The 72089-nt window shown below is 44.6% G+C and overlaps 1 protein-coding gene across 1 annotated transcript; it reads left to right on the top strand.

Annotated features, from left to right (window-relative positions):
• The first annotated feature begins 24110 nt into the window (after nucleotides 1–24110).
• Nucleotides 24111–50355, top strand: LOC138260983 (myosin-4-like). Its single transcript, XM_069209551.1, has 40 exons — nucleotides 24111–24219; nucleotides 30151–30369; nucleotides 30455–30598; nucleotides 32857–33013; nucleotides 33104–33131; nucleotides 33236–33353; nucleotides 33461–33553; nucleotides 33637–33700; nucleotides 33870–33968; nucleotides 34701–34804; nucleotides 34915–35053; nucleotides 36294–36412; nucleotides 36529–36678; nucleotides 36775–36945; nucleotides 37030–37336; nucleotides 37433–37512; nucleotides 37664–37751; nucleotides 37844–37961; nucleotides 38186–38309; nucleotides 38978–39114; nucleotides 39198–39453; nucleotides 39531–39773; nucleotides 39879–40055; nucleotides 40679–40824; nucleotides 41111–41201; nucleotides 41300–41689; nucleotides 41776–41902; nucleotides 43483–43601; nucleotides 44663–44859; nucleotides 44951–45134; nucleotides 45220–45385; nucleotides 45531–45655; nucleotides 45748–46056; nucleotides 46147–46350; nucleotides 46443–46568; nucleotides 46743–46913; nucleotides 47002–47106; nucleotides 47318–47413; nucleotides 49381–49515; nucleotides 50228–50355. Exons 2-40 carry the CDS (start codon nucleotides 30166–30168, stop codon nucleotides 50246–50248), a joined length of 5832 nt encoding a protein of 1943 aa, XP_069065652.1. The 5' UTR covers nucleotides 24111–24219; nucleotides 30151–30165; the 3' UTR covers nucleotides 50249–50355.
• Nucleotides 50356–72089: the final 21734 nt, after the last annotated feature.

The following is a 72089-nucleotide window of genomic DNA, read 5'->3' as shown; positions in this document are numbered from 1 at the left end:
TGAGTGTCCCCTCGTAGTGATAGCGCCTGTTCCAGAAGAACCAGTGGTGAGAGAGAGAGACAACAAGAATGGGGCACACAGGCTACCGGGGACCAGCCGGAACCAGCACTTGAGCAAGCTGAGGAGGGTCTTGAACAAGTCACATTTGAGACCAAAAAAGAGGCAAACAAATCTTGCCCTGCGGTGAACGAGTCGGACTCAGAATCAGACCCAAAGAAGAACTAGTGCTGGGAGAAAACAAGTGGAAGCTGGAGACCGTTGGAAGGAAGGAAAAAGAGAGAAGGTGTTCCACCAACGATTGCCTTAGAAACAGAAAGTTAAGATCTAAGTGAAAGTGGCAACAGAGGTGTGGCACTAAGGAGATCAAAGACAACAAGAGTGCCTAGTCGTAGGTATTGTTCGCCAGAGCTGACTTACTTTGCAAAAGACAGTCACAGATAAAGAGTTCTGGGAATGTTGGAGTGAAACATACTGGTTCAGCTGAACCTCCATGAACTGAATCTCGTGGTTGATCTGTATTTTGAATTTTAACTGCCCTCAATGAACTTGATTTGTGTAGATGTTAGAGACATTTTTGTTCATTGAGATAGAAAATTTGGAAGATTTCCTGGCCCCAAGAGGGTTGTCATTTAGAAGTACACAGAGTAGGGCTAGGGAAGTCTCACAAAGATTTACTCGTTGTTGCTCAATGAACTGTGAACTCTGTTGCTGTTTGCATTGGTGAAATCAACGAAAATATATTTGGCTGCTGCAGTATTTACTTTGATAATAGATCTGATATCAAAGTGGTAATGGAGCCAAACAAGAAGAATAAGAGTATATACATAATAGGTGCTTTATTGCTTATTTCTCTTGTAGTACAAGTAATGTTAATAGGTGCGTTTTCCTCTTTACATTCTGTGGAGAAGATGCTATTTCCTAGTGTTTCCCCACAAACTCTTAGTCCTATGGATAATAGTGTCTTTCTGTTAGATGATACAGCATTACACGTAGATGAGTCCAGAGGAGATTATTAAGATAACGTATACTTTAAGGTGTTATATGAATACGTAAAAACAATGAATGCTAAGGAATGTATGCCTATACTCAGTTACCTGTCTTTGTGTTAGAAGGCATCACATATCTTACCGTCCCATTGACATATGGTATTTCTTGTAGCTTGCTATTAGGTGTATTTCACAATAAGGGACGTTTTCAATATTATTTTTTTAGTTATGTCTTTGTGTTGCTAGAACTTCCTTTGTACACCTGAATAAGAAGCCATATTTTAAAGGTGCAGAGATTACAGGAAAATATTTTGTGTCATTAAAACTTTTGGACATTGCATATGCGCATGGACACAATTTGATCTGTCCACTGACTGAAATAGAAAATAAATGTTTAAATGTAGTGGAGGATCAAAGGAGGGAATTAGAACCCAAATCTAAAACAGATAAGGATCTTGCAACACAACACAGAGAGAAAAAGGAAGAAATAGAACACCAAGTTCAGGGTAATTTACCAGATTTAACTTTAGATTGGTAACATAAAGGGAAATTGTGCATACACATTGATCAGAGCTATATCAATCCCTTGTTCATAGGGAAGAGCGATTGTGAGCATGTTTTGATGCCAGGGGAAAGAGTGAATTATTTTTGCATGGAAAGAATCCTGTGATTCCAGGAGTGTATTTTATTTGTGGACAGCATGCATATTTTAAGTTGCCAAAAGGGTGGCATATTACTTGTTATCTAGCAATTGTATTTCCAAAGATCTATGTGAAAAATGTTGAAGCTCCTGTGTGGAAGGTGAAACCCAGAACTAGGCAAGGAGTTAGTGCTGCAGAAATTGTGGGAGATATTTTTGGTGCATTGATTCCATCAGTGGGAGTGATTCTGAATGATCTGAAGATTATGAGTCTGCCTGCAATAATGGATACGGTGGCTACTAATACAACAAGTTTGTTATTGTTAGTAAATACTGAAATAGTTGTGATAAGGTGAATGTTTTACAAATCAACCTGCACTAGACTTGTTTCTCGCAAAAGAGGGCAGAGTTTGTCGGATGCTGAAGGTTCATCAATGTTGTACCTTTATTTCAGACAAAGCAAGGATTTAGAAAAGTATATTCTGAACATTTCAGGGTTGATGAAAGACTTAAGGAGTTGGATGTGACTGGTGCATTGGAGTCAATTGGGAATGGATTTTCTGCTATAGGCAGGTGGTTTGGGAATTTGGGAAGTGGAATTGTAGGTTTGTGTTGAGACCATTATTGATTATTTCAATAATGATGGGAATAGTCTTGCTGGTTGGATATAGAATATTCCAAAGAAGAAAGATCCAGAGAAGTCAGAAAAGAAAAAAGAGCAGACGTGGAATTGGAAGATGGTCAGTGTAAATATTATGATGACATGAAACGTCTGGAGGAGTCACAATGGAGCTGTTCAAAACAATAAGGTTTTAGAGAGTCTCACTCAAGATTGGAAAGGGATTTATGATGATGCTAAAAGTCATCAGAGGGAGGTTTTGCCATTACGCCTCTAAAATATGAAATGAAAGGGTGTTTTTTTTCAACATAGCAAAGAATTTAGTATTAACGTGGTGCATTGTAAAGTTTACAATCTAAGAGAAAAAGACTAATGCAGTGTTTTATGTATGCCATATTTTATCATAATCTGAAAGAATGTTTATGTTATACTATTTTAGAAATACTATTCTTTATAATCAATATATATTTGACTTATGAGACATTTAGAAATTAGTTTAACCTGAACAATGTATTCATGTTTTATTAGTTGGTCGGAGTGAAGGCCCATATATGTTTCTGTGTTTTAACCTTCAAAATGCAGTTGCTTTTGAATGTTTTTCTAAAACAACAGGAGTGCGTTAATAGGGACCTCATTGTTTGAGATGATAAAAAACAGCCCAGTAGAATGCTTATTGAAGTGTGATGAGTATCCTGGGTTGGCAACTGTAACCCTTGTGAAATTCCAGAGTACTAGGGTGTACCAAGGTTGACGCCAGAGAACCAGAAGGCGAAATGTCAATTAAACAGAGTATAATTTGTGGTCATGGTTTTGAACTGGTAAAAGTAATTGCCAATGAGCTCATTCTTCGAAGAAATGGGATTTTAGTGTGTGGTCTAGTTAGCGGTAAGATTCAGATTCCCTCTGTCCTTAGCTGAGAGCTTACTTAGATACTTCTCTTGAACTCTGAATTTCTTGGCTTCATACCGACATACCTCTCTTGATTGAAACTTCTCCGGAAGTTCTGTTGTGCTGACTGCTTTCCTGAATCCATAGAATATTAGCATAGTTAGAGATTTAGATTATTGATTAGGCAGAAAAACTTGGATTCATACTCTATGCATCAATTGTTTTTCCCTATTTTCTGCATCGTTGCTATTGAATTAGTGGTCTTTTACATGTTAGTTAAGCTTCATATCATACCATGTTTTGATTCACCTTTGGTTATTCTGTACATTTATACTATGATTTTGAGACTCATGTATGGAAGTTTGACTTTAGGTCTAAATAAAGTCCTTTGAACTATTTGGTCTCTGAGATTGAAAGTGTGATTATCAAATTACACTGACATTCATTTGAATAATTTGATGCATTGTCTTCTTACCTTCCAGAACAGAGAAGAAAAATTCATCGGAGTACAGAATTGAAGATTAGGGCCCAGAGCTGGATCAATAAAAATAGCTCTAAGCTGATGCAAAGTCATGAAGGCTACTTTCACCAAATAATTTTTCACCAATAGTGGGAGAAATTGAACTACATGTTTGTGTGGCTTATGGATGTTAGATTTACTGACCTGGAGTTAGTTAACAGCAACAGGTACACATTTGTCCTGCCCCTCCTGCTTCTGTGATCCCCAGTCTGAAGTTTCATTCACATAATTTCCCCGATAAAGTGAACTAGGTGTAAAACGTCGATGGCAAAGGTAAACTGCAAGGCCCGATTAATAACTGCTATAAATGCAATTCTATGTCATGACTGGGGTCAACGATTAGGCTATTCTTTCTTCACTTAATTCGTACTAGCAGCCATTAAAATGGTATGCAAACATAAACCTCAACTTAAAGACTTCATTTCCCATGAACAACAGAGAAAATATCAGCATGAGATCGTCCAATCCGCTACTAGCATTGCCCTTCAAGACCGTCTGGCATGCTTCTCATGCCTCTTTCTTCGTTGCCCCAGAAGCCTTCAGTTAAGTGTCTCTCCTCATTGGTTTTCTAAGAGTGTTAGGTCTTGCTTTCATGTTACAAGATGTTTGCTGTGGCACTAATACTGTAGTTGGTACTGCTTTTTTTGCAATATTATGCTGTACTAACCCATTAGTTTTCCTATCAGCGCGGCCGTGGAAACGTTCTCCTTCTTCCGTGGCTGTTCATCTTGTCAGTATCCCGCCTCAGGCTCAATGGGTGCGCTATGTCAGCTGACTGCTAAAGGGTTGCACACCACAGACTTTCAAACTCTATCCCCCTTCAGCTGACCGGTCACTTTCGCTGTAAGCGTGACAGCGACCGGCCGCTCCTTCTCTACTGGGGCTATATTTTCACTCCCACATAGTCGTTGGAGCCCCCGTCTGGAGTCAAAACACCCACGTGTGGGTAGGAACAGTATTACATACCGGGACATGACCCCGATGGTATGGAACCCCACAGATTTTGAGACAGGGGTGTTGGTGTCCTTGGGCCCCAGTGACAGCTGCCCAATACTTACCTGACGGTAAGGGTTATTTACTGGGCTCGTCCCAAATATTACTCTGCTCTCTAACACTCTAAGGCCTACTTCTAGCCCATAGAGGAACATGCAAGACCCTGCTACCTACTCTGACGAGAAGCCCAACGAATACCTAGAAGAGGAGGAAGTTACTTACCCCTCTATTGACAGTAATTTCTGTCATATTATAGACACCTCTACATGACAGGCAGTGTCACAAGCAATAGCACCTCTGGAGAAGAAAGTCCTACAATTGATATCTAAATGCCCACAACCACTCGCTCCGAGGGAAGAATCTGCTGGGCTGTTGGCCCCTTTATCTCTAGGGCAACACCACGCACTCCCAGACCCTATATGCAAGTGCGCAGATGAACCATGAGTTGATCTAGACACTTTTGATCACCTAAAAAAGGCTTTCATGGAGTCCCCTTTCTTCCCCCTGGTCAGGACTCACCCAGTGCATCAGAGGGCAATAGCGAACTATGACAGAGGCCATAGCATCCGTCTGTTAACTCCTTCTCGTCTACAGTTGGTTCCAAACAGGAAGATTCTTCCCTGGCCCCACATGCTGGACCCAGATGATCTGCTACATCTGCACTCAGTGGAATGGTCTCCAGCCCCAAAGGTAGCCTTTTACGTGGTAGGCCGATTGCGGAAACCATTAGATAAAGAAGTCCGCAGCCGCCTTAAGGCAGAATGACCTCACCTGTCCTTATAGGGAAAAGTCATCCTAACTCCTGAAACTGATCCCAGGGTGGCCACCTTCCTGGTGAAATCTGTAGGGGACCCCAAAAAATTGATATACTGCTCCTGGTGTTCATGCCAGGATAAGCTTCTGGATATAGTGGGACCCCTGTCCAAAATACTTGACATGATGGAGGATGCAAAAGCATCCGGCACCTTGATTTCTCTTGAGACCCTCTGGCTGGGCTGTAGGAAGGATCATCTGTACATGGTGACTTGGTGGATCACTAATGAGGGTGTGGTTTTGGCTTTAATTAATCAAATGGGTTTTTCACAACTAAGGGAATCACTTTCCCTCTCTTACTACTTGGGGGTCGCTTTCCTCTTCTTTCTTTTCTTTTTTCTTTTACCATAAAGGCGACCTTTATATATTATTATTATTTTAGCATTATGCAGTTTGAGCATTTTGGTTTCTAATATAAATCATTTACTTACAATGTAGAGCCCTGAAGAAGTCGTTGGGGACTAAAGGACTTTCCCATGACGAAACACGTGTTGGCTTGGAGTGTTTTTCCATGAAGAATGCTTTAAATTTGAAGATGTGATCCAATAAACTTCTGGATTGGATTGGACTTTATAAAGATTGGCGTAAAATTTCAGATAGCGTTCTTTGGAACTTACTCACTTGAGTTTTGACTTACTTGATTTGTGAATAGAAAACTTTGGGTGAGGGGGGCCTCACACTGTGTTAACTATTTCTACCTATTGCATTCTATTGTGATTCTACATTGTTTGCACTACTTTTCTTACTGTTACTTACCTGTTTTGGGTTTGTGTACATATAACTTGTGTATATTACTTACCTTCTTACTGAGGGTACTCACTGAGATACTTGTGGCATATTGTCATAAAAATAAAGTACCTTTATTTTCAGTAACTCTGAGTATTGTGTTATCCGATGATATTGTGCTGTATGATATAAGTGGTATAGTAGGAGCTTTGAATGTCTCCTAGTTCAGCCTAAGCTTTGCCATAGCTACCTTCTATCAGCCTAAGCTGCTAGAAACACCTCTGTTCTACTAATAAGGGATAACTGGACCTGGCACAGGGTGTAAGTACCACAAGGTACCCACTATAAGCCAGGCCAGCCTCCTACATGGGCCCACTGGGCTATCATTTTCTTGGGGAATGCCAAATGTGTAATTTCAACAGAAATAAGCAGATCTCTACTGATAAAAATAGACTTGAAACTAGGAGAATGGACAACATTGGAGGCAGGCCCCATACCTCTAGAGGGCCTCTTCTGAGATCCCTTCAGCCTCGAGTTGGGCAAATTCATAAATACCTTCAACTCACTAGATAAGGCACATACTTCACTCAAATGAACCTTCACCCGAAGTGTTTTTGCATCAGCCAGTATTGGAAGGGGGCGCTTCACCGGCCACGTCATCCATCAGGGTGCATGGCAAGGTCAGTGGCAGAACTTCGCCTGATTCGGCAATTCTTACCCAACCAGAAGCCATTCCCACCAGAGCAGTTCAAAAGGACATCCCAGGAACAACGGTTCCTTCAATCCCACTCAAGGTGAGTGTATGGCCCCATTCTGGGAATAGACTTGGGGGCAGATTGGCAGAGACTTATTTCAGAAGCTTGGGTGTTGCAAACAGTGAAAGGTTTCCAAATAGAATTCTACGGTTCGCCTTTCCAACCTCAGAGACCGCCCCCTCTAATCTTCTCTCAGACCCAAACCGACCTAGTGAATTCAGAAATTGCAGACCTCTTTCAAAAAGGAGCGATTGTTCAGACTCATTCACACCCCTGCGGATTTCTTAGCAATCTCTTTGTGGTGAAAAAAGCTGGATGGGGGCCAGTGTCCCGTTATAAACTTGTGGGAATTCAACGAGTGGCTGGGCTTCTGTCATTTCATATTGGAGGGAATCCATCTTCTCAGAGACTTACTGCAAACCAAAAACTGGATGGTGTGTCTCGACTTAAAGGATGCCTACCTTATGATTCCCATTTTGCCCCCTCACATACAGTTCCTCCAGTTTCAATGGCAGTCTCAGACCTTCAAATTCACCTCCTTCCCTTTCAGTCTATCATCTGCTCCCTGGGGCTTCACCAAAGTCCTGAAACCGGTGGTGGAACACCTGGGAGCCGTAGGAATAAAATGCCTTATTTACCTGGACAATATCCTCATTATGGATCAGTGTCTAAAGAGATTATCAAACAACCGTCAACTGACCATCAACCTCTTGGAGTCTCTCGGGTCCGTGGTCAATTAGAAAAAAATCTTCTCTACTACCAACTCAGAACCTACAGTTTCTAGGGTTTGTAGTTGACTCAGTCAATGCCACTTTGAGCCTCTCTTGGAAACTTTCGAAAATAAAGCACAAACTCAAAAGGACCCTGGCCAAGCCCACCACCTCCCTGTGGCAGATAGCTCATATTGTGGGCCTTCTGTCTTCATCCATACAGCCTATCTTTCCAGGTCCTCTGCATTAACAGGCTTTACAGCCCAACAAAAAATGTCAGCTTTGACGAGGCTTCATCTATGCTCAATCCGTTTCCCTGACAGAGGAAGCCAAAGAGGAGTTTCAGTGGTGGATCACACATATGGAAGCATGGAATGGGCACGCTATTTTCGGCTCTCAACCAGATCTGAATATAGAAACAGATGCCAGTGGCTCGGGATGGGAGCACGCTGCAAGGAATTCTACACAGGAGGAAATGGTCTTCCATTGAGCTATCCCTCCACATAAATTGCCTGGAAGTGATAGCGGGCTCCTATGCAGTGGAAGGCTGGACAAAGGCTATCGCCCCATGCTGTGTTCTCCTCAAGATGGACAATGTGACAGCAGTTTGCTACATCAATCACCTCTGAGGGACAAAATCGAAGTCTCTTTTCAACCTGGCCTGCAATTTCTGGTTCTATTGCCTGGACAGTCAAGTCTTGGTGACGGCAGAACATCTTCTGGGAACATCCAACCAAGCGGTGGATTGTCACTCCAGACACTGGCAAGATGTCAGTCTCTGGCAACTATAACCTCAGGTATTTAAAGAGATACATTCCAAACGGGGGCTGTTCACAATGGACCTGTTTGCCTTCCATCTGGACCACCAACTGAGCGGGCACTGCAGCTGGAAAACGGATCCCACTGTGATAGTGACAGATGCGTTCCTGCAGGATTGGAGCAAGGAACGGGGATATGCATTTACCCCATTTGCAATGATTATGAGGGTCTCCACCCAGTTCCGGAAACAACAGGTGGATCTGGTGTTAATTACATCAAATTGGAGAGCTCAAGTATGGTTTCTAATTCTGATGCAAATTTCTTGGGATTTTCCAATCTGTCTACCCCAGTTTCCAGATCTTCTTCAGGATCCCCAGGGGAATAGGCATCACCTGATGCTGTAAGGCTCTCTCGATCTCATGGCCTGGAGAATTACGTGGAACATTGGAAAGTTCCGGACATTTCACAGGAAGCTATGTCACTGCTTGCCAAAGCATGAGCGGATAGTACCACTAAGGGGTATTGCATGGTCTGGTCTCAATGGCTGGGTTGGTGTCAGCAATAACAATGGGATCCCGTGGGGATAGACAATGTTCATGTCCTGAATTTTCTTGCCTCCTTGGCCTCGAAAGGTTGGTCATATAGGTCCATTAATACATTTAGATCTGCCATTTCTCCAGGTTATACTCCGATTAACAGTCACCCTGTGGGGGAACATCCCTTAGTATGTAAGCTCCTCAGGGGTGTTAGATGACCCCTTTCTCCTGGGCCTCGGTATTATTCTTTATGGGATGTGATGAAGGTCTTGCGTCTTTTCAAGTCCTGATAGGTAAATACCTTTCTTGGAAACAGATGTTGGTGAAATTGGCTGCCTTGTTATTTCTGACATCTTGTCGTAGAGTCTTGGCTGTACGGGCACGGGATGTAACAGGTAGAGTTTTCACTTTGGATTGGGGTAACTCATATTTCAAGACGGGCAAAGAGTAAATCTAGAATTGTTTTTTATCCCAGGTTCCCAGATGTCCTCAGATTGAGTGTGGTCAGGGCGATCAAAGCGTACAAATGTATGACAGAAGATCTTCGTCCTCACAGGGAAAATCAATTACTCATTGCTCTCACAAAACCTCATAGGGCGGTCCCCTTGCCTATTATTGCCAGGTGGGTGAGATGGGCTATGCAGGAGGCTGGCATGGATGTGGCAGTGTTCGAAGCTCACTCCTTGAGAGGGGCTATGGATTCTAAGACTTTTTCCCTTAGAAACCCGCTAGGAGGATATTCTCAATGCAGCAGACTGGTCTTCAGGCTCAACCTTTAAGAGATTTTACTTTAAACCAGTCCAAACCATAGCATCACCCGTAGTGGAGAAGCTTTAACCCCATACGTGTGTAAAGCGATCAGGCTGCAGAAATGCCCACCAGATACCAGTTTTAATAAACAATGAAGGGTAGTGAAACCTTGGACAAGGGTTGCTCCCCTGGGGGGCATTTTTTTATTAGGCCTTTCTGTCCCCGCTGGGGGCAGTCAGCCCATTTTAATTAGGCCAATCTGCTCCCAGGGGGGCAGAAGTCACTAGGCACCAGGGATCTTTTTTTATTTTACTTTTTTACACATGGGGGGGCGACCCCTTAGGCAAGTGTCGCTCCCATGGTGGGCAAATTGTTTTGAGGCCATTTCTGTCCCCCTTGGGGGCAGATTTGCCTATTTTTACTAGGCCAATCTGCACCCAAGGGGTGGGGGGGGGGGGTATAAACCACTAGACACCAGGGATTTTTTATTTTTACATCAATTTCATGCAAGGGGTGCAAGCCCTTAGGCAAGGGTCGCTCCCCTGGAGGGAAATTTTATTTTAGGCCTTTTTTTTGTCCCCTATTTTCCCTAGGCCAATCTGCACCCAAGAGGAGCAGAAACTACTAGGCACCATAATTTTTTTTCTTTCTTGGCAAGGGTTGCTCCTCATGGGGCACATTACTGTTGCCCATTTCTGCCCCTCTTGAGGGCAGATTGGCCTATATTTGTAAGGCCCATCTGCCCCCAAGGGAGGCAGAAAGCCCACCAGAGACCAGGGAATATTTTTTTCAAAAAGAGGGTGTGGGTATGGCCTTATCCCCACTCGAAATAAATGGGCACAAAGTTGTTCTGCCCACCGGTGGGCAGATGGGGCAATTACCCCCGATCCACACCCTGAGAGGGCAGAAAGCCTACTAGATGCCAGGGAATTAAAAACAAATAGTGGGGTGGTGGCTACAAACCAGTATGGGCATGGTTATGCCCTCACCCCAACTGAAGGGGATAACAGTATTTCCGCTCTCTGCCTGCACACTAAAAGATCTTATCCCAACGACAAGCAAGAGGTCATTTGGTTATTTTGGGTTTTGGTTTTACATTTGGACCATGAGAGCTTGTCTAACTCTCAAAATCGTCCCACTCGGAATGGTGAGGGCTGCACTTTTTGGACTTTGGGACGCTGTCATGTAGAAAAATCTACAAGACATACACACATCTGAAAAATAAACATCTGGGTGAGTCCAGGTTGGTGTGTTTTACATGCACCTGACATCATTTTCTTACCCACAAAGCCCTGCAAACCTCCAACTTTGCTTGAAATCACACATTTTTCCCACATTTTTGTGATGGAACCATTTGGAATCCACAAAATTCCTACCACCTAACATTGACCCATCTATACCGATAAAAATTCTGCCCCACTGCCTAAAAATGTTTTTTTCAAGTTGCCATTTTGGACTCGCTTTAGTTACCCCTCAATTTTGGCATGTTTTGGCTCTTCCCTGTCACAGGCACTTGGCTCACCTACACAAGTGAGGTGTCATTTTTATCAGGAGACTGAGGGGAATGTTGGGTGGTAGGAAATTTGTGCTGGTCCGGTGATCCCACAAAGAAATGTAGGGAAAATGTGATATGATTTTTTAGCTAAATTTGAGGTTTGCTGAGGATTCTGGGTAAGAAAACACTAGGGGATCCACGCAAGTCACACCTCCCTGGTAGTTTTGCATTTGATAATTTTGATGTGTCCATGTTGTGTTTTGGGGCATTTCCTTTCACGGGCACTAGGCCTGCCCACACAAGTGAGGTACCATTTTAATCGGGAGACTTGGGAGACTGCTGGGTGGAAGGAAATTTGTGGCTCCTTTCAGATTCCAGAACTTTCTATCAACAAAATGTGAGGAAAAAGTGTTTTTATGTCAAATTTGGAGGTTTGCAAAAGATTCTTGGTACCAAAACCTACCGAGACCCCCCACAAGTCACCCCATCCTGGGTTCCCCTAGGTGTCTAGTTTAAAAAAATGCACAGGTTTGTTAGGTGTCCCTAGGTGCCGGCTGAGCTAGAGCCAAAAATCCACAGCTAGGCACTTTCCAAAAAAACACATCGAATTTCAATGTAAAAATGTGATGTGTCCATGTTGCGTTTCCTGTTGCGGGCATTAGGCCAACCCTCACATGTGAGGTACCAATATTATTGGAAGACTTGGGGGAACACAGAATAGGTGAACAAGTTTTATTGACCCTTGTCTTTCTCTAAATTTTTTCCTTCCAAATGTATGACCGTGTGTAAAAAAGACGTCTATTTGAGAAATGCCCTGTAATTCATTTGCTAGTGTAGGGGCCCCGAAATTCAGAGATGTGCAAATATCCACTGCTTCTCAACACCTTATTTTGTGCCCATTTTGGAAATACAAAGGTTTCCTTGATACCTATTTTTCACTCTTTTGTATTTCACTAAATAAATTGCTGTATACCCGGTATACAATGAAAACACATTGCAAGGTGCAGCTCCTTTATTGGCTCTGGATACCTAGAGTTCTTAATGAAACCACAAGCTTTGTATATCCCCCCAACCAGAAGATTCCAGCAGACATAACGGTGTACTGCTTTCAAAAATCTGCCATAGCTGGAAAAAGTTATAGAAGAAAACGTTGAGAGAAATGGCTCTTTTTTTCCACCTCAATTTCATTATGGGGGTCAACAGGCTGGCGGTGCCCCGCAGGGCATTCTGACCGCGGCGGTTTGGCCGCGGTCAGAAGAGGAAAACCGGCGGTCTCCCGCCGGTTTTCCGCTGCCCTTCTGAATCCTCCATGGCGGCGCAGCTCGCTGCGCCGCCATGGGGATTCAGACACCCCATACCGCCATCCTGTTCCTGGCGGTTCGCCCGCCAGGAACAGGATGGCGTTATGGGGTGTCGTGGGGCCCCCGTAAGCGGGCCCCACTTTGAATTTCACTGTCTGCATTGCAGACAGTGAAATTCGCGACGGGTGCAACTGCACCCATCGCACCTTCCCACTCCGCCGGCTCCATTCGGAGCCGGCTTCCTCGTGGGAAGGGTGTTTCCCACTGGGCTGGCGGGCGGCCTTTTGGCGGTCGCCCGCCAGCCCAGTGGGAAACCCAGAATAACCGCAGCGGTCTTCTGACCGCGGTGCGGTATTCTGGAGGGGGGAACTCTGGCGGGCGGCCTCCGCCGCCCGCCAGAGTTAGAATCACCCCCTATGTTTTTTAGTTTAGCTGTTACTTTCTGTAGGAAAAACTTGAATGATCCACAAAGTGACCCCTTGCTGAATTCAGAAGTTTGTCTACTTTTCAGAATGTTTAGCTGTACGGGATACAGCATTGGTTTCACAACCATTTCTGTCACTAACTGGAAGGAGGTTGAAAGCACAAAAAATAGTAAAATGGGGTATGTCCCAGTAAAATGCCAAAATTGTGTTGAAAAATGTGGTTTTCTGATTCAAGTCTGCCTGGGAAGATGGTGATTTTAGCACCGCAAACCCTTTGTTGATGCCATTTCCAGGGAAAACACCACAAGCTTTCTTCTGCAGCCTTTTTTCCAGTGCTTAATTTGTAAATAAAAACTTGCCGGTGCTCAAAGCCCTCCTCTTAAACATGCGGCTGCTGCAATTAAATGTGAGAGCACGGAATACTGAAGCAGCATAATCCTGAAGCCATCTAGGGCCTCTTCAATCCATTTACACTCACTCCCTGCCCCTTCAGATCACTCTTGCAGCTGTCTTCTTTCTCCCATTGTGACGCTTTTTCGTTTTTCTCTTCCTTCGTCTTTCCCATGTGTCTTTTGCTCACAGCAAATGCTTTGGGGCAGACGAATAAGCGCCGGCCCTCAAAAATAAGTGCAGGTGCTCAGCACCGGAAACATCAAGCACAAATTAAGCACTGCTTTTTTCCCATTTTATTTTAAAAAACGAGCTTTTAGCTGTATTTTGGCTAATTTCTTGGGCTCCTCCAGGGGAACCCACAAACTCTGGTTACCTCTAGAATCCCTAGGATGTTGGTAAAAAAGGACACAAATTTGGCGTGGGTAGCTTATGTGGACAAAAAGTTGTGAGGGTCTAAGAGCGAACTGCCCCAAATAGCCCAAAAAAAGTTCGACAACTGAGGGGAAAAGGCCTTGCAGCAAAGGGGTTAAGCAAGCCTAATCCTTGCCTCCGGTCCTGACAAAATAATGAAAAACTTCCTAGCTATCTTAATGGAAAGTTTAAATTCTATTAAGGACAGGGAGGGGAGTATTAGGATGTTCTTTCTTCACTTTCTTTATTATTTGTAATAGTAATTTCATCATCAAAGGCCAATATAAATTCACACTGCACATCTGTTAATATCAAATAAAATTATAGCTGATTTAAGACTTACTTGTACTAAATGGATTAAAATAAACAAGTACCTTTATTTCATAGTTATTAAAACAACAAGTTTGATTAGTATTTCATGGCCTCATTTTGCCCCAGCGGATACTTTTTGTCCTTCACGTTTTTAAACCCTTATACTCTCCTCAGTCATCCTCACCTCTTTTTCCAAAGGACTGAGCCTGTCCCTTCCAGAGTTTACCCTCCATGTTTCAAGTTCAATTCATAGTGTGTTGCCTTTTAGGCTATCTGAGTTCAAGCCTGTATTAAAGCACTGTTTCCCCAGTGTTTCAAATGTACTAATGAAACCATATTTATTTAAACTTTGTTGTGATGGAATTATAAAAACGAGGAGAAGTCCTGTACTTAGAGTTTAGCTGTTCTTCGTGTCACAGAACTGTCACCTCACAGAGCCAAGGGGTGTATATGTTAGCTGTCAGTTGACCGTGGAACAGGAGATCCTTCAGGGACGTACCATAATCACATAAATTGCAATTTAGAAAGAATGGCTGTTGAAACCTTGATAAAAAGCATGAAGTTTCCATACCAATGTTGGACTTTCTTTAAAAGCCCCTGTGATCTCTGGTACGTCCAAGATTGTGCACTCTACTTGCTCGGGAGTCAGGGATTCATATGCAAAGATGTTAGATCTGGCCATTCTGCACAATCAATAGTGAATAGTTTTTTGCACCTCAGTTTGAGTGTCTATCACCTTTGATGTAAATTTTGTGTACTTTTAGTAGCAGGGCGATGCAGAGGTTTTGTTAGAGCTGTAGAATCAATCAAAAAATATTATATGCTAGTATTCCTATCTACCTCATTGAAATTGTATCCCCCTGAAACCTTGGTTGTGATGAAAAAACATTTTGCGTTTCTACATGTTGCAATTAATTCCAAGGAGGGGATTTTGCTTCTGGTGAACCCTTGGAGTCATGGAATTCCTGTGCTTGGAATACTGTGTTATTACTGCTGAATATCCATTCCAATTTCTTCCATGGGTTTGGAAATATTCTTTTGTTATTGAAATTTGTTCTTGGATTGCCCAACATTCAACATCTAGGCTACTCAGGACGCAAAATATGAATGTGTCTCTCCTTGTTTCTTCAAATAAAACATTATTATCAATCTTATAATTGTGTGAGTGAAGAATATGATGTAAGGACACTTGCAGTGCCAGAGGAATCATTCCGGGGTTTTGATGATTAACAGTCATTCGCTGGTTGACAAAAGAAGTCTTGATGGTGTGCACCTCTGTTGTCCAGAGTATTTGCAGTCAAAAAAGAAAATTAGTTACTTACCTGTAACTGCAGTTCTCCAGTATTGGTATCTTTCATAGATTCACATGCTTGAATCATCCCCGTCGTCGAGGTGGGAGCCTCACTGTAATTTTAAATACACACAGCAGTAAGTTTGAAACCAGTAGGCCTCAGTAGGCCCCATAGGATATTTTATAGCCTATCCACCTTGTTTTGTGAAAAGACCCAAACTTCAGTGTCAACCAATCAGGATTCAGCCACCTCCCAAACACTCCCAACAGAGGCTGATTTCCCTCAGATTTTCTAGTACAAGTGTGAAGTTCAATATCTGTATATTAGGGGAGCATCTGAGGGGTGGAGGGTGGGTCGCATGTGAATCTATGAAAGATACCAATACTGGAGAACTGCAGTTACAGGTAAGCAACTAATTTTCTTCTCCAGTATTGGATCTTTCATAGATTCACATGCTTGAATCAGAGTAACGAGCAGTAATGTTGGAGAATTAGCGAATTAATCTGCATGTTGTTTTATCGTAATTCTCCAATTGATGTCAATAACGTTAATAAATATAACAGTAATAGAAAAAACTGTATGTCAGAATATTATGATACAAAATGTGACGTTGTTGTTTTGAGGTTTACAACATTTTAACACAATATGAAAAAGCGTTGGTATTACGACTAGTATGAAGCAAAATATTAGAGCAATCAACACTGTAATATAAAATTACATGTTAAAGAAACTGAAGAACAATATCGAACATACCTTGAGTGTGGTGGTGGGATGATGTAAGAGGCTCACCTTAACGAAATAGATGCCTCAGTACTGCCTGCCCCACCGCTGCATCAATGTTACTTGTTTCTTCGAGACAATAGTGTTTTGTAAACGTATGCTGGCTGGACCATGTGGCCGCTCTGCAGATGCTGTGCAGTGGCACCCCAGCAAAGAGTGCAGCCGAAGTGGCTACCAATCTTGTAGAATGGGCTCTCACCTTGTTGTGGAGCGGTTTACCAGCCTTAGCATGACAGAATTGGATTGCGAGGCCAAACCACCTGGCTATAGTCTGTTTGGACACTGCGTGACCCTTTCTTGTTCCACCAAATGCAATAAATAACTGGTCAGACTGACGTATAACTTGTGTTTTCTGTAAGTAAAATTTTAGACACCTTTTTATATCCAGGGAATGTAATGTCTTCTCTGCTACCGTTTGTGGATTTGGAAAAAAGGTTTTTAAGATGACTGGTTCATTCAAGTGAAAAGTTGAAGGAGCTTTTGGGATATACTTTGGATTTGTTCTCAGGATTACACCGGAATTTGTAAATTGTAGGAATGCCTCTTTAATAGTGAAGGCCTGAATGTCGCTGACTCTTTTGGCTGAAGTAGGAGCTAGTAGTAAAGCTGTCTTCCATGAGATGAATTTTAGATCGGCTCTGTGGATCGGCTCAAAAGGAGCTTTCATGAGCTGCATTAATACAATATTCAGGGACCATAACGGCGGAGGTTTCCGGACTGGTGGGAAAACACGAAACAGGCCCTTCATGAATTGTTTCACAATCCTGGTGGAGCATAACAAGACCATGGGCGTAGGAAGTGTGGGGGACGCGGGGGATATGTCCCCCCCAGATTTTGGAGTGGGGGGGACACGGGGGACAAGGGTGGTGGGGACGAGGGGACAGAAGAATTTTCCCTTCTCCTGTAATTCGCAGGGCCATTAGCGCATGAAAGCGCTACCTATACTGGCCCTGCACTTGACCTGTGACCTGGCTCTAGGACACTTGCCCTCTGCCCTTTTGTTGAGCTGCAGCACACAAGGGATTCTTTCTCACCTTGCCGCCACAGCTGCCTGCAGTCTGCACTTCTGAGAACAAAGGAAGACAAGAGAGACCCTTTGTTGAGTGCTGTCTGCATCCCGTCTCTCCTGAGACCTACCCTTCTTGTCCCTTGAAGATCGAACCCTGAAGACAGCAGCAAGATTTGAAGAAGGTAAGGAGGTTTGGGTAATTAAATAAACTATTGCTAAGTAACTCCCTTTCTTTTTAAATACAGTGCTGTGTTGCAGAGTATCTCCCTTTCTAAAAACAGTATTGTTGAGTTACTGTGAGATATGAGCAGGGCAAGCTTTAGTGCGCTAGTGGCACCCTGTGCGACAAAGTTTGTTAGGGCCCCCCATTCTGTCACCTCTCTCTCACTCTCTTCTCTCCTCTGTCTCCAGCTTGCCTGCCCCAGTGCTAATTATTGTCCCCTAAGTTGACATCCTGCCCCCCCCCCCCAAACATTTCGGTCCCCTGTCTCTCCCTCAGCCTTCCTGGTATTTGTGAAAGCCCGCTCTGAAGGGCAAGGGCTGTCTGTAAATCTCATTTCCTGCCAATGCCCTGTGGATGCGAAGCCAGCACTGTGGCAGCTCACAGGCTTTACAGGATTTGACAGGCTGTGGTGGAACAGTGCCTGACACTGCTGGATAGACAGTGGAGAGACCAGCACACAGCATGGGTCCCAGGAAGAACCAGATGGACAGGGCTAGGTAAGGCAACTAGGGCGATGCAACTGGTGCTGCCGCACTGGGTGCTGACTTAGGATGGGGGTGCTATGTTTGCAAGTATATTGTGACTTTAAAAGCACCTGCTGGATGTTCCTTGCCACCAACAGTTTTCAGGCAACAATAAAAATCTTAACATAATTCCGGTGATTAATGGTCATTCTGGAGAGAGATTGAAGTTTTGTCTAGTGGATATTTTGACTCATCATAACGTACAGGGTTACTATGCCTGCTACAAAGACCGTCTACATGCAGATCACAAAGTGTATATAATGTGAATAGGTCAGTGGGTTACTGCTTTTGTCAGATGCAGAAAAGTACCCTCTTTTTGGCATGGTTACCCCACTTTTTGCCTGTTTTCAGTATGTTTTGACTGTGTTCACTGGGATCCTGCTAACCAGGACCCCAGTGCTCTCTCCCATTAAATGTGGTTGCTTGGACTACACACACCCCACACTTGGCATACTGGTGCCCCTTATAAGTCCCTAGTATATGGTACCCAGGGCATTGGGGGATCAGGGGTTCCCCATGGGCTGCAGCATTTATCATGTATTATGCCACCCATAGGAGCCCATGTAAACTGTGTCTGCAGGCCTGCCATTGCAGCCTGCGTGAAAAGGTGCTTGCACCCTTTCACTTCAGGTCACTGCACCAGGTCACCCCTATGGTAGGCCCTCCTAGCCCAGAGGGCAGGGTGCAAGTACCTGTGTGTGAGGGCACCTATGCAGGAGCAGAGGTGTCCCCACGAACTCCAGCTCCATTTTCCTGGACCTCGTGAGTGCGGGGACGCCATTTTACGCTGGTACTGGACATAGGTCACTACCTATCTCCTGCTACATAATGGTAACTCCGAACCTGGGCATGTTTGGTAACATACATGTCAGAATCATACCCCAATACTATTGTCAGTATTGATTGTATGATTTCATGCACTTTGGGGGCTCCTTAGAGGATCCCCAGCATTGCTCCTACCAGCTTTATGGGGTTTTCCGGACAGCCCACGCTGCTGCCACCCCTCAGACAGATTTCTGCCCTCCTTCTGCTGCTTGAGCAGCTCATACCCAGGAAGGCAGAACAAAGGATTTCCTTTGGAAGAGGGAAGGAACACCCTCTCCGTTACAAGGCTTGGGAGGGGTAGCCTTGCCAAGCTACTAGTATGCTCTGAAGGGCACATTTGGTGCCCTCCTTGCATAAACCAGTCTGTACCAGTTCAGGGACCTCAGCCCCTACTCTGGCGTGAAACTGGACAATGGAAATGGCGTAACCACTCCCCTGTCCATCACCACCCCAGGGGTGGTGCCCAGAGCTCCTCCAGGTGGCCACTTGATTCTTCCATCTTGAATTCAAGGTTGGCAGAGGCCTCTGTGAGAATCTGAGTGGCCAGGTCAGGGAGGTGACATCACAGCCCCCTGGTAGGTGGTCACCCGGCTAGGTGACCAATCCCCCTTTCTAGGCTATTTAGGGTTTCCCTCTTGGGTGGGTCCTCAGATTTGACGAGCAAGATTCCAGAAGGACTCCTCTGCAATGTTTACTTTGACTTCTGGCCACTGGAACCGCAACTGGACTTCACAGGAACCTACAATCTGCAGCTCCAGCGACAAATTCGCCACGCAACATTGTTTCTCCGACTCCTTCCAGCAACAGCAACATTTGCCCAGCTGTGCTTCCTCTGAGGGCAGCAAGTCTTCAGTCTGCATGAGAAGAAAGAAGGAAAATTCCTTGGAGTGAACGAGTCACTTACCTGCATCTGCAGGCACCAACTGCAACAACAACCGGCTGCGTGGATCTCCTCTCCTCCTGAGCTGCGTGGATCCTGCATCAGGGGTGGTAGTCTGGAGTGGTCTCCTTGGTCCTCTCTACCAGCTGCCCAACTTTGGGGTAGGTAGGTCCTTGCCTTCCCATGCAGGACAGTACCCCCATGCACCGCGTCTCTTGGAGCTACCAAGGCTTGTTGTTACCTCCTCCAAGGGATTTTCAGACTCCGTGTAGCCTCAGCCCCCGGCACTCTTCTCTGTGAAGCACAGCCCTCAACGTGCTTCGCCTGTAAAGTGGGACCTCTCTTCAGGTGTGCTGTGGGCCTCTCTGCAGCTCCTGGGCTCCTTGCCTGTAGGTCTTCTGTGGGGGCTGCCTCTCCTCCTCCAGACTCTCTGCCTTGCTGATGGTCACCTGGGACTCCCCTCCATGGGTTGAGTCCCTCTGGACCTTGCTGGTCCCCGGCAGCTCCACTTTTCTCCTACTGCGACATTTGCTTTTGCCAAGGCTTGTTGGTGGGTTTTCCACACCACAGACTGACTGCAATTCTTCATCTGGCGTGGGACGTCAACTGCATCACCTAGGAACTCTTCATCTGCTCCAGTGCTGCATTGCTGACCATCTTCGTCTCCCCGTCGACCAACTCCTGCATCCGCAAATGGGTGGGTAGTGGCTCCTGCCACGACCGGACCATCCTACGTAAACTGGACTTGGTGCCCTTCTTTTCCAGGTCTTACTCTTCCAGGATCCACCTCTAGTTTCTTGCAGTCTTGTCTGAGTTTTGCAATATCCTTCTCTGAAGTTCTTTTGGTGGGTCAGGGAAAAAACAGTAACTTACCTCTTTTCTCCTGGTCGCTGGGGGGCACTCTGGTACTTACCTTTGGGGTTTCCTAGTTTCTCCAGCTCCCCTCTACCCATTCCCCTTCCTTGGGTGGGGACCCGGCTTTCACATTTCACTTTCTTAGTATATGGTCTGGTCCCCTCTAGGCCTTCAGTATTGCCTATTGCTTTTCACTGCTTTCTATTGCTTTTTATGCCAATTTGTGATTGCTGCTGTACATATAATAGTGTGTTACTTACGTCCTATTGGAGTGTTGCCTATCTAGTGTTTTAGTGTTTGTGTTACTGTAATAATGAACCTTTATTTTCGTAACACATGTTTCTTTCATGTGTGTAAGTGCTGTGTGACTACAGTGGTATTGCATGATCTTTGCATGTGTCCTAGATAAGTCTTGGCTGCTCATCCACAGCTACCTCTAGAGAGCCTTGCTTCTAGACACTGCCTACACTTCACTAATAAGGGGATACCTGGACCTGGTATAAGGTGATAATACCATAGGTACTCACCACACACCAGGCTAGCTTCCTACATCAGAGAGCTCCTTTTTTGTCCCCTGCAATTTATAAATGAAAACTGAATATAGAACAGTGAGCAATGAACTAATCAAAGAGCTGCATGCAAACATCAAGGTATAGATTAGAGCGTTATGATTTCCCCCCACTTTTTGATTAACTTAATGTTGCAAAACAAGTTGATTTGAGCGCAAATCAGTTCTTATTATTAAAGAGAGCCCCCAACCATGGTGTTATGTTTTAAATTCTGAGTTTGCGCTTTTCCAGATAAAGCACTCTGAAACTATACCTGCTACCAGTATGGATGACCTGTGACACCTACACCTTGTAGTCCTGTCTTATGTAACATTTCATATACAATGATTTACACATATATGATGATTGTCTCTGCGTAATGTCTGTGTGATGTAAAGTGCTTTGACACCCTAGACTGGTATGAGGGATGAATGATGGAACAACACCTGGGTATATCGTGCATGCCTTAACATCGCGGTCTCAACAATGACTGTGTCTTTACTACGCATGCCTTTACAACGAATTTCGTTGTAAAAGCATGTTTGGTAAAGGAACATGCATGGTAAATTCTCCCTACCCTGCCCCCTTACACCTGATACCATACTCCACCCCTCCAAGCACTTAAAACTGCCCCTGCCCTGATCCCTAAACCCCCCTGCCCAGAGCCCTAAAAGTAGCCCTGCCCTGTCCTAAAAACTACCCCGACCCCCGTTCTGAACCCTAAAACCTACCCTGAACTGCTCTAAAAACTACCTTGATGCCCCTGCCCCCACCATGAACCCTAAAACCTACCCCGCTCTGTCCTAAATACTACATGACCCCCACCCTGTACCCTAAAACCTACCCCACACTGTCCTAAAACTACTTGAACTCCATGCACTCCACCTGACCCCTAAAACCTACCCCACCCTGTCCTAAAAACTACCCCGACCCTACCCTGCCCTAAAAATGACCCCAACCTCCCACTCTAAGCCCGGCCACAGCCCTACTTACCTCTCTCTCCTCTGCTTCTTCCTGTTCCACCCGGACAGCTAGACCGCTCTTTATGCTGTAGCCAAGCATATGTGTGGTAAAGATATGTGTGGTAAAGGCATGCGTGCTAGACCCATATTTGTGGTAATGGCAGCGTGGTCAATGCATTGCATTGCATTGATTGCATTGTAAGGGATATTTCCCGGTATGAGTGGTGCTATAAAACTAATGAAATGCATCTGAGAGAGAGTGGTGATGGATAGTAGTGAGGGAATCCGTGGCAGAGGTGGTCACTGGGGGGCACCAACAAACAATGTTGCACAGGGCGCAACCAGCACTAAGGCCGGCCCTATCAGACAGCACAACAGTTCACAGGAACGCGGCAGCACAGAGACTGCCACTTGACAGTCAGACAAGGACCTAACAGCAATCATAGGCCTTACTGGCCTTCATAGGCAGGCGAAGGCCCAGAGACTGACACAGTCTGACTAGTAAGAAAGCTCCCAACAGGCAGCACAGTGCATGGCAGGCAGCACAGGAATCGACAGGAAGCACTGCGCCCAGCAGGCAGTACAGGCCTCTTAGGACTTCACACAGGCGAACGGCATCACAGAGCCTGTCGCTGCCTTCTAGGCAGCAAAGGGCCCAGCAGACAGGGAATTGCAGGCCACACCGGCAGGACTCGACTGGAAGCGACCGCCTTCCCCATCTCCCCCCACCACGGCAACCCTACTGGGTGCAAACTTTGTGCAGGGGGCCCACCTCAAGGTTGTCCCTGTCCCCCCCAGAAATTTAGTGTCTCCTACACCCCTGGTGGGGCTTACACTCTGCCAAACTCTAATTGAGGGCCTAATTAAGGGTTTTGATATTCTGTAAATGTAAATTATGCATGCCAAATTAGCAAATTTCCTGAATCTTTACATTATACGATTCTGTGGGGTTTTTCCACCTCCGGAAAGACTGTTTTGCATAGAAAACAAATGGCTGAGAAACAGTCTCCTACCAGTATCTCCTGTGACTTTTTTACGAAAGGTAAACTCTTATGGGGAAAAATCCATGAATCAAACAGGCAAACCACGTTTTTTGTCAAAAGCGCAGTTTTGCAAACCCGCCATAAAACCCCAATACATTTCACACAAAAACAGGTAATTTCACACATCCCTAACAAAGTTTGATAAACCCAGGTTTGATTGACTGGGTCCAATGAGTTTAAACAGACCAGAGTACAGTAGATAAGGAAGCATTAGCATTCCATGTACCTACTCTTAAACATGTAAAGTATTACAAGGGCCCTACTCGACAATCACTGATAAATTACTCTGCGAGGAGAAAACATCCACAATAGTATTAAATGCTTCGATATTTATTAGTTTCTATTAGTTATAGGATTTGGTTGACTATGAATCAGGTCTGTCGAGATTTCAAAAGTGTCCACAGATTATCTGAATTTCAACTGAGCCTTTATTTAACTACTACTTGTGTTTTAGTTCGTGGGGTGTGTAATTGATGTGTTCAATGTTCACATTCTGTGTGTGTTTATCATTTAAAAAGGTGCACCTATAACGCTGTTAAGTTGTTTGAACAGCGAGCCACGCTCGTCTATGGTAGTTATTTTTAGTGTTATCCGCACACACACAGTAGCATTGGGTTTCAGATCACTACACATGCTCTGTCCGTACGCTGTTCCGCCAACCATAACTGGAGAGGCGAGCATGCTGAATAAGCAAAGGGTTTCCTATATAAGCAGGACTCTTTGTTCCATCGGTGTCAGTTTGTGGTGAGTAAACTCTGTTAGGTACTTAGGGTTGCGTGTTTTACCTTAGCAACATTACGTGCATGTACCACTGATACAAGAAATGTGCTGTTTTTTTTTTATCATGAGCGTACAAATAGCATTCAAAAGTCTGTTACAATGTGAACTTGGCTAAAAAAAATTATTGTATTGTGGGTAAAAAGGTGCTCTTCTTTATCATCAGCGTACAAATAGCACTCAAATGTGTGCTGCAATGTGCACTTGGCTAAAAAAATCACAATTGTATTGTGGCTAAAAATCACAATTGTAATGAGGGTAAAAATGTACGCCCCCCCTAAACGCGAGAAACCCTAAAGTAATTGTATTTTGAGATTCTTACTGTGAGAGCACGGGGTATGGATTTTATGGTTAACAGCATGCAAGGGCAATACTTAATAGCAACATTACAGAGGCAAAGTTATCCAAATCATGTTCTTGTCTTTCCAGTGGCCAGGGAACTGCAGTATTTCCTTGAGAAACATCGAAGGTAAGGCATGTTATTTTTTGCTTTACAAAATGATCAAAACAAGGAGAAAATGTATAGCTGACATGAACATGCATTGGGCGGCAGTACATGTATTGTTTCTTTTACTCAACCTGGAAGCTATCTACGTTTGCGTTTCATAGGATAATTAGCACCGAAATGCTTAAACATTTGTATGGCAAACACTAGCCTAGTCATGCATAAAGCTTGAAAGCCGAGTCACTGTGGTAGTGACGCACTGGACTGATGAGACATACACCTGTCAGGGCGCTAGGACCCTGTGCATGGCGTAATTTCTCCTACTCAGAGGCACAATCACAAGGATGTGATAGCAAGCCACAGTCACAAAGGCATATCTAGTCTCCCCACTGCTCCGCAATCCGATAATATGCACATAGCACCATGGGTGCAGCTTTAATACATTGTTGGGTACAGGATCTTTCAGTCGGGTATGGTGATGTGTCTGTTGGAGCTCTCCTGAGATTTTTACATACACACTCTGACAAAAATACACACATGCACACATTGTTTGTAATATCTTAAAACGTGTTGTTACTTTACAAAATAATTACTTTTAATTACCCCTAACAAGTCCCACTCCTCTCCCTTTCACTGCTCTTAAACTCCCTCATTCCGTGTTTGTCGTGATTTATTTTAACCCTGTGTGCCTGCCTGATTGTGTTAAATCTGAAACTCGTACTCCCCCCCAACCCAATCATAGTGACCAAGCAACGTCCCTGCACAGCATGTGACCTTCCACCCCCTACTGAAGTCATACATATATGTATTACTTCTTAAATGGCCACTGCCCCTCTCGTCTCTACCGTTCTCAAGTCCTGTTCTTCTGGTCCTCACTTCTACCACAAAATCTTGCCTGTCCAAAGTACGTCCCCGAACAACAGCAATGGCTGTAGTAAAAATGTTTACTACATCCTAGTATTCCTACGCGCCAGTGCTAGGCTTCAGTCACGCCCTGTGACATCCCAACACTGACCCCTGTGCCTGGAACCCAACAATGAAAACGCATGGGTAAAGACAGTGAGGGTGGGGTGCAACGCTAGTGGAGCTGTGTGTAAGTCCAAGCGAGTTCTGGAGTTAGAAGGGGAGGGCACCCACTCCTTTGAAATGCACTGGTAGATGTGTTTGTGAATTGATAAAGAGGTATTCCTACCATAACACACACGAAAACTGCCCAATAGCTGATACATCCCGATCTTCCAGACACTTGAGAAAGGGCTGTCTGGGCTAGTGAGACACGAACCGCAGCTCATTACCAGTCTCAAGAGTTTGAAAAAGAGAGAGTGGGATGCTGGAAACATTGAGTCTGAGAGGAACATGAAGTGCAGGAGAGAGGCGGACTGAGATTAATTTAGAGCTGTTTATGCGAGACCCTCGGCTGCAGCAAAACTGAGCCCAAACATGGTTAACTAATTCCCGAAAAATGCCAGCTGAAGGGTCAACACGGAACTGCAAAGAAAAGCGCTGCAAGCACTGGGTGATCGGTAATGAGAAAGCCTGCCTGCCCGCTACAGACTACGATCTGCCCAACAGGTGAAGCACGCACAGAACAGCTGATACAAGGCTCTGCCCTTCTGTGTAGTGGGGACAGGGCCGGCTTTAAGGCGGTGCGAGCGGTGCTGACCTCAGGGAGGCGCTGTCTTTAGCAATAACTTAGAAGCTTGCGATTTACAAGCACCTCTTGAAAGGTTTCTTGTGCGTCCAGCCTCCAGGAAGCAATTAAAATATCAAGCTACCTCTTGTGATTAATGTTCCTGCTAGGGAGCGAGATTGCAGTTTTGTTCAGTGGCAACCTAGACTCACCATCACGCAGCCTACAGAGGTAACGTGCCTGCTGCAAACAACACAGTTATATTTTATGTGGATAGCTGAATGGATTAGTAAAGCCAGTATTTTAAAACAAATGAATATGTGAAAGGGGCTATGGAGAGATGAGGGGCACATTTGCTGTGTGGTAGTGAGAGAATTCGAGAAGGTGGTCATGGGCAGGGGTGCCAAAAAAGATCATGGCACAGGGCGCCACCAGCGATAAAGCCAGACCTGAGTGGGGAGATAAGTGTGCGCTGAGCATCAGGAACCAGGCCATTGAGCCTGAGTGCAAGTAGGAAGAGGTAGAAAAGAAGGAGCTGGCACAGTCGTTGATCTCTATTTAAGCTGATTAAGAAGTGGAGAGCCATCTGATTGGCTGCGGTAATCGTAATATAATTTACCGCTGTTACTTGAAAAAATCAAGTTCATATCATGCTTCCTTTTTTGTTGTAATTGTTAAACTGATGGGGAAACAGCACAATGTAGCTTACAGTACAACCTATAAATAAAAAAGAAGAGCAGATGACTATCAGATTTAGGCGGTAGAAGTTACTGAGGGACAAGTCGAAGTAAGATCACAACGGGAAACGAGGGTTGGATCTGAGAAATTTTGACCAAATGGGTTCCCTTCTCCCCAAACCCCAGACTCCAAGCTTCTCTCAGTTCGAAATTAAGGAATCATATAGCCAGACAGTGTGAGACCCCCAAGACGTAAATACCGACGCAAGGGGGCCTGCTTCACTGGGTTAGAAAGTTTACCGTAGGAAGCACCAAACATAGGGGGCTTTAAAAAACGGCTGCACAATAAGCCCAGTAGAGTTCTGAGGGGAATTGGTTGTGGCTTCCAGAGAGTATCATGGCAGCTTTCCTCTGCTTGCTGTCACTGGTGCATCTATACCGTGTCCATCTGCGTGTCTCCATGAGCAGAGCAGACACAACAGGCCTCGTACTGTAAAGGGATACACTGTAATAAATACGGGTTCGTATAGAAAAAACATTTACAGAATCAAAGGGGGTGCCTCAGATGTCGTCCAGTAGGTCACATGCAAGGCATTTTATGGCCAAGAAGATTCGTGCTGCTAGCTTTGTAAATGTGGCAAACCCACTTAAAACATTAATATTTCGAAAATAAAACGGTCCTCGCTCATAGTGATGTAGCTTCTATCAAGTCTTCCAGATCCTTCAGGCCACCTATTCCCTGAAAAGATGTATCAGACCTTTTCAGATTGCACAGAGCTTCTATTCTCGGGCTCTCCTTATCGGAACTTCATGGGCCCCTGTCAGTTAGGGTATTGTAAATCATAAAGTTATTTATTATGTTCTTGCCCAAACGTAAAATGCACAAATAAAGAAATGTTCTCCTTTATGGGCCCTGCTATACTTTCAGTTAATGTCTGGAAATCTGCAGGTTTTCAGGCACACACACCCCTGGAATCCTGGCTGGACCGTCGAAACCCGTTTCTAAATCAGTAGCTCCGGTACTCGAAGTGTTTGGGTTCTTCACGGGTTATGGGACAGACGAATACACAACCAGGGCCCTTGGTTTACAGAACAAGGAGACGGGGTGTATTAACCACAGAAGGAGTGGCTATTGACAGTCCTGGCGTGTTTTGAGCGGATGATAGCGCTTGGTGACTGCGAGCAGGAGCTGGGGAAAACGCAACGCAAATTATGAATTAGTAAGCACTGTTAAATAGTCGGTCACATTGGTCAAAACTACCCATTTAAGGAATACTTTTAATGGAGAACTGGTGCTCCTGCTCCAATGGTTTGTTCTGAAACTGAGTAGCAGAAGGTGCAATTGTTAGTATGAGGCCACTTTTATTGGCCCAAAAACACTGTAGGAGTGAAAGGCAACTTTACAGAGGGAGATGGGTGCTCTACCGAGAGGATTTATTTAAACATGAACGTGAAATCTGTACATTCGTAAGCACATTAGGCTACGGACGTTTAAAAACCTTAGAATGTTTTCAGGCTTGTAGCAAGTATGAAACGACACACGGGTTGCTATTCTAATACTACAGAGAACTCAACTCCGCAGTTGCTTTCCAGCAGGCAGGCAGTGGACATGGACTCCTGCAGGAACAGCTGGTAACATTTTGTAACTTGTGTTAGCATTAATTGTGCACTCGTTAAGGACAGTGGTCCCTAAGTCCAAAATATTTTTGCTCTCGAAAACCTGCGATTCACAAAATCACAGGATTTGCAAACGCAAAAGTGTTATGTGCAATGTATTAAACTCATTTTGCGAGGTGGAAACGCTCTTCTGACTCACCAATGAGTTTTCTGATTCAAGGCAGACGGTAATTACGAAAAGGCACCAAAGGGGACCACCCTCCTACAGCGCCGGCTCTAGGGCAGTGCCAGGGGTTCTACGGCAGCAGGCGCAGATTTAGGCAAGGGGCACCGTGTTCGCAAGTATATTATGGTTTTAAAAGCACCTGCTGCAGCAATTTTTAGACAACAATAAAAATGTATAACTCAGGTCATTAATGTTCTTCTTGAGAAAGACTGAGTTCTGGCTGTTGGACGTTTTGACTCATGATAAGATGGCACAGAGGGTTAGTATACCTGCTGCAAAGAACGTGTACCATGAAGATCACAAAATGCACATAGAGACCATTATGACTTTTTCCCAGACTCTCCTTATCCTAATGTTGCAAAAAGGGTTTATGTGTGTAGAAATCAATTCCTATTATGGAAGAGAACTCTCAACCATAGTATTATGGTTTAAATTCTGAGTTTGTGCTTCTCCAGACCAAGCACTCTTCAATTATACTGACTACCAGTACGGATGCCATGACTCCTACACCTTGTAGTCGTCTGTCTTAGGTAACATTTCATATACACTGATTTAGGTATGATTGTCTCTGTGTGTGATGTAACGCGTTCTGCCACTCTACACTGGCATGAGTGGCACTAAAAACGAATTAAATGCATCTGAAAGAGAGTGGTTATGGAGACTTGAGGGGCACTGATAATGGGTGGTAGTGAGGGAATCCGTGGCAGAGGTGGTCACTGGTGGGGGAGCCAACAAACACTGCACACCAGGGCCACCAGTGCTAAAGTCAGCCCTGCCCTCGTAAATGCTAGTGTCAGTTACACTGCGGTTGCAAATGCATGATTAGATACCGACATCTTAAAGGCGATGGTAAGTAATTTACAAAGGGGGAAATGTGCCAGACAACCGTGGGGGGAAGCAGATAGTGATACTGTGGACCACTACTGGCTCCTCACCACGTATTCCTAAGCAAAGAAAAACACGTTTTTGAAAGCAGCACCGGTTCTTTTAAGGAACACGAGTGCTTTAAAAAAGAAATCCAATTTGGGAGACCAAATACAGGGGTGGTGGTTAGCCGTTTCCTGCAGGCCACCATCCTTCTATCTGTAGCCAATAGCAGAGAGTCACAAATATTACACTGCCAAATTAATATTCATTAGGTGACTCATTCTGCAACCCCCTGAGACAGGAGATTTTTCTATGTAATATGTTAGTTCAAACAAAAGTTCTTTAGTACATCGAGCCCAGTGTGTGGACCTGCTCTTTGCGAATGGAGGTTTGAAAAGATCCTGGTCCTAGTTCACTGGAAGGCATGCTACATGCTTGGTACCCCTCAAGTCCTGCCACTGGAAGAAGCACACACAACTTCCTTTCAGATGATTGGTACTCACAATGTGAAACCTGCAGATGGTGTCTTGGCTCCGGTAAATGGAGCATGCGCTCATTGTGGGAGTTCCTTCCACCGTTTGGATGTTGTAGCAGCAGGGTACTGGCCACAAGACCAAATATATTTTAAAAAGATTTCTCCTCCATGGTGATCCACACATTAGAGGTAACCAGCAGTTCAATCGCTGGATTTCTTATGATCACAGAGACACTTGAGCACCTGCTTTCCTGCCTATTTGTGTACTATACACCAAAAGATTTTACCTGCTGCAGGTGCACCAAGAATGTTTTTGTTAGGGAAGACAAAGAAAGGCGGGGCGAAGAAGGGGAACTATTCGTTACTCATGCTTTAATAGATGTAATTCACATTAATACATACCTCTGTGCAAATGCAATAGTGATCTGCCACATTTGTAATGTTACAAACATTTTCTTTCTAGTAACTGCCTGCAGCCATGGCTTCGGATGCAGAAATGGCTGTGTTTGGGGAGGCCGCCCAATTCCTGCGGAAGAGTGAAAAGGAAAGACTTGAAGCCCAAAACAAGCCATTTGATGCCAAGAACACCTGCTACGTAGATGACGAAAAAGAGCTTTACGTTAAAGGATTCATCACAGCCAGAGAGAATGGAAAAGTCACTGTCAAGACAGATGATGGAAGAGTAAGAAAAATAAATGTGATCCAGTGTAGCTGTCCAGGCTCAGCCGTACTTTAGTGTTAATGCTTCCTCTTTTCCTCTCCTACAGACTGTGACTGTCAAAGACACTCAAGTCTACCCTCAGAATCCTCCCAAGTACGACAAGATTGAAGACATGGTCATAATGACCCATCTGAATGAAGCCTCCGTGCTGTATAACCTCGCCGAGCGATACGCAGCCTGGATGATCTACGTAAGTACAATCAAACTGAGAAACCCATGATACTCTGCGAGAGCCCAGGATCTACTCTAGGACTGTATGGCAACTGACAAACGCCTGAACTTAGCCACCCGGTCCTACCACGTGTAGAAGGGGACACGATACAAAAGGGCCCCGAGAAACCTTCAAGCACTCTTCTATGTGCAGGGTTTACACTTCACGAGCGTGATTTGGGCATTTCTGTATGATGTTTCGACTCCTACAAACACTATCCTTTCTCTGTTATGCATACGAGTATAAATAACCAACCTCTTACAATCACTGCTTTCCCTTCATTCTTACTGTTCCATTGTGCATTATCGTCCACACTACGATCGCTCTCGCCTATGCCATACACCGACCTACTACCTTCTTCCTTTTCCCCTTCCCTCCAACTTTATTTGACCGTCAAGTAGGCGGCCCACATCCCTGGTGGATAAGCATTCTTTCTTACAAGCCTGTGAATACCCATTCTGCAGTCAAAACCTGGACTGTGGCATGTAAAACCACTAGTGGCTATAGTGGATAACAAGGACAGAGTCGTCCTTCCACTTTCAAGATTTATGCTAGCCACAGCTCTTAAAGAGACAACCATCCCTACAGCTACATCTGCTAATATCACAAATGGCATCCATTTTGTTTCACCTTAGTTTAGTCTATGACACTACTATCACATACACACACACACATGCCATCGGTGATACTTATGATACTATCTACACCCCTTTCTCCTCTGTTCACTTTAGTTATGCAGGTCCACATACTCTTATATTTAAAATATTAGAAGAGGCTAGCAGAAGGCACGTGCGAGCGAGGTGGAGGTGTGACTCCAAGGATTGTGGATATGGCTTAGTGCCATCAATTTAGCAGACACAGAGCATCAGACAACCAGTAGTCCTGAAAATAATCCCCCTAATCTCGGTAAACTTCATATCAAACATGTACTACCCCTTTCAAAGATACGAACCTATTTTAGATGCTACCAGGACTCCTGTGTGACAATCACGTATGGACACAATTTTTTCCACCTGATCTACTGCTCTGAGGCTGACTAGATGCCACACGAATGTCTGAGCAACGAAGGACAGCAGCTCTTAACACCGCTGCAAGCTTTCATGGCTCACGTGAGCAGAAAAATGTTGTGCTTTCTTCACAGAATGTCATTCACCAGTTCAGGGTCTCTCAGTACAATAACCGTGCTGCACTATGAATTCCTAAATCTTCTGAGGACTCCACGATAACTGAAAAGCTTGCTTCAAGTTGGCTTATATCCCTGCACACTGATCATGGTGTCAGCATTTATGTGGATCTCCATAAAAGCTCTTAATACATTATTGCAGGTAGCAGTGGGAAAACCCAGGCTAAAGTTGGGCTCTCTTATGTTATTCCTCAGCAACTCAACCTTTACTCGCAATCGGAATAGTCTCTCTGTTGTGCACTGTCGATATTTTGGGAACTCAGTTTGTTCCCCAGGTACATGCTTAAACTTAGTTCTCCCCACCGTGATTCTGGACTCTACTTTTGCACTAAATTAACTGCATAACTCTGCTGCAAAATGAACTTGTTTACGTTCAAAAGCTATGGACCTGATGCTCAATTGCAGCGTGAGAGCCACTGTATTCTTCCTCTGACGAGGCATAAATAGAATCTGCCACTTCTTATTTTCATTGGAAAAATGGACACATTTTAGTCAATTTGGAATTTACCATTTTGGACACTGACCAAATTGGAGATTCACCACTCAGACTGAGTTCCTCTGATTGGATTTTACTAAAAGGTATTAACGCGAACTACGGACCTGAGATACAAAGGTGAACTTACAGTTTTGTGTCATTTTACGTTTGTTTTGGAATTCACAATCTAATACTAAGTTTACGAGTACGGAGACTGTTTTACTTTTTTGTGCAGAGTTCTTCACCCCGATTGCGGTGTCTCCGCACTCGTAAATGTAAACTTACACAAGTTACTTTTGTGAACAAGGCCCTAAGGATGGTCATTAGTAAAACACATTCCGATGGCATATTACATGTTTAGGCTGCCGTAATAAATGGAGACTAATTCCACCGCACACTGTATTAATAGTCACAGAATTATATGCTTATGTAGAACTACACAAACCAAGGATACAAAGCACAAGGGAAATCAATAAAGAGCAACAGCTTATAGAAATGTTTTTAATACTTACTTAAACAGTACAGCGTATGTAGTTAAAAACACACGGAATTTTGTTTAATCATGCTCTTTCTTTTCAGACCTACTCCGGTCTCTTCTGTGCCACTGTGAACCCCTACAAGTGGCTGCCGGTGTACAACCAAGAGGTGGTCAATGCCTACAGAGGCAAGAAGCGCCAGGAAGCCCCACCTCACATCTTCTCCATCTCTGATAACGCCTATCAGTTCATGTTGACAGGTAAAGCATTCATATCTAATAGGCTCTTTAATATTTTTAATTGTAATCTCTAACCACGTTTAACATTATTTCTTCAAATACTTCTAACAGATCGTGAAAACCAGTCTGTCTTGATTACGTGAGTACAAAACATATTAGTGAAATAGCAAAATGCATGAAGTTCATAACACACTATGTCTCGTTGAGGTATACTGTCACTCACTGTCCTGATTCCATCTACAGTGGAGAATCTGGTGCAGGAAAGACTGTGAACACCAAGCGTGTCATCCAGTACTTTGCAACAATTGCAGTCGCTGGGGACAAGAAAAAAGACGCGCCTGCCATGGCCAATAAAATGCAGGTTTGTAGATTTAATTATTTTTTGCATACGTTGTACACTGTGTAATTAGTGTGTTTATTATTACTTGTTATATGAGCTCATTCCAATTGAAACCTTGCTTTTTACAGGGAACTCTGGAAGATCAAATCATCCAGGCTAACCCTCTGCTGGAAGCCTTTGGTAATGCCAAAACCGTGAGGAATGACAACTCATCCCGTTTTGTAAGCACAGTTTATTTCTTTTCCCAGTTCACTTGTCCATTACTTCCTTGGGAAACTCACTAAACTGTCTATTTATTGTTTAGGGTAAATTCATCAGAATCCATTTCGGAACCACAGGAAAATTGGCTTCTGCAGATATTGAAACATGTAAGACCTCCCTTTAAAGCATTTGAATACACCAGTGTGTTTTGGAGAGCCCGATTCACATTTCCTCTTCCTTAGACTTATGACTTTATTCCTGAATTGGTCTCTAAGCAATCAAAGTAAATCAATAAATTGTACAAACACGTTGCTTTTCGTTTTGTCTCTTTTACAGACCTGTTAGAAAAGTCCAGAGTGACATTCCAGCTCTCAGCTGAGAGGAGCTACCACATCTTCTACCAGATCATGACCAACAAGAAGCCAGAGCTTGTTGGTAGGTTTTGATTAGTTATTTGCAGTTCTCTACTCAGAAGAGGAGCAATGATTTAAAACCAGACCTAAAAGTGAGAGGAGAATGTAGCTTTATGGTAGGAGAGCCACAGGACACTTGCAAGAAGAATGGGTGCAGTGATTAGGATCCTAGGAACTTCAGCTGATCTTATGCATGATCAGGAGTTGCATGTTGGTTGTCCATGTGCACAAATCATAGTATGGTGTAAGGTTTTAAGCACAAAAGGTGCAGAAGGAAGTGAGGTAAAACAGCAATGATTATTGGAACCAGCATCCAATGAGTGGTATTCACAAAAGTACTTAGATCAATAATGCAGGGGATTTTTACAGTTTGTTGAACTCCATAACTCACTGACATTCCCATTGCTATGCAATGTCACATAATCAGCAATCATGTGAGCGTGCCAGATGTGAAGAAGGGCAAGATATTCCGAAGACAGTTTGGCTGTCTAGGAGCCCTTTCTATTATAGGACATGAACTGATCAGGTGGGGAACTGCGGCAATAGTTTCAATTACAGAACTATCGCCTGAGCTTTGTCTCACACGTCCAGAGCTAGTGCAAATAATTTAGCCATCTGATGTTGAAATGGAACAGATCAATAAAAAAAAATAAAAATAACGTTTTATGAATGTGCTACTCTGCCTGCCAATCTCAGCATATTCCTATAAGCATTTTCTGGGACACCGCTAACCTTGAACTGTTATGTTTCCAAGAAATGCTCCTGATTACCACCAACCCATATGACTTCCCATCCATCAGCCAGGGTGAGATTGTGGTGAAGAGCATTGATGATGTAGAGGAGCTGCTGGCTACTGATGTGAGTCATTCTTCAACAACTATCCTTAAAAATTCCGAATACACTTTAGTTTCATAAAAACTTTCATTTTGGCTTCAACATAAATACTTGTTTTCTCTTTTGCTTGTCAGAGTGCCATCGATATCCTGGGGTTCAACCAAGATGAGAAGCTCGCCATCTACAAGCTGACAGGAGCGGTCATGCACCACGGAAACATGAAATTCAAGCAGAAACAGCGTGAGGAGCAGGCCGAGCCCGATGGCACAGAGGGTAAGCAATACCATGCACCCTATTCTCTGAAAAAAACTAACTAAGAAGATAAAAGTGTATAATTTCAAAGGGACAGCATTTGTAGACAGAGATGGATTGCCAGCACTATAAAATTGTGAAAGCAATGAATAATAAACGCAGTATACGTGAATATCCAATTAGTCTTAAAGCCAAAAGCTTGAAAGTGTTGCGATATTTTTGATAGTTTGGTTGTTAAAGATACTCCCTGATGCTGTAAAATCACAAGGCCTCAGCAACCACCACCTAGCAGTAAATCCAACTCCATTATTTATCCAATGCAGTGAAGTACTCTAGGCATATTCCACACCACCAACACTAATGCTAACCATCATTTGCACCATCACTATTCCCTAGCCATAAGTCTAACATATCACAAGCTCTACCCAAAACCCTAACTTTACCTTGTCTCATGCCTTAAATCAAGGCTCTAAACCTCGTTACTGCTTACCATTTTTCTAGCCTTTATGTTATCCTAAAGTTAATATTAACTTAATTCTAAAGGTAACGTTTACCCTAATCCTTATCCTATCCCCGAAATACACACTAATCAAATGCTTATCGTTGTTCCAACTAAAATTAACCATACTGTAAATGTCTAGGGTTTTCCCTTCAAATTCGTGGTTTTCAAACTTTACACACCATATTTTTGATATTTCTAACAGTTAGATCTAATTCTGTGTGTGATAAATACATTTTCAGGGGAAGACTAGGAAATAGACACCATCCTCATGTGATTCAGGGTATAATTCAGCGTGCAGTAGGAGAAATATGCAGGCATGATTCTACAAAATGTATATTTTCAAAATTTGCTGTGGCTTATTTATAGCAAAGGAGCAACAGAAAGGCAGTACAGAACACTCTCAGGAAGGGGATAAAAGAGGCTTTGTTAATACTGCTCAAACTGCTCCGGAGCACTGAAATCAACTATTCAGATATCACCCACACAAACAACAAATGGGCAGTAAGAACAAACTATACCATATTGCTAGACCACCTACAGTCTTCTCTTTGGGTGAATGATGCTTTTGGCTAGGCTTCCAGTATAGAAATAATATATGCATATATAGGTATACACAAAAGAGATATACCATCCTTTAGGGTTCCTATCTATAAAAATATAAAATATGCTGAGTCTACTACACCTTCACTAATAATCAGATTACAAATGTATAGTTGGCCAGGGCGATAACAAATGTGTGAACTGGTTTTCTACTTATAGTTGCTGACAAGATTGCATACTTGATGGGTTTGAACTCGGCTGACTTGCTGAAAGCACTGTGCTACCCAAGAGTGAAGGTCGGCAATGAATTCGTCACTAAGGGACAGACTGTTAACCAGGTAAATCTACATTGTCACTAGTCAAACTTCCACCGAGAAAACTACAGCTGATTAAAAAAAAAAAACGAAAAAAACAAGCTACATTCGGTTAACAAATGCAATTAATTACCCACCAGGTCTATAACTCCATCGGTGCACTCTGCAAGTCTGTTTATGAAAAGCTCTTCTTGTGGATGGTGATCCGTATCAATCAACAGCTGGACACCAAGCAAGCCAGGCAGTACTTCATTGGTGTCCTGGATATTGCAGGATTTGAGATTTTTGATGTAAGTTTAAGATCTTACAGTATGTGATTTACTGATGGATGCTAATGCTACGATGACAATAAATATCTAATCACACAACAACTCTGTGTGTTTTAGTTCAACACCTTAGAACAGCTGTGTATCAACTTCACCAATGAGAAACTGCAACAGTTCTTCAACCACCACATGTTCGTCTTGGAACAAGAGGAATACAAGAAGGAAGGCATTGACTGGGAATTCATTGACTTTGGTATGGATCTGGCTGCCTGCATTGAGCTTATTGAGAAGGTGAGTGACTTTCCAAACTGCATATGGTTGTTTTAATATCACTTACAAATATACCCAAGTCTCACATGGATATGTTTATTTCAGCCCATGGGAATCTTCTCCATCCTTGAGGAGGAGTGCATGTTCCCCAAGTCTACAGACACCTCCTTCAAGAACAAGCTCTACGACCAGCATTTGGGCAAGTGCAAGAACTTTGAGAAACCCAAGCCAGGCAAAGGAAAGGCTGAAGCTCACTTCTCCCTGGTGCATTACGCGGGTACCGTGGATTACAACATCACCGGCTGGCTGGAGAAGAACAAGGATCCATTGAATGAATCTGTTATCCAGCTTTACCAGAAGTCCCCCATGAAAGTGCTGTCCATGCTTTACAGCGCTACTGCAGCAGAGGCTGGTGAGTACCCCACTACAATGCATGCAAATAGTAAATAATGGCACAACATTTAAAGTGTTTTTGATGCATGTATTTTTTGTTACTTTCAAATCTTAGAAGCTGCAGCTGCTTCTGCTGGAAAAGGTGGAAAGAAGAAGAAGGGAGGGTCTTTCCAGACAGTGTCTGCTTTGTTCAGGGTAAGTGAAACTGATGAATTTACAGAAATAGAACCCTACTGTATTTATGTTATATTAATCCATACCATCACCATTGCTATTTGCCAAATATTCATGTATTCAATCCTATATAAAACTATGATTTAAAAGATATTACATTTTACTACAATAGGAGAACTTAGGCAAGCTGATGACCAACTTAAGAAGCACTCACCCACACTTTGTGCGTTGCCTCATTCCTAATGAAACAAAAACTCCAGGTACAGAGCTTCAACATTAATATTGAATTCTGGAACAGCTGTTGCTCTAGTGAGAACATGGTCAACTAATGTGATTTAGTCTTTCCCTCTAGGTGTTATGGACAATCATCTCCTGATCCACCAGCTGAGATGTAATGGTGTATTGGAAGGCATCAGGATTTGCCGAAAGGGATTTCCAAGTAGAATCCTCTATGGTGATTTCAAACAGAGGTACTTCTAATGTTACAAAATGTATAAACACATCCGTTAAATATAAGTACACAAACTGAGGTTTTAACCAATAGGCAAATTAAAGTAATGTAAGCTTGCAAGAATTTTGTATCCCACTTTCAGGAATGGTTACTCAAGGCAATAATATTATCAGTTTTCTCAATGCTACTTTTAAGTATTGCATGCTCTATAAAATAATTGATCTTAACTATTTTCTTCTTAAGGTACAAAGTCCTCAATGCAAGTGCTTGTCCAGATGGTGCGTTTATTGATAGCAAGAAGGCTTGCGAGAAACTGTTGGGCTCCATCGATATTGACCATACACAGTACAGATTTGGACATACTAAGGTACAAAATGATGCAGCTAAATAAAAATATTAACCGAAGAGAATTCCAAAATACTTTAGGGGCTAATATTTCTTGCATGGGTGGTGACTGCTGTCAGAGGGAAGGTGTGGCAAAAACAAAGCAGTAGACGTCAGACATTCCAATTCTTGGAGGACAGCAGTAGAGTTATTAATCTGAAAATCTGTCATATATGAGAATCTTGCTCCATCCGATGAGCTGGAACATTTTGTATTGGGTCAGGGCAATATGTTCCATCTTCAGTAGACAAACACACTTGGTATTGTGAAGCCAGCAGTCTATAAATCCCATAGTATATAAAGGGATTTGTATTTGAGGGGATGGGCTATCCATCCCTGTTGGGATGGAGTAACTTATCCGCCGAAAACTAAATCAGGCCATTAGTCTTCTGTCTGGGATGTATGACAGGTGAGAAAAAATATCATCAAACAGTGTTGTCATTGCTCCTATTATAATAATGTAATTGTTGTTACTTTATTGGTTCCTTTCCAAATTGTAGAATAAGTGATTAGATATATCAATTAAACAAATCAGCTAGAAAAGAAACCTCAACATTTTCACCCCCTGGTTAAAACATTATTAAAATACAGAGATTGTGTGTCTTTTACTAAGAGGAAGTCAGTTATCAATAATATTCTTGTTACTTTAAGGTGTTCTTCAAAGCCGGTCTCCTGGGTACCCTAGAGGAGATGAGAGATGAAAAGCTGGCTGACCTCATCACTCGCACCCAGGCGGCCTGCAGAGGGTACCTTATGAGAGTCGAATTCAAGAAAATGATGGAAAGAAGGTATTAGTAGTCTTTGTAAATAAATAAAGACCGGTTCATGAGATGCACTGTGCCTAACAATATAATTTCTTTGCCTTTAACAGAGAAGCCATATTGGTCATCCAATACAACGTCAGATCATTCATGAATGTCAAAACCTGGCCATGGATGAAGCTTTACTTTAAGATTAAGCCACTTCTGCAGAGCGCTGAGACCGAAAAGGAGATGGCAAACATGAAAGAAGAATTTGAAAAGACAAAAGAAGCTCTGGTAAAATCTGAAGCAAGAAAGAAAGAACTGGAGGAGAAAATGGTTTCCCTTCTGCAGGAGAAGAATGATCTGGCATTACAAGTTCAGTCGGTACGTAAAATGGAATACTTAAAAGTCTTACGTTTCTATGAAATATTTGAAATTAAACATTTTCCATAACTATTCAGGAAAGTGAAAACATAGCAGATGCAGAGGAAAGATGTGAAGGTCTGATTAAAAATAAAATCCAACTGGAAGCTAAAGTGAAAGAGCTGACAGAAAGACTTGAAGATGAAGAAGAAAGTAATGCTGAGCTGACAGCCAAGAAGAGGAAACTGGAGGATGAATGTTCTGAGCTGAAGAAAGATATTGATGACCTTGAGCTCACGCTGGCCAAAGTAGAGAAGGAAAAACATGCCACGGAGAATAAGGTAACTTTGTAACAATTCAATTACATGTATATTCTACAAGTACATAAATGTTTTGGACTATTTAAGGTCCCTCTAGATAACAACTATATATCTATCTGTTTCCAGGTTAAAAACCTCACAGAGGAAATGGCAGCTCTTGATGAAAACATCTCAAAGGTTTCCAAGGAGAAGAAAGCTCTCCAGGAGGCCCATCAGCAAACCCTGGATGACCTCCAGGCAGAAGAAGACAAAGTCAGCTCTCTGACTAAATCTAAAACAAAGCTTGAACAGCAAGTGGATGATGTAAGTGTTAACAAAAGTTATTAAGCTTACCTGTGAGGAAATTGTGACATGTCCTTGGCCACACAACGATAAATTATATGAATGGATCTAGCAAATTTAACAGGAAAGAAAGTGTACAACATAGACCCCAGTCACAAAACCATAGAATAGAAATTACCTTTTAACGCTGGCAAAGTTGGTAGGTGAAAATATTGGCTTTCCACAAATAATTGAATTCTTCATGATGAAACACCTAAATGTACTTACTTTGCAACTAAAATGATGGTCTATTCGAATTTTTGGTTTCCTCCAAAATACTGTATTGTTGGAATCCGATCAAGCTTACGTTTTAGTGTTCTCTGACTGAGCCACATGAAAAAGACACTGATTTATGTTACATTAAAAAATGATACAGCTTCACAAAGCAGTAGGCAAAACGGTCACATTCTATTACAAATGCATATTTCAAGTGGAATCACCTCAGCAAACATGCAGTGTCCAAAATATGCATTTGAATAAGATTTACTGGGAAACAACATCACTTAATGAATTATTTTTGCTGTGGATTGTGCAATCTGGAGAATATTTTACTTGTCAGTATGAGTCAAAATTCTATGATATATCAGTTGTTTTAAAATCCTCAGCTTGAAGGCTCTTTGGAACAAGAGAAGAAACTTCGCATGGACCTTGAGAGGGCCAAAAGAAAGCTTGAAGGTGACCTGAAGCTGTCTCAGGAAACTGTGATGGATCTTGAGAATGATAAACAGCAAAGCGAAGAAAAACTGAAGAAGTACGTATTTAGGAGACCAATTTGATGAAATATGATGTAAAGAAAGAGGAATTGTGTCTGCTCCATGTGGCTATACTATATTTTAGGAGTTATATTTAGGTACATTTGGAAATGTTAATTGGAAAAGAAACTGTTGAAAATAATGTATAAGCTGACTCATTTCTCTGCTCTGTTCTATTAAACAGCATATTCAACTCTGAAGGCTAATCAAATGTGTTATATGTGTTAACATGGCAGGATAATTGCATCACTTGAAATCCTAATAAACATTTTTATAAAACAATAGGAAAGACTTCGATTTGAGCCAATTGCAGGGCAAGATTGAAGATGAACAATCATTGGGTGCCCAGCTACAGAAAAAAATCAAAGAGCTTCAGGTACACATTTTTGTTGAAAGTACCATTTGACTTGCTATTACAGCGACCAGTTGTGGTTAAAACTGTCAAATAAAAAATGAAATACTATTACTTTATAGGCCCGTATTGAAGAACTTGAAGAGGAAATTGAAGCTGAGCGAGCAGCTCGGGCAAAGGTTGAGAAACAGAGGTCTGATCTCTCCAGGGAACTTGAAGAAATCAGTGAAAGACTAGAAGAAGCTGGTGGAGCCACTTCAGCCCAGATTGAAATGAACAAAAAACGTGAAGCAGAATTCCAGAAACTGAGGAGAGACCTGGAAGAGTCTACTCTTCAGCATGAAGCTACTGCTGCTGCCCTTCGCAAGAAGCATGCTGACAGTGTTGCGGAACTTGGGGAACAGATCGACAATCTGCAGCGGGTCAAACAAAAGCTGGAGAAAGAAAAGAGCGAATTCAAGATGGAAATCGATGACCTTGCCAGCAACATGGAGAATGTTTCCAAGTCCAAGGTAAGCAATTTCATTCAGTAAGAAGCAACATGTTGTGCAACAAGTTGATTACAGACTCTACCACTAATAGCATCTTTGATCCACAGGCCAACCTTGAAAAGCTGAGCCGCCTATTGGAAGACCAACTCAGCGAAGTTAAAACAAAAGATGATGAGCATCAACGCATAATTAATGACCTAACTACCCAGAAGGCACGCTTTCAGACAGAAAATGGTATGAATTACAGTTACAAATTTTGAAGGAGGAAACTGCAATTTCTATAAACATTTACAATAATAAAAGACAGGAGTATATGAATGAGAATCCTGCAAAATACAGTGTTACTTTCAGGAACACCTATATTTCGAATCTAAAAGAGTCCCTTAATTTAAAGTAGACTTCACACAAGTATTGATTCAATTTTAATATCCATTCACTTCTGTTAATTAATTAGAAAATAAAAGTGACCCAAATATCTGGGCGACACCCAGTAGATGTTTAACTCCTTTTTTATGGTTAAAATGATTTTCATGGCTTTAAAATGGTAATGAAGGGACGAAGGGCCAGATGTGCAAAGCATTTGTTCAGTCGTAAATGGGTCAGTTCACAGAATTGGGCCATTTGCCACCGAAAAATTTGTTTTTTTAAATGTACACACGCCAAACTGTGATTCTAGTGAATCACAGTTTGGGTTTGCAACCAAAAACAGATTAGCTATATGGAAAGTGCGTGCTCAGGGCATCCCTTTTAAATCGGAAATCTGAATAGTATGTACTAACGTCTTGCGACCGAAATGCTGTTGTAAAACATGCATCCTTTACCACTAACTGAAAGTTGGTGGTAACCCATTCGAAAATGGGGAGGAATCCCCTTTGGATGACTTACCCATTCGATAATGTTTAAAACAGTATTTTTTAAGACCAGGCTGCTGTCCCACGGACCACTTCCTACTCTTAAAAAATAAAAATGTAACATTTCATTTTTTTTAACGCATCTTGTTTTCCTTTAAAGAAAATGGGCTGCATTTCAAAAAAAGACTCCTATATTTAAAAGCAATCACAGACATTGTGGTCTGCTGACCCAATCAGGCCACCATCCCCATGATGGCAGTGATCCCTGGTAGGTAACAAATTGCGACCTACTTGATTAATATTCATGAGTTAAGTCTATTAGCGACCCACTATGAATTTTTACTCAGGAAATAAGGGCCAGCTATAACTTTAGTACATTAATACTAACGATCACATACTAGTGATTCGCAAAATGTTGCTATTGGGTAATCGCTATTACTAATTGTAGTACATCTGGGCCTTAATTAAAAATTATAGATAATAAATGTGTTGATGTAATGCTGAGAAAAACAAATGAAATGGTGATAAGCTATAGTTATGACAAATTTGACAAAATGTACAAAATGTCCACCTTAACATCGTATACATTTCATTCAAACCCAAAGCAAAATTAGCTGTTTAACAATGAAATACAGAACTTCATTGCAGATAATTGCTGCCAGACCCATTCAGCTGACCCTGTACCTGCGTTTCCTAGACAAACTTAATAAAAATCACATGATTTTGTGTTTGCCTTCCTCTTGCTCAGACAATAAATAGCATATAACTGTTAAATATAGACTAATCTTATATTAAAACCATTTTTTTTTAAAGAAACAAAAAAATGGCTTTCTATGGCACTTTTACCTTCTGTCTCAAAATGCACGTCACTTTCTACACAATTTTACTGCCTTGGCTCACGATCATTCTACGTTCATGAACAATAAGGACAGTTCCATAATATGGCACTTTGTTTCCGATCAGGTGAACTCTCTCGCCAGCTGGAAGAAAAAGAGTCCTTGATTTCTCAGCTGACAAGAGGTAAACAGGCCTTCACTCAGCAGACTGAGGAACTGAAGAGACAACTGGAAGAAGAAACCAAGGTATCTTGTTCTTTATTTTCTCTGCACTTTTCTGGGAACAGAAATCACGTTCTAAAGCTGAGAGTAGTATCATAATACTAAAGGTGTTTGTAGCATCTCACATTATGGGAATATACGCAGACAAAGACTGGAAGCAAAGTACCTAATAAGTTCCCCAAAACTACTCGACCAGCTCCGAAATGAGCTGTTAATTCAACAATGTTTGCAAAGAATGAAGATTATGCATGAGCTTGAGCAAAAGTCAAATCAGTGAGACCGAGCACTTTATTAATCAACATAGATCAGTACAATATATTACAATAGAGTTTGATAGGTCTAGGTAGATATTGAGATGTGGTTCAAACTATGACATTACTTCCTATGACGCTTTACATTTGGTGTGTGTGTATAATAGATGCTCTTCATACTAGCTCTGTCTATCTCTTCACACATATACATGAATTTGTCACATTCTTTAACTAATCAGAGAGAAAAAGAATTATTTTCCACTTGGTCACTTACTGTAAACACTCCTCCTTCAACCTATGCTTCTCCCCACAAATTCAGAGCCACAAATGCGAGACTTTGTCGACTGATTTTAAAGTCCTTGTCATTTTGTCACTTCCTCACGGTTATTACTTCACTGCAAGGGCACAATTCAATTTCCAGTTGCTGTGAAACTATACTGGTGAAAGAGACACAAAACAAGAATTATAGTAACAGTGTCTGACTTGTCAACGCTTGTAACTATTACACCACTCGTTGTCCTCGTTTTTTACATTTGTAAAACATTTCTATTCGACTCTCTTGATAGCATTTTGTCCAAAAAAAAACTCAAAGCACTCCCAGTACAGTCCTTGCACTAGCAAGCAAAATTCTCACTGCTTAGACAGATATTAAACATCGAACCGTTTCACACAAGTTCGTTCAACGCTACACACAAGGAGCTCCTGGCCTAGCTGGTGGATGGTGACAAACTGACAGAGTCACAGTTTGACCACTGAGTGCCTATTCAGTGAAGTTATTGATAAAACACAAAATAAATAATGATGAGATGCGCTGACAAAGCTTTCTGTTTATAGGCCAAGAATGCCTTGGCACATGCCTTGCAATCTGCTCGACATGACTGTGATTTGCTCCGTGAGCAATTTGAAGAGGAACAAGAAGCCAAGGCTGAACTCCAGCGTGCATTGTCCAAAGCCAATGGAGAAGTTGCTCAGTGGAGGACCAAATATGAAACAGATGCCATCCAGCGCACAGAAGAACTGGAAGAGGCCAAGTATGTTGCGTTGGGGGAGGCGATACTTGCTGTTGTGAAATGGATGGATTTTTGTCATTAATAATACTTCTGCTTTCTTGCTTAATTAAAGGAAGAAGCTGGCTCAAAGATTGCAGGATGCCGAAGAACAGGTTGAGGCTGTGAATTCCAAGTGTGCATCTCTGGAAAAGACCAAGCAGAGACTACAGTCTGAAGTGGAGGACCTCATGGTTGATGTGGAGAGAGCCAACGGTGCTGCTGCAGCTCTTGATAAGAAGCAAAGGAACTTTGATAAGGTAAATTGACACAAATCTTCTTACCAAATTATCCGTGTTTCATGGAATTATGTTTTGCGTTGAAAATGTAAACTCTCTTCAACAGGTTCTGGCAGATTGGAAACAGAAGTTTGAGGAAGCTCAGGCAGAATTAGAAGCCTCTCAGAAGGATGCCCGCTCCTTGAGTACTGAAATCTTCAAGATGAAGAATGCTTATGAGGAATGTCTGGATCATCTTGAAACCTTAAAACGTGAAAACAAGAACCTGCAACGTAAGTATCTGTTCAACGTGGTTCAAGTAAAAAAAAGTACCCATATTAGTGAAGCACAATAGATACATAGAACGATTGCCACTTAATCTGGTGTCATAAAACATATTTTAGAAACTTGATGCCATCCTTTATATATCTCTGACAGAGGAGATCTCAGATCTTACTGAACAGATTGGGGAAACCGGAAAGGCCATTCATGAGCTGGAAAAGGCAAAGAAACAAGTTGAGCAAGAAAAGAGTGAATTCCAGGCTGCCTTGGAGGAAGCTGAAGTATGTAAAAAGGCAATGTTAAATATGTTCCGCTGTGCACTGTGTTTGGTTAGTTTTAATACAATGTTTTTGTCACCCTTCTTCTATAATAGGGATCACTGGAACATGAAGAGGCCAAGATCCTGCGAATCCAGCTTGAGCTGAACCAGATCAAGGGAGAGGTAGACAGGAAGGTGGCAGAGAAAGATGAGGAAATTGAACAGCTGAAGAGGAACAACCAGAGAGCTGTAGATTCTCTACAGGGTACATTAGACTCTGAGATCAGAAGCAGGAATGATGCTCTGAGGCTGAAGAAAAAAATGGAAGGGGATCTGAATGAAATAGAGATTCAGCTAAGCCATGCCAATCGCCAAGCTGCAGAAGCACAGAAGCAACTCAGGAATGTACAAGCTCAACTTAAGGTACAGTTGATGCAAGCTTAGACTGCACTTTTATGTTTCTTTATACAAAACATTTACATTGTATCCCAAAAAATGCTATGTGCCCCACAGGATGCCCAGCTTCATCTTGATGATGCTACTAGAGGACAAGACGACTTGAAAGAACAGGTGGCTGTCACTGAACGCAGAAACAACCTACAACAGGCTGAAATTGAAGAGATGAGGGCTGCACTGGAACAGACAGAAAGATCTCGCAAAGTTGCTGAGCAGGAACTCCTTGATGCCAGCGAACGTCTACAGCTTCTGCATTCTCAGGTACTACTCTCTATTGGGAAATCATTCATTATATATGTATACAAGATAAGGAACTTGTTACATTGTGGGATCTGTTTCTCTCTCTACTTAAGAACACAAGCCTAATCAACACCAAGAAGAAGCTTGAGAGTGACAACACCCAGCTTCAGAATGAAGTAGAAGAAGTCATCCAGGAAGCCAGGAATGCAGAAGAAAAAGCCAAGAAGGCAATCACCGATGTAAGGCTCTTGTTGAAGTTGCAGAAGTCTAAATATTCAGTGCATTTTCACACCCCTTAATGAAATGTAAAAGACATATCCATAATAATTATGACGTTGTATTCCATGTTAACACTTAACGTAAGTGGTATGACATTCTCGATAAAACTTTTTAATGTGCATGCTTTCATGAAGGCTGCTTTGATGGCTGAGGAGCTCAAGAAGGAGCAGGACACAAGTGCCCATCTTGAGAGGATGAAGAAGAACCTGGAGCAGACTGTGAAGGATCTGCAACATCGCCTGGATGAGGCCGAACAGCTCGCAATGAAGGGAGGAAAGAAGCAACTCCAGAAACTGGAGAGCAGAGTGAGTTACACCCTACTGCTCACGTTATCAGGGTTGTCTGGTAGGAGCCCGTGACAGTATAATATAATTATGTTAACTCTCCACTTAGGTCCATGAACTGGAAAACGAGCTGGAAGCTGAACAGAAACGTGGAGTAGAAGCCATTAAGGGTGTTCGAAAGTATGAGAGAAGAGTTAAGGAACTAACATATCAGGTATGTGTTTAATTTCACTCAATATGCATGGTTTATTGAGCAATTAACGGGAGTATGCAGAGGCAAACAATGAGGTGTGTGTGTGCGTGTATTTTACACAGTAAACTAAAGAAAATATTTCTTCACTTTTCATTTTTGTATACACTCGCTTGAAAATATGGCAATAGCACCTTAAATGTATTTTCTCATATTTATGTGTTTTTACTTTTAGTCCGAAGAAGATAAGAAGAATGTTCTGAGACTTCAGGATCTGGCTGACAAACTGCAGTTGAAAGTTAAAGCCTACAAGAGGCAGGCAGAAGAGTCTGTGAGTTGTGCATAATACTTTCCTCAAACTTATATCATTGTGAGAAAAACATTGTACTCTCTGCCCAGTTTTTAATGAACTGAGTGAGACAGAGTCATCTTGTGAGACACTGTCCAAACTACAGAACCCTTTCTTTTAACTTGAAGGGGCATTCAGTTAGAAACACCTCACTATGGCTTCGATGTAAGTGACTTTAAACAAAACACATCCCAGTGATTTTAATGATGAGTTACAGTATTTATGTTTTCGAGCATCCGGTACGACAAAGCTCATGGCCATCTACTATTCTTTAGTGGGCAGGCAAGTATTAGATGCCTTTAGGAAGGACGGTAGATAATAAAAAGCAAGGGACACAGGTGTGAGTCTTGATGGACTCCAGACAATATATAACTGGAATATGACAGGAAATGGTTCACCTTCAATCTCTTAGATTAGCCAAATAGAACATAGGCTATTTTATTGTCTGAGAGAGAGGGAAATATAATATCATGCTTTACAAAACTGGCAGCCATGTTAAAATGTAGTACCTGCAGGTGGGAACTCATGGGGATTGCCTTTAAGAATCATTCAAATACTAAATAGAGATGTTTCCACTTAATGTTATCATTGAAGGGAGACTCGATGTCATCCTTTGCAAAATGCATCCTAGGCAAAAGATTACTAAGCACATTTCTACACAAGTGTATTGAAAGAGAAACGGGGCATTTGCGAGTTAGTTGTCCTGCATATTCGTTTGTGTAGGTTGAGGAAGTTATTTTCTTTAAAAAATGGCTAATAGAAGAAGACCTGGACAGAGTTAATCCTCTCTTAATGAACCAAAAACTGTTGGTGGGGATGTTTTACATAATGAACAGAATCATGGTGTTTTCTGTGTACTTGCTCAAAAGTGTGATACAGAGAGAGCGCTACAGCATGGAGAGAAACACTGACCTCCATCCACATTTTGGGAAATAGTTAAAACAACAGTTATGTGGCATTGGTCATTCAACAGTTAACTGAAGAGTTGGTGATTGATTCTGCGTTGTAAATGACTGCCGTTAGTAATTCATCAATCGGTTTTGTGCCTGGCGTCAATCTGATCTCTCCTGTGAGGGATGGTTGCATTTGAAACACTCTCTGCCTCCAACCACCTACTTGAGCATATGCTTATGTGTTGCCCACAGCTACTGAAGTCATTTTTCGTACAATCTTCTAGCAGTAGATGCAATGGCCCTGTATGTTTCTATTTTACATCAGCACTTCTGTTGTTATTAGGTCATGTTTTTTTAGAGAACCAAAACACATGGTTAGAAGTACTCTAGACAGACTGTCACTCCCAGTTCTGGGCTATGCAAAGATCAGTCACCAAAGGTTGCTTCTAAGTTTGGAGGGCTTTCCATTCACTAAGAAATCCAATGACAGTCTCCCTGAGTGATAAGAACCACACTATGGTCACGAATAAGGAATCCCATAGCACAATGAGGTAAATGCAGGGGGAAATCTAAGGTAGTTCTCAGAGACTGTCGGCAATTGACAAACCAGGAGAGGAAGAGGTCCGATGACAGTGATGTTCAGATTTGGACTTCCGAGTGATCACAAGTCAACGGCTGACGCCGGCCATGTTTATATTTGTGTACTTTACCTTGGATAGCGTCCAAAGACATATTTAAGGCACAAGTGGATAGTGAAAGTGAAATGTGACTCTTTTGGGCATTTGCGTGTACTCCACTGAAAGACAAACTTGAATAAAAGAAGTAAAAACTAGATTGGAGGGTTTTCTGCGTTTTGTCCTTATCTCTTTATTAGGCAGCAGAAGGGGATGTCCCAGTTTGTTTTAATTCGATCCACTGATAAAACAGGAAAAAAAAACTTAAAAGTGAATAGTACCTAGTTCGCATTTCAAACATTTAAACATAAAAAAGAAAACAAAAAATGAAGCTAATTCAATGCATTAAAACTATCTTAATACGTTTTTCTCCTAACATTAGGAAGAGCAAGTAAACTCGCATCTGACTCGGTTCAGAAAGGTGCAGCACGAGCTTGAAGAAGCCGAGGAAAGGGCCGACATTGCCGAATCCCAGGTCAATAAACTCAGGACCAAGAGCCGTGACGTTGGAGGCAAGGTGAGGTACACCCGACAGAAATGGTCTTGGTTTCTTCCGTGATTTGTCTCTCTTACTAAATAACATTTAATCCAGCCTAAGATTTCCACAATAAAACGAGAGGCAAAAAACAACTGAGTGCCACGGAAACGTTTCACTAGGTGAGGAGGTGGCAACTCCAGCAATTGTTCCCGTTTAATAAGTTGGACCACTTGTGTAAAAAGCCTGGAGATGTTTTCGGACATAGAGGTCAAATCTACAAACACTATTCACAAACTAGGGATGTGCACTTTGCATGCCAACTAGTTTCTCAATGTGAATGCAGAATGGGTGGCGCACTAGGTACTATTAGGTCGCATAGCCAGTTGACTGTTCGCTGTGGTGACAGGGAGAAGGGGAAGGGAATCCATCACAGTCTGTCTAATAAATAATAATTAGGCTGGTCGCAGTTTGCAAACACTGTATTTGGCTGAAAATTCTGCAAGGGACAGCACACCTCTTGTGTTTGTAAAAACACCTTTGCAGTTACAAGCCCTATGATTTCGTGCATCACACTGTTTAAGATCGCAAAATGGCTTTGTAAAACTGCCTCCATATTCGAGATTGTTCATTGTTATGCTTGTTGATTTGTGGCGTGCACGCCGCACTTGGCACAAAATGGATAATGGTAATATAGTTAATGAAATTTTAGCGCTTTTCTCTATATTAAAACAACCTATTATTTTTTCTCTAGAAAACCGAAAGTGAGGAATGAACAAGAGTATGCTCCAGGGAGGACTCCGAAATTTGCAAAATGTGAATAAAAATCTTCCCTGTAATTTTGTGTCTACCTCTGTAACAATAAAGCTATTTTTTACAACATTACTGTCTCACTGACTGTCTCTCGCTTTTCTCTGAATGGTAATTGTCACACCACGTACTGTTGGAGGGGCAAGTCAATTCAAGGAGGCCACAACTGAAATGCTACCTACAATTTAGTTTGGTATCTGAATCAGTTCTGCTTGCTGGAAGAGAAAACTCAAAGTAAAGAATACTAGCAGGAGTCCCTGAGAAATATACATTGCCCTGCTGAGTGTGCTACTATTGCCCACCTCAAGAAAAATACAGGAAATTACAAATAAATATACAATCAGCCCCACATGGTATGAATAGGGGTCTACCCATAATGGATTCCTCTTTTCTCGACATGTACCTAAAGGAAAGTTTTCATAGTCCATGAGTAAAACGCAAAATCAAAAACAGCAAAAGGAAACCCATCACAAACCACATAAACACATCTTGGTTTTTACGCATTCCCTCCAGACTTCAGGAGACAGAGTCCATTTAGTCCTTCTGGGCAGTTCCCACCAGAGCCAGGCCTTCAGATTGGTGGGTGATTGGGCATTCTAGGGACTACTGAAAACAATCAAAAATAGCGTCTCTATTAATCAGGCATTCCCTGGGAGGGAAAACACACATGTGGGATAATACTCGCCTCCTCCTTAATACAATTAGGACTCTCCTTCCCTACTGGATAGGGTAATCTGCAATTTTAACACATACAAAGGAGACTTCCTATTATGATGTTCAACGTACTTTAATAACAAACATAACAGCATGACCAACTGGTTTACACTAGGGAGTTTTTAATGTGGATAGCCTGGAGCAATCTGCAAGCTTCAAGATGTCATCCAGTCTAGCTCCTGCTTAGAAAGCCTACAAAGCCATGCCCCCTCTAACTGGATAAGCACCAAAATAACCCGTATCTACCCCTGCCTGGTCTATAATGCATTGACCAATCTACTCAGAGTAGTAGAAGGCACTGGAGGAAAAGATCTTCTTAAGGCTATTAATACCTGGGGTGCAGCGCTCCCTACTCCTTTGCTCAAATAAATATATCGCTAAAAAGCACCTTACCACACAAAGCTTAGGATGCACCTGAAGCTTAGAAATTTCACAAATGAGGAAGAATTCTTAATTCACTGCTAAAAAGCTAAGGTATTCAACACCCCCACCACAGTTGTTGAAATAGGATCCAGACACCAGATACTTCAAAGTTCCTAGCTGATCTGTAAGCTTTTATGGTGCCGGACAAGAGAGTAGCCTGAAAATGAAAATACCCTCCACTTCGAACCAAAGTACTTAAGGCACCAAGCAAACAAAGGAAGTCATCACAACTTTCCCGATTACAGCTCTCTTTTCTCTTCCTTCCAAGCATTTATCCATTCGCACTTCATACCAACTGCTGATATTTACCATTACACCTTTACATTCTGTCATCAATTCATTCTTTTATCCATCATTCAGTCATTCACCATTCTGTCTGCCCATCCATATCAAAACCTATCCTTCCATCTCCAAACCTATCCATTAAACCTTTCATCCATCCATTTCACCTATCCATCTGTCCAGCCACCCTTCGACTCATCCATCCTTTCAGTCATTCATCCTTCTATCATTGCACTCATCCATCCATCTTTTCACTCCATCCATCCACCTTTTCACTTATCCATCATCCATCCACTCACCCATCCATCCTTTGACTCTCATCCATCCATGCTTTCATGCATCAGTCCATCCCTTCACCCTCCATTTCACGCATCCTTTTACCCTGCCTTCCCTCCATCCATACACCTTCCTTTTCTCTTATCTGTGCATTCTTTCACTATCCCATCATATTTTTACCCATCCGTCCATACACCTCTTTCACTCATCTATTCTTTCTCTCATCCATCATTTCTTTTACTCATCCATCTGTCCTTTCTCTCATCCCATTCATCCATCCTCCCTTCACTCATCTCATCCATCCATCCTTTCACTTATCCATCCATTTACCCGTTCATCCATCCACCCATCTGACCTCTCTTTTACTCACCCATCCATTATTTCTCTCATCTATCCATACTTTCAGCCACCCTTCCGCTCTCAATTTCTCTCATCCATCCATTCTTTCTCACGGCCATCTATCCACCCTTTTATCCATATATCTTCCCTTTCACTCATCCTTCCATTCTTCACTCAGCCATTCTTACATCCATTTCTTCATTCATTCATCTATCTACCCTACCATCTACCCTACCATCCTTTACCTCACATGTCCATTCACATTTTCACTCATATCCATCCATCCTATCACCCACTCATCTTTGTCTGCCAAGTTGCAAGCAGAAGAGGCCTATCAATAATGTCACCCCACTGTAGCTGTTAAAGTTGGGGGTTCATAAGGCCCCAACAGATGTCCTTTTACTCATCATCCATCCATCCTTTCACTCATTCATCTATCCATCCTTTCAATTTGTCCATCCGTCCACCCTGTTGCTCATTTCATCTATCCATACATCCATCCATCCAACCTGTTACTCCATCCATCCAACCATACTCACAGCCATTCTTTCACTCATTCATGTATCCATATTCGCTCATCATCCATTCACCCTTTCACTCATCCATCTGTCCACTGTTTCATCCATCCATCCACCCATCCTTTCATTCATCCATCCATTCTTTCACTTATCCATTCATCCAACCTCTTTCACTCATCAATCCATTCTTTCACTCATTCAGCCTTACATTCATCCTTTCACTCATCCATCCATCTACCCTTTCACTCACCCACCCCCTTCACTTATACACCCATCCATCCATGAATACTTTCACTCACTCATGCACCCGGCTCATCAAGTTATTTATTAGCCTTTGACTGTTGAGTTGCAGACAAAAGAGGCCCCTCAAGAACATACCCCACCGTAGCCGCTAAAAGCAGGCGGCTCATGAAACCCCTGGTGCCTGAGGCCCATTATGCAAACATCTTGAAAGATTCCGTGCCACCAAAACTAGCTTGTTCCTGGACACCATCACATGTACCTGCCATAAATGATTCTTCAATATCCCTTGGAAGACTGGCAGCAGAGTAGGGCACTCCACTGACAGTTCCAACAGAGTTGGGTACCACTACACAATTCTCGATAGAGGTGTCACCATCACTACCCTGGCTCATTGTCTGCAAATTTGCTCCAGGCTTCTTGCTATCACGACAAAGGGAGGGAAAACGTAGTGAACACCCCTTGATCACTCATGGTGAAACATGTCCATTGCCAGGGCATTTGGATCCAATCTCCAACTTAAATACCTGTCCAACTGAGTCATCAGTCTGGATGCAGAGATCTATAGAAAAAATTTCCTCATTTCTCCTGGAGTAATAATCTGCCATTCTATTTACTAAACCCAGAATGTTCTTGGCCACTGGCAAAATACCCTGCGTGAGGCAGAATTCCTACAGTGCTTTTGTTAACTCTGCTAATGGTTTTGATTTTGTCCTCCCACACTTGTTGAGATACTGGAGTACATTCATGCTATCCATCCAGAGGAGCACTGCACACTTTACTCTTCCCTTTACCAGGCTTTGAACTACAAAGGAGCCTGAAAGAAGCTCTAACCAGATTATGACTTCTTCATGGACAATCTTCCTCCAGTTCAAAAAGTGCCCGACCTTCTGCCCCATCCGGTAGACTTGCATCGGATTCTAATACAAGATCTGAGCATGAGGGAAAAACTGTCTGCCTGTTTCAGTCGGCCATATGTGCCAGCCACAAAGACACTTCTTCATTCACCTCTACATCTAAAGGAACCATCAAAGAATATCCTAGCCCTTTCTGCAAATGTCTTATTTTTAAACTTTGAAGGTCCCTTTATCTAGAGAAAAAGTCAGTATGAAGGAGGCCAATAAGACCCTTTATTCTGTCCAAATGTCTCAGTGACATATGGGACTGAACCAGAACCGATCGTAATTCCTTCCTGATCCCCTTATTTTTTACCACTGGCATCATCAATATGCCTTTCTTCAAGTCTACTAGGAGGACCCAAAAGGTCTATTTTTCGGGAAGAAGGCAGATCTGACTTCTCTACATTCACTATGAACCCTAGGTTCTGAATAAGGTCCATTGCCATCTGCACCTAATTCACCAAGAGATCCTTCTCCTGATTGAAGAATATTATTTAGCGCAGGTACACAACCAATCGTCACTGCTTTATTCTGAGGAAGGACAAGGCTTGCTTCAGAGTATTGGTGAAACACTAAGGACCCAAACACAAAAAACAGCCCAAAAGAAAGGGATATGAATCTGTATAGGTTTCCCTTCCAAAGAAACTGAAGACATTTTCTGTGCCTCTGAAATATGGGAACTGTCAAGTACACATCTTTCAGATCTAAGTGTGTCATCAAATTCCCTATCTGTATCAAACCTCAAGCAGAGTACTGTTTCCATCTTGAAATGGTGAAACTCTACAAAGTGGATCAACTCCTTCAGGTTTATTACAGGTCTGAACTTTTTGTTTTTCTTTTGAACCAGAAAATATTGCTGACAAACTGTTCTGGGTGGAAAGAACAACACTCCACCTCCCCATTTAAATGAAACCTTTTGATTTCTGTTAGACTTGGCATCCTTGGCGCGGTCTCCCCTAAATTTTTGCCTCTGCTTACCAGGTTCTTCATGTGTGCTGGACTCTGTTTTTGCTGTTTTTGATACTCTGGTTTCTTTACCACTGCTAACCAGTGTTAAAGTGCAAGTGCTCCTATGTAAAATGTATGTGTAATTGCCTTTCCATGATTGGCATATTTGATTTACTACTAAGTCCCTAGTACAGTGCACTAGAGGTGCCTAGAGCCTGTTAATCAAATGCTGCTAGTGGGCCTACAGCATTGGTTGTGCCACCCACATGAGTGGCCCTGTAAACATGGCTCAGGCCTGCCACTGCAGTGCCCGTGTGTGCAGTTTGAAACTGCCAATTCGACTTGGCAAGCGTATTCATTTGCCAGGCCTAAACCTTCCCTTTTCATACTTGTAAGACACCACTAAGGTAGGTCCTAGGTAGCCCTATGGGCAGGGTGCAGTGTATGTTTAAGGTAGGACACATACTAATGTATTTTATATGTACTAACATTGAAACACTGCCAAATTCGGTTTTCACTGTGCAAGGCCTATCTCTCTCATAGGTTAACATGGGGACTGCCTTTAAATATTATTTAAGTGCAGGTTCCCTTTGGGAGCAGATAGAAGAAAATTAGTTACTTACCTGTAACTGTAGTTCTCTATTATTTGAATCTTTCATAGATTCACATGCTTGAATCCTTCCCCGTCATTGAGATCGGAGCTCCCGGTACATCAAAACAGCAATATTGAAGCTACTGCAATGAGAAAAGACCCAAAGGCTTTCACATTAGTAGCCTATTCTTGTCTCTATGAGTAAAAAGGAGCAAAGCAAGTCCCAGGCAATCAGGCTTTCCCTCCCTCTAGAACCCTCCTGTGAGAAGCTCCATTCCCTCAGATTTTTCCAAGCACGAGTGCCAGAGTATCTGAAGAAGACAGGTAACGGTGAGCTTCCCAGGGAATGAGGGAGGGTTGCATGTGAACCTATGAAAGATTCCAATACTGGAGAGCTACAGTTACAGGTAATTAACTAATTTTCTTACTCCAGTACTGGAACTTTCATAGATTCACATGCTTGAATCAGAATAGAAAGCAGCAAAGAAGCACATTGTGTATTAGATATCCATACATAAATATATATATATATATATATATATATATATATATATATATATATACATTTTTGGACATATTCATAGAACCCACATGTATATCTAGAATCATTGAAGAAAAATGCTCATGCAGGAGAGAGAAAATAATTGATAAGCAATTAATATAATAAAGGAACAGCATCTTGACCAGAAATATAGAAAAATTATCATAACCTGAAAGGAAGAAACAATGCTTGACAATGTGCTCAAAGTATACTGGGCTGGCAGGAAAAAAGGAAAGAAGAAATACAAGAGCTCACTGTTACTGGAAAAGATGTCGTAAAACCGCTTGTCCTACCGCCACATCACCCCGCTGTGTTTCTTCTAAACAGTAATGTCTCTCAAATGTGTGCGTAGACTTCCAAGTGGCTGCCCTGCAGATGTCCTGGATGGGCACTCCTGCAAAAAGCGCCATGGATATAGCCATTTTCCTTGTTGAATGCGCACGCGCTGGATTCTGTAAAGGTTTTCCTGCTGCTGTATGACAATAGTTAATTGCACAGGCTATCCACCTTGCAATCCCTTGCTTGGACAATGCTCAGCCTTTACGAGGAGCACTAAACACCACAAAAAGTTGGTTCAATTGTCTAAATTGCTTAGTTCTATCAAGATAAAACTTCAGGCACCTCTGAATGTCCAAAGAATGCAGAGCTTGCTCCGCCAGCTGGTTAATATGGAAATCCGAAGGGACTTTAGGTATAAACTTTGGATTCGTCTGTAAAATTACCTTGTCTTGGATAGTGAAAGCTTGAATCTTGCGCACTCTTCTGGCTAAGATAAGAGCGAGAAGGAGAGAGACCATCCAGGAGAGAAATTTTAAATCTGCCTTGTGAATTGGCTCAAACGGTGGTTTCATTAGTTGGGACAAGACCAAATTAAGCTGCTACGATTGAGGAGGAGGCCTGACTGGAGGGAAAGACCTGAACAGTCTCTTAAGAAACAGCTGTATGACCCTTGCGGACCACAAAGGAGGTACGTTATCTGCCCACCTATAGCAGGAAATCGTTGCTAAGTGGACTCTAATCGAGGAGATAGCCAAACCAGATCTGGCCAGAAGGAGTAGATAAGGCAGTATTTGCTCTGGTGATGAATAGAAAGGATGCACCTGAGCTTGTGTACACCATGAGCATAACCTCTTCCACTTCAGACGATAACATTTGCTGGTACTCTCAGCTGCAGCTCTGGCGAGGATGATTCTACAATCCGAAGGTATATCTTGATGCGCAAACTCATGGTGTTCAGGAGCCAGGCTGTCAAGTGAAGTGAAGCCGGATCCGGGTGGAGGATTTGACCCTCGTTCATTGTTAGCAGGGATGGCATCACTGGTAGAGGGATGCTATGGTTTGTGAGAGGAGAAGGAGCTTTGTATACCAGAACTGGGGAGGACATGCCAGAGCAATCAGTAGAAGCTTGCAACGTTTGTTCTTGATCTTTGCTAGAACTCTCAGTATTAGGGGAATGGGAGGAAAAGCGTAAGCATAAATTCCCGACCATGGCTTGGAAAACGTATTTCCCAAAAGCCCTGATGGTGATCCCGGCTTGCAAAGAATTGGCATTTTGCATTTTGCGGGGTGGCAAAGAGATCCAGGTTTGGTTTTCCCCATAGGGAGAAGACTTGGTTTAACACTCCTTGATCCAGGTCCCATTCGTGGCTGGATGATCGAGACCTGCTCAGAGAATCCGCTGGACATGTTCTGCTCGAAGGTTTATCTGCTGACTGATAGGCCATTCCCAAATGTGCTGAGATTCTCTCGATAAGAGCAGAGACCTGGTTCCTCCCTGCTTGTTGATAGAATGCATTGCTGTAGAGTTGTCCGTCCGAAAGAGTATTGATGAACCTTTTATCTTTGGAAGAAAAGTGTGAAGTGCTAATCGAACCACTTTCAATTCGAGGTAATTGATGTGAAAAACCCTGATGTGGTTTCCATTTGCCCCTGACTCGTAGGTGCTGGAGGAAGGTGCCCCAACCTTCGAGAGAAGTGTCTGTACTAATTACCCACAGAGCTGGTTGAGGAAGAAAAGAAAGTCCCCTCGATAAGTGAAACTCTTGAGCCCATCAAGTCAGAGGTGAGATCATGGGCTTCATTATTCTGATGACATTGTGGATAAATCTTCTGGACTGTGTCCACTGAAGGTCTAGCTGCTCCTGTAGGGGCCTCATTCTGAGACGACAGAATGGTACCAGAGGAATGCAGGAGGACATCATCCCCAACAGAGACTTGAAGAGGCGAACTGAAACACTTTCTTTTTCGTAGGTGCCTCGCGAGGGATAAGAGCTTTTTCCGTCTCTCCTCTGTAGGAGTTGCATTGTTGGTGGAAGTGTCCAATATTGCCCCTAGAAAAGTTCTCCTTCTTAAGGGCTGAAAGGCTGACTTGTCACGGTTGACTGTTAAGCCTAGGCTCAAGAACAGCTCGATGCAGGCGCATGTGGACTTCATTGCCTGAGGCCTGGACCTGGCCTTGACCAGCCAATCGCCCAGATATGGGAGGGCTTGGTGGTTCTGTCTTCGGAGGAAAGCTGCTACTGGAGCCAAGCATTTGGTAAAGATTCTGGGGGCCGATTTCAGACCGAAGGGTAGCACTTTGAACTTAAAATGGTCTCCGGCTACTACAAATCTGAGATATTTCCTGTGGGAAGGGTGTAGAGGGATTTGGAAATATGCGTCCTGCAAATCGAGGGTGGACATATAGGGGGTCATTCTGACCTCGGCGGTAAAAGGCGCTTACCGCCGGTCAGAAGACCGCCATAACACCGCCGCGGCCGCGGGAAACCGCCACGTCATTCTGACCCGCAACAGGCAAACCGCCAAAAACCCGACATCCACAAAAGTCCGACACGCCAACGGGCAGCGAAAAACTGGCGATGACCAAACCTCCACCGTCACGCCAACAGAAATACGCCCATACCATTCCGACCCACGAATCCACGCGGCGGTCTTTCAACCGCGGTATTCCATTGGCGGTACACACAGCCGCGCTCAAAATACACACACACTTACAAAACACAACCACATTGGACAATTCAAAATACACACACCTGATAAACATACACACACCACTCCCACACACCCAATACAATATAAAACACACACCCACATCACCCACAAACCCCTACGACAACCATTTATTGACTAAGGCCAGAGAGAGACACCACCAGCTAGTACAGAGCATTCACAGGCACATAACACCATCACTCACACAACATCCACGCACAAAACACCACACTCACCTCACTCATCACCACAAACAACACCTCACACCTCATCCACACCACCCAATGGCACCCCAAAGACACCCCAGGTTTACAGACGCTGAACTCAGGGTCACGGTGGAGGAAATAGTTCGGGTAGAGCCCCAGCTCTTCGGGACACAGGTGCAGAACACCACAATTGCCAGGAAGATGGAGCTATGGCAAAGAATAGTGGACAGGGTCAACGCTGTGGGTCAGCATCCACGAAATCGGGATGACATCAGGAAGCGCTGGAACGACCTACGGGGGAAGGTGCGTTCCATGGTATCCAGACACAACATCGCGGTGCAGAAGACTGGCGGCGGACCCCCACCCACTCCCCCAGAATTTACTACATGGGAGGAACAGGTCTTGGCGATCCTGCATCCTGAGGGCCTCGCAGGAGTAGGCGGAGGAATGGACTCTGGTAAGTCTAATCTCAACTATTTCATCCCCCCCAACCACCATGCCAAATCATACCCCCACCCTCCCCCCCCACCCCCATCACACATCCTCCTTGCTAATGTCTCACCATCACAACCCACCTATCCCAACACCAAGCCCTGCATGCGACCACAAACCATGGAGACCCATCACCTAAGCATGCCCACTGCACATACCCATCCCCCCCAAACCACCCTCACAACAGCCCCCACAAAGGAATGCCAGCACTGGGGTACACGGGCACCCACCCATTGCACGCTATGGCACACACAGAACCAATAAACATACTCTTATACCCCTGCAGGACCCGAACACCACGACACCGCCCAGGAGGGTCCAGAAATGTCCATCCCACCCCCAGAAGAGGCCCACAGTGATGACAGCAGCTCTGTCTCCCTGGACCCAGATGACCAGCCCGGCCCATCGGGGACCTCGGGACAGTCGGTTCCCCACAGACAGTCACAGGCCACAGCAGACCTACCCCCGTCTGGGAACACCAGCACAGCACCCACCCAGCGGGCCCATGCCTCTGTCTCCAGGACACGTCAATCAGCGGTGTGTCCACCACTACAGGGCACCCAGGTTAACCCACCACCCCAACAACAACAGGGACCTGGGGGCAGTGGTAGTGGGCACACCGTCCAGGGGACAGAGGCCCAGGAAAAAAACAGGGGAACTGGGAGGGCTACTGTGCGACAGGGGGGGGACAGGCCCAGGGAACCCACTCTCCACGAGGCCCTCTCCTCCATTATGGGAGCCTACCACCACTCCCAGGAGACGATGGCGACGGTCCTGGCAAGGTTCCAGGAGATCCAGGTACTGCAGGAGGAACAGTTTATGGGGTTCAGGGAAGAACTCAGACATATCAGTTCCGCAATGGGCACCATCGTTGTGGCTCTCAATCAGATTGTCACCACATTGCGGGACCATGTGGCACCACAAAGGGCCCCTGTCACTAGCATGGACCAAGAACAGGCTTCCACCTCCGCCGGCGCTAGTGGACAGGAGGCCCCGACACAAGAACAACAGGCCACCAGAACCCCACCCCCTGCAGAAGGAGAACCACCCCGCAAGTGGGGCCTGAGATCTAGGAAGAAGACAGAGTAAGATGCCAAGACCCCCGCCAGGAATGGATACCCCCTGATTGTCATCCCACTGTCCCACATTGTCACCCTGTCCAACCTTAAACTGCCCCTGCTCCACCTTCCACAGGCATATGGACAATGCACCTGTGAGACTGAAAATCTGGACTCTGCCATGGACAATCCTCCACCATCACCCCTCACCAAATTGCAACCATTACCCAAAATTGAGCACTTTAATAAACTCACTTGTTGCACAAAAATAATCTGGAGTCTGCCTGTATTTTTCAACAATTGTATTACACAGAACCGTGCCAAATTGTCCAGTTACATTGTGATGACAACATACCACTGTCACACGGCTGTAGTCCATGGGGAAACAAAGCAGAGGTCACGGTGTGGGGCCCACATCTCTGAAATTGGAAGGGAAAGTCACAACTCAGTTAACATACACTGGGGGAAACTCAGACAGTAGAGAGGCAGGAGACTTTAAGTAAATCTAAAATGCCGGTGTTGATTCTTACCAGTATGTCATTGAAAATACTGCTGTATTACTGTGCCCTGTTGTCTGTGTTGTCCTCTTCGTCTTCCTCCTCTTCACTCTCCGTAGGCTCCACAGCTGCCACAACACCACCATCTGGACCATCCTCCTGCAGGAAAGGCACCTGGCGTCGCAAAGCCAGGTTGTGAAGCATACAGCAGGCCACGATGATCTGGCACACCTTCTTTGGTGAGTACATTAGGGATCCACCTGTCATATGGAGGCACCGGAACCTGGCCTTCAGGAGGCCGAAGGTCCGCTCGATCACCCTCCTAGTACGCCCATTGGCCTCATTTTACCGTTCCTCCGCCCTTGTCCTGGGATTCCTCACTGGGGTCAGTAGCCAGGACAGGTTGGGGTAACCAGAGTCACCAATTAGCCACACACAGTGTCTCTGAAGTAGTTCCATCACGTAAGGGATGCTGCTATTTCGCAGGATGTAGGCGTCATGCACTGACCCAGGGAACTTGGCATTTACATGGGAGATGTACTGGTCAGCCAAACAGACCACCTGGACATTCAAGGAATGATAACTTTTTCTGTTCCTGTACACCTGTTCACTCGTGCTGGGGGGGACCAAAGCAACATGGGTCCCATCAATTGCACCAATGATGTTGGGAATATGTCCAAGCGCATAGAAATCACCCTTCACCGTAGCCAAATCGCCCACCTCAGGGAAAACAATGTAGCTCCGCATGTATTTCAGCAGGGCAGACAACACCTTGGAAAACATAGGCTGTGACATCCCAGATGAAATGGCCACTGTTGTTTGGAATGACCCACTTGCCAAAAAATGGAGTACTGACAGAACCTGCACTAGAGGGGGAATCCCTGTGGGTTGGCGGATGGGTGACATCAGGTCTGGCTCCAGCTGGGCACACAGTTCCTGTATAGTGGCTCTGTCAAGTCTGTATGTTAGTATGACATGTCGTTCTTCCATTGTCAACAGGTCCACCAGCGGTCTGTACACGGGAAGATTCCTCCATCTCCTCGCAAGTCCCAGCGGACGGTGCCTAGGAAGGACAACATGGAGCACAGAGTCAATCAACCCACAGGTACGTTCCCACAGCTTGCACAGTACACGATTCTCAATGCATTGAATGGCTTGTATGAGTGTTGATGCAAGGTCTGGGTATGTGTGACGCAGTAGAATTTAAGCCATGTGGGCCCTTGAAATGGCGGCTGCCTGACCTGTGAAGTGCGACAGTGGGATGTGAGGTCAATGCGCTGGCGTGGCACACCGTGGCGGTAGGCGGTCGAACACTGCGGTGCAAAGCTGCATTGGTTAACATTGAACCCTATGGGTCTCAGGAGCCAATGACAATGTGCGCCGGCGGACGCGGTACGCACCGCCGCGGTACGCACCGCCGCGGGCGTGACCGCCATTTTCTATCTGCTTAATCACTCGAGACCTGATCTTCCACAGGAGAGGACCTATACTGCAAGTGCTGCTGTGACCTCGGTCTGGAAGAGACAATGGCTGCTGCGACTGGGGAAAGGGCCCCTGCCTTCACTTCTGAAGAATTGGAGAAACTCGTGGATGGGGTCCTCCCCCAGTATGCGCTACTCTACGGTCCTCCAGACCAACAGGTAAGTACACTGGGACCATGCTTTGTGGCCAATGCCTGGGTTGAGTGGGGTGAATGAACGATGGTGGGGAGGGGAGCGAATGAGGCATGCATCAAACGATAGATGAGAGCATGTGCCACATGGCAAGGGTGGGGATGGGGGGCCAATCACATCGAGCATGCAGAAAATGATGATATTTTATTTTCTCCCCCTCTACATGTCACATAGGTCAGCGCCCATCAGAAGATCGTCATTTGGCGTGCCATCGCCAAGGACGTTCGGACCCTGGGGGTCCACAACAGACGGGGCACCCACTGCCGCAAGAGGTGGGAGGACATCCGCCGCGGGAGCAGGAAGACCGCGGAGGCTCTGCTGGGGATGGCCTCCCAACGTAGGAGGGGTGCCACTCGTCAATTGACCCCCCTGATGTCCCGGATCCTGGCGGTGGCCTACCCCGATTTGGATGGGCGCGTGAGGACATCACAGCAGACACAAGGGGGTGAGTACAAGCACACTCAGCTATCTTAGCGCGCAGTGGAGGTGTCTCGGTGGGGGAGGAGGGCTGTGGGTATCCCTAGGCCAGGGCGATTTCTGTAGGCTAGTCCCCTCCGTAAGGCATGGCCCTGTGCCCCCACCCCCCACCTCTGTAGGGTGCCTAGTACTGGTTTTCATGGCCCTGTGTCATCTATGTGTGCAGATGTCGTCCATAGGCTTGTAGGCCATGTCCCACGGATTGAGTAGTGTACACCAACTGCGCGGCGTAGTGCAGGGGGCTTCTGTGTCTGTCCTCTCCGCCAACTGTGTCGCCAATGCATGCACTCAACATGTCTTTATTTCTCCCCCCCCCCTTTTTGGTGGTCTTTCTGTTCATGTGTGCAATAGCATCATCAGGCGGAGGAGAAGTGGCATCGGAGCACGAGGGAGCTGCATCTCACATGGCCATGGAGGGCCATGCAACCGACTCGGAGTACACCAGTGAGACGGAGGGCGAGGGGAGCTCCACAGCGGGGACACGTGGTGACACCAGCGACACAGACACGTCCTCGGAAGGGAGCTCCCTTGTGGTGGCGGCAACATCCGTGCCCACCGCAACAACAGGTACAGCCGCCACCCAGCGCACCAGCTCCGCCCTCCCAGCAGCCCCTCAGCCTTCGCCCCATGCCCGCTCACCCAGGAAGGTGGGCATCTCCTTCGCCCCAGGCACCTCAGGCCCTGCCCCTGTCACCCCTGCTGCCCTCAGTGAGGAGGTCATTGACCTCCTCAGGACGCTCATTGTTGGGCAGTCTACCCTTTTGAATGCCATCCAGGATGTAGAGAGGGAGGTGCACCGGAGTAATGCATACCTGGAGGTCATTCATTCGGGTCAGGATGCCCATCAGCGATCTTTCAACGCTCTGGCCTCAGCACTGACGGCAGCCATTGTCCCTGTCTCCTGCCTCCCACCTCCAACTTCCTTAACCCAGTCCAACTCCCCTGTACCTCTGCCTATCCCAGACACACCTACAGACCAGCCTGCACACACCTCAACACCCAAGGCAAGCTCATCCTGACATAAGCACCACACATCACACAAGCATTCACACAAGCAACATCCACATGCAGACATGCCAACAGCCACTGCCTCCTCTGTGTCCCCCTCCTCCTCGTCTCCCTCCTCCCTCCCTGTGACGTCTCAATATCATCAGCCACTACGTCCATCACCAGCACACCCACCAGAACACTCCGCACACGTGCAGTCACCACCCCCACTACCATTTACACGTCCCCTGTGTCCTCTCCCAGTGTGTCTGTCACCCCCTCTTCCAAACCACACAAACGCAGGCAGCCATCCACCTCACGACAGCCTCCAACACAAGCACCTGCACCCAAAGACACCAGACCTGACTCTCCTACAACCACATCCTCTTCCTCCACTCCCATACCCACTACACCTACCCTTCCCACTGCTCCTAAAAAGCTTTTCCTGTCCAAAGTTAACCTCTTCCCATCACCTGACCCACCCCCTCCAACTCATAAGTCTCCAATCAGCACCTCAGCCACCACAAACCCTGGACCTACAAGGACAATAGTCCAAGGATTTTGGAGTCCCCCACCTTCAAGGCCATCCACTTCGGCTAGCAGTAAAGAGACAGCCAGCCCCCCCCCGGAAAAAAACCCAAGAAACCAAGTGGCCGGCGCGAGAGGCCAGACACAGCAGGCTCCAAAGGCACTACCCTGGCACCGTCAGGAAGTGGGGTGCCACCTGGCACACCGAAAAAGGGAGGAAAGGGCCACAGAGGAGCAGGGAAGGGTGGCAAGGGCAGCACGCCCGACAAGTCCGGCAGCAGCCCAGGAGGGCCCCACCAGCCCCATTCCAGGTGTGAAGAAGGACACCCACGGGCCCGGGACTGCAGCACAGGAGGGCCAAGCAAGCGAGAAGACAGATGTGCACGAAGGGCCCGGCAGCCACATGTCTGGTGGTGAGTGAAATCCATTTCATGGCCGGATCTGGTGCCCTGGAGACACATGTCAAGAACCGCTGAACATGGCACCGCCGTCTCAAGAACCGCTGAACAGGGCCCTTCAAGTCAAGCACCGCTGAACAGGGCCCTTCAAGTCAAGAACCGCTGAACAGGGCACCGCCGTCTCAAGAACCGCTGAACAGGGCCCTTCAAGTCAAGAACCGCTGAACAGGGCACCGCCGTCTCAAGAACCGCTGAACAGGGCCCTTCAAGTCAAGCACCGCTGAACAGGGCCCTTCCTCTCAAGCACCGCTCCGCTGGGCCCTTCATCTCAAGCACCGCTCCGCTGGGCCCTTCATCTAAAGCACCACTCCGCTGGGCCCTTCCTCTCAAGCACCGCTCCGCTGGGCACCGCCGTCTCTGCACCGCTCCGCTGGGCCCTTCATCTCAAGCACCGCTCCGCTGGGCACCGCCGTCTCTGCACCGCTCCGCTGGGCCCTTCCTCTCAAGCACCGCTCCGATGGGCCCTTCATCTCAAGCACCGCTCCGCTGGGCCCTTCCTCTCAAGCACCGCTCCGATGGGCCCTTCATCTCAAGCACCGCTCCGCTGGGCCCTTCATCTCAAGCACCGCTCCGCTGGGCCCTTCCTCTCAAGCACCGCTCCGCTGGGCACCGCCGTCTCTGCACCGCTCCGCTGGGCCCTTCATCTCAAGCACCGCTCCGCTGGGCACCGCCGTCTCTGCACCGCTCCGCTGGGCCCTTCCTCTCAAGCACCGCTCCGATGGGCCCTTCATCTCAAGCACCGCTCCGCTGGGCCCTTCATCTCAAGCACCGCTCCGCTGGGCCCTTCATCTCAAGCACCGCTCCGCTGGGCCCTTCCTCTCAAGCACTGCTCCGCTGGGCCCTTCCTCTCAAGCACCGCTCCGCTGGGCCCTTCCTCTCAAGCACCGCTCCGCTGGGTCCTTCCTCTCAAGCACCGCTCCGCTGGGCACCGGCGTCTCTGCACCGCTCCGCTTGGCCCTTCCTCTAAAGCACCACTCCCCTGGGCACCGCCGTCTCTGCACCGCTCCGCTGGGCCCTTCCTCTCAAGCACCGCTCCGCTGGGCCCTTCATCTCAAGCACTGCTCCGCTGGGCCCTTCCTCTCAAGCACCGCTCCGCTGGGCACCGCCGTGTCACGCACTGCTGGCCCATTGGCAGAAGGGGCAGGCCTGCATCTGTGTCGGGCAGGGCTGCACGAAGCACTCTGGGCACCATGCCTCCTCCAGAACCAGTGGAGTCTGTAATCCACTTGTGAGACTGTGGCTTTGCACTCCCCAGGATTGCACAGTGGGCAATCCACCCACTTGAGAGGCTTGTGAGACTGTGGCTTTGCACTCCACAGGATTGAACAGTGGGCAACCCACCCTCTGTATAGACTTGTGAGACTGTGGCTTTGCACTCCCCAGGATGGCACAGTGGGCAATCCCCCCACTGTAGAGACTTGTGAGACTGTGGCTTTGCACTCCCCAGGATGGCACAGTGGACAACCCACCCACTGTAGAGACTTGTGAGACTGTGGCATTGCACTCCCCAGGATGGCACAGTGGCCATGGAGGCCCCTTGTGGATCTGGCGTCGTGGACTCATCTGGCTGAGGTGCCCCCCCTTCCCTTTCCCCTGAGGTGCCTGTAGTTTTGCTATCTGATGCCCCTGCAGTGTTCTCTCCAATGGATTCGGGTCTCCTGTGTGGGCTTTGCCCATGTGTTAATGCCCATTGGCCCAGGAACAATGGCTGATGCCCATTTTGGACCGGACAATTTAAATATGTATGTAGAGTTATAGATGTTTGACATACATTTTTACTTAGCCGTACAATATAATTCAATTTTCATGGTCATTTCCTTTTGTCTTTGCATTCTTCCGGGGGATGGGGAGGGTAACTGTGATGTGTTGCTATGCATTGATGTGTGTGTTGTAGTGGGTGAGGGTGGGGGTGGGTGTGTCGTGTATGTGTGTGCCCGTAATTTTTTGCCTCCCCTGTGTCGTAGGTGCAGTACTCACCGGTGTCTTCTGCGCCTCCGTTCGTGCTCCTGGTAGAGGAACAGGAAGACAATAGCTGGTAGGATGTGTAGTTCGGGTTCCATGCTGTTCAGATCCCTCGTGGAGTGTGTAGAGGTGAGCGTTTTCTGTTCGTGATGTCTGTTTCCGCCGTGTTTTTATCGGCGGGGCTACCGCCCCGGAAAAGGTGGCGGATTGGTGGGTTGTGATAGGGTGGGCGGTACTTTGTCTCCCGCCTGTCTGTTGGCGGTGACCGCCGCGCTGTTTGTTTGTCCCGCCGTGGCGGTCGAAGTGTTAAAGGGCGGTCTCTGTTGGCGGTTTCCGCCAGGGTCAGAATTCCATTTTTTTGACCGCATGCCTGTTGGCGGGTTGGCCGCCGCTTTAACACCGACCGCCAGGGTTGGAATGACCCCCATAATCTCCTGGGTTGAGAAGGGTCAGGATGTCTGTTAGGGTAATCATACGGAATGATTGTTTCTTGAGATAAGTATTGAGATCCCTGAGGTCTAGGATTGGGCACCAACTCTTCCACTTCTTTAGAACCAGGAAGAACCGAGAGTAGAATCCCTTTCTTTTGTCCTGATGTGGAACTCTCTCTATAGCTCCCTTGAGGAGCATCGACTCTACTTCCTGCTTGAATAAGTGCAAGTGCTTTACCGTTCGAGGGAGGGGAGGTCTTGTAGGAGGGTACTGTAAGAATTCCAAAGTATGGCCAAATTGAATGAGATTTAAGACCCATTGGTCTGATGTTATCTTTTGCCAATTGTGAGAGTAAAGAGAAAGCCTTCCCCCTAGTCTTGTATCGAAGGGAAAGTTCGTAGCCGGAGACACCAGAAAGTCATTGTCTGCGTCCTGTGTCCTTCGCTTGCCTTCCTGCTTTTCCTCTCTGCGAAGGTCTAGAATAAACTGCTTGCAGAGGTAGTCTCTGTTGGAACTGGGAAAGAAAGGACTGAGAAGCCACGGAGACAGAGGGGTATCTGTATTGTTGGAAGCCTCCTCTATATGATGAATAACTCCGACCTCTAGCTCCCCAAAAGATCTGTCTTTTAATCTACAGCATGCCAAGGAAATTGGCTGTATCGGTATCCGTTTTTATTGATTGAAGTGCGTCATCAATGTGCTTCCCGAATAGGGCTTCACCATCAAAAGGAAGGTCCAGAATTTTGTTTTGAACTTCAGGCCTAAACAAAGTTGCCCGGAGCCAACCCTGCCTTCTTAGAACCGCTGCTCCTGCCATCTGCCGGAAAGCCATGGTGGCCATATCCATCGCAGAGTCAATAACTTCAGCAGAAGACCTCTCACCCTCTTGAAAGACTTTCTTGGCTTACAACTTAGAGTCCTCTGGCAGCTGATCTAGGTAGGGAGCAATGTCCTCCCATAGCTGTCTATCATATCTGCCTATGATAGCCAAACAATTAGAAGCTACTATCATAAGTGAAGCCATCAAAGAGAAACGCTTCCCAATGTTATCGAACCCTCTACCCTCCTTGTCCGGTGGAGTAGATATTGGTGCTGAAGGGTTTCTGGATCTACGTTGTGCAGCCTGGGCAATGACTGAGTCCGGTTTGGGATGGCCTGTGAGGCAGGCCGGAGAGTCTTCCGGGGCCTTATATTTCTTGTCAAGGCGAGGCAAAACCGGGGCGACAGTCTTCTTTACCTTGATGCCCTCTGTAGTATGTTCTGAAAATGTATTAGCTATAATTATAATAATATGTTCTTTAGTTGTATATATGTTGTAGTTTGTAAATTACAGTTCGCATAATAATAGTTGATATAGTCCGTCTTCCCCTCCAACTGAGAGCATCTTGTCGCTTCTGGACCGAGAGTTCCATGGGGATGACAGTTGGAGTGGAGAGAAGATAGGACCTGCTGTGGATGGAGTTTCATACCTTGAGAATGTTTCAATAAAACAGAAATGGATGTAAATCACCTGCTGTGGATATCGTGAATAATAAGGAGTTTACTTCACTTTTGGCGACGACTGGTACTTCGGACCTACTTCAAGTTTGTAAGAAACTTCAACACAAATTTGGTTTCTAAAACTGAAAGTACTCTGTTTTATTCCTCTTTGCGTTTTTTTTTCTCTCACATAATATTTTCAAAGGAAACCACACCGTTTCCAGCTTTTATTCAAAATTGCCTTTCCTTTAATGAACGTGAGCACTGGAACGTGCTCTAATCTTCGATAAACAAGCAGCGCTTGTTGTTTCCTAGCAACGCTTCCGCGTACTTGGAAACATTAACACTCGACCACTGGCACAGAGCAGCGCTTGCCGTACCTAAGCAACGCCCTTGCGTGCTTAGCAACAGCAGTAGAATAAACAAACACACGGAACAGAGATTACGGAATCTAAGCAACGCTTCTGTGTGCTTAGCAACAGGCCCAGTGTTTCTCTACATTTCTCGCTGCGAAGCTTCCCTGTTAACAACTGACGCGACGTTTCACGCATATTTTCCTTCAAAGCACTTCATTACTTGGTTCCCTGCACATCGTCCGTTTTTCACACTGATGTGCACAGTACACTAAGCATCGCCCTCGCAACACCAGCAACGCTTCTGCATGCTTAGCAACTGGCCCAGTGTTTCCCTGTGGTTATCAACTCAGTAGACATTACACAATATAGTGAAACATACTTTACTTGAAATCGCTTCATTACTTTGTTCCCTGCACATTGTTCGCTTTTAACACTGATGTGCACAGTATACATCTTCTTTTGTGTATACAAATCCTTGTTTTATTGACAATAAATATAAAATTATACGTGAAAAATGAAAATAAGAAAATATATGAGCTGACATATATAGAAAATAAAGTGGTTTTAATACGTTTAAGGTGTCTATAAAGTAGTACATTCTACATTTTATTCAACAAAATTTCAACATAATGCAGAATATCACACCTCCTCCGTTCTTTCTATAATTACCTGGCGAGCCACCTATTGTATGGAACAAATGGAAGAAGGTTTTCCTTAGTTACATTAGAGTGTGTGGGAGTAATTTATCAGCAGACAGAAAGGCGTCACTTCTTCAACATTGTTTAGGAGCCAAAGGACAGGACATTTTGGAAACTTTACCTTCAATTGAATCCCCGGATGGTGCGGAAGGAGATACTTCTTTAAATGAATTTGAAATAATTTTGCTAAACCTTGATAGACACTATGGGGGTCATTACGACCCTGGCGGACGGCGGAGAAGCGGTTACCTCCATGGTTCTCCGTTCCACCTGCCAGGGCGGAGACGACCGCTGGGCTGGAGACCTGGGTCTCCAGCCCGGCGGTTGTCACTACACCGCCGGCGGTATTTGGACCCGGCTGACCGCCATGGATTTCCTGCGGTTTGGAACCGCCATGAAATCCATGGCGGTAAGCACTATCAGTGCCAGGGAATTCCTTCCCTGGCACTGATAGGGGTCTCTCACACCCCCCACCACGACTCCCTCATCTACACCGCACACCCGACCCCCAACATCACATCACTCATTCACGACACACACGCAGGCATCACCAACACACATACACGCGCACACACACCAACATACATGCCAACATCCACACACAGTCAGACACGCACACCCACATTCAAACATACACGCACACAACCATACAGACATGCCTACAGACATACATGCACTCATTCCCAAACTCACTACACCCCCGCAAGCATACAGGCACTCACACACCCCCACTACATACACACACGCACAACCCCCCATGCACGCACATAACACACAACACCCCCCAACCCCTTTCCCCTAACGGACGATCGACTTACCTAGTCCATCGATCTTCCGGGAGGGGATGGGATCCATGGGGGCTGCTCCGCCGACACCAGACTGTCAACAGAACACCGCCACGCCAAAACACAGGACGTAATTCGGTGGGCAGTGTTCTGTTGACGTGGCGGTGGAGGTGGAGCTACCTCCACTTCCCCGCCGACCGCCAGTATGGCTGTTGGCGGCTCTCCGTCCGAAAAAGGACAGAGAGCTGCCAACAGTCATAATACGCCGAGCGGAAAACCGCCACCACTGGCGGTCTTCAGCACGGCGGTCTTGACAAAAGACCGCTGAGGTCAAAATGACCCCCTATTTGCCTAAAGTATCTATAATACTTCAAAGGTATTACTTTGGAAAGTGCAAGCAAAGTGACTCAGAGACTGTGGAGGATTTTGTGACAAATTTACGTAAGCTAGCCAGCCAATGCAAATTTGGTACCTGTGTGGAAGAGCGCATCCGTGACCAGTTTATGCTTGAATACAAAAACGATAAGATCAGAGAAGCACTGTGGTCGAAAAGGGAACCTACGTTGGATGAAGTATTGCTCATTGCAAAACAAATTGAGCACTCAGAGTTCTGCATTGGGGACTTACGGAAATCTAAGCATGAAACTAAAACTGTTCAAGTGGTGGCTGCAAAAGCTAAATTTAAGACTGGTACTGTTGTAAAATCTAAACTGTTATGTTTCAGGTGCAATTCGTCTTCACATTTGGCTAACAGTGATGATTGTCCTGCAATTAGTGTTATTTGCAATAAGTGTGGGAAGAAAGGGCATTTTGCAAAATGTTGCAAATCTCTTGGGAAAGTGAAATCTAAGGTTAATGAAATTGTGTGTGATAGTGTCGATGACAAAGATCACGATTTCATGCTTCAGGTGATTAATGACGTAAATTGCATAAGCCATATTCGATGTGAATATCCGTC

Source organism: Pleurodeles waltl, chromosome 10 (genome assembly GCF_031143425.1).
Source record: "Pleurodeles waltl isolate 20211129_DDA chromosome 10, aPleWal1.hap1.20221129, whole genome shotgun sequence".
Classification (NCBI taxonomy): domain Eukaryota; kingdom Metazoa; phylum Chordata; class Amphibia; order Caudata; family Salamandridae; genus Pleurodeles; species Pleurodeles waltl.
The sequence above is the reverse complement of the archived record's forward strand: the minus strand, read 5'-3'. Positions and strand labels throughout refer to the sequence as shown.

Coding starts and splice junctions, on each gene's coding strand:
- LOC138260983 (XM_069209551.1), top strand. CDS start 30,166: ATGGCTTCGGATGCAGAAATGGCTGTGTTTGGGGAGGCCGCCCAATTC. Junction 40,056..40,678: donor TTGAACAGCAAGTGGATGAT/GTAAGTGTTAAC, acceptor TAAAATCCTCAG/CTTGAAGGCTCTTTGGAACA. Junction 40,825..41,110: donor AGCGAAGAAAAACTGAAGAA/GTACGTATTTAG, acceptor ATAAAACAATAG/GAAAGACTTCGATTTGAGCC.